The sequence below is a fragment of the Triticum urartu genome, chromosome 2A (genome assembly GCF_056163025.1).
Source record: "Triticum urartu cultivar PI428250 chromosome 2A, HENAU_Tu73, whole genome shotgun sequence".
In the NCBI taxonomy this organism is placed as follows: domain Eukaryota; kingdom Viridiplantae; phylum Streptophyta; class Magnoliopsida; order Poales; family Poaceae; genus Triticum; species Triticum urartu.
The window spans coordinates 14080148-14142310 of record NC_141874.1 but is presented as its reverse complement, the minus strand read 5'-3'; the positions used below and the strand labels follow the sequence as shown (position 1 = coordinate 14142310).

Sequence of the window (62163 nt, the reverse complement as noted above, 5' to 3'; positions counted from 1 at the left end):
TAGTACTAGTGCCCGGAACCAACAGGTGGTTTACCTGATTCAGAAATTCATCCAGCCTCCTAACTAGCCGTATGATGCTTCTTTCAAAAATGTCAGTCATTTCTGTCACCTCTCCGAAGGTGGCGCCCTGTGAGGAAAATGTTTCAGGACTCTACACAGAATATAACTACAATAACTGCAGTAGCAATACAGATGCAGAGTATGATTGCATCAGATGTCGAGATTATGCATGATAAGAATCGCAGAACATTACAAGTGCACCTACTAATCCACAATCAACATCTGATTTCACAAGAGATCTACAAGTACATCTGATACAAAGGTATTTTCTAGTTAGGAACTCAATTCTGGAAGTTTGGAATAAGTAGCCGATAATAATTTCATTCAGTTGGCACCAAACAATGAATCAACACTTAAGACAGACTACTTTCAAAATGGAATAATGCCCAACTGTTCCAGCAATGAATCAACACTTAAGACTACTTTCAAAATGGATCAATGCCCAACTGTTACAGCAATGAATCATCAGCACGCAAGGCCTTGACTGCTAATAGCTAACATGACTGATAAGACTAATTCAGCTATCCTAAACACAACAATTCCCTTACCAGATTGGTCTGTTTAAAAACCACGATATCGCTTCCGTATGCAGCAAAGGTGTATTCCTTGAAGGACGCGAGAGCGCGGATCTTCTTGGGCAGTTGAGGTCCTTAAATCGCAAAGAAAATTCACGCACCATGAGCGGGAGAGCTAAAAAAACACTGAACATAAGAAACCGAGGTACTGAATAGCAGGCTCACCGGCAAGGACCAAACTGAGCTTGGCACACTGCACAACAAGAACAGAAAACAACATGATTAGTTATATCGCAAAATGGAAGTCGGCTGCATCAGAGTTATATGTAAAGCCCTGATCCAAAGTAGGTACTGCTTCCATGCCCTGCGGGAGGGAGAGAGGGAGATAATAAGTTACCTGATCCGAAGCTCCTGGTGCTCCTCGGTGCCATCGTTGTCGAGGACGAGCGGATCCGGAGGCGTTGCTGTCGAAGAGGAGGGGGTCCGGTGGCGGCCTTGTCGGAGAGGCGAGGATCCACCGGCGGAGAGGAGCTGATCCGGCGGCGGCCTTGTAGGAGGATCTCACGCGCACCGCCACCACCGCCAAGGAAGTTCATCTCAGCCGTGCGCAACGAAGAGGTCCACACCACCACCGAAACCCTAGCGGGAGGAAGTGATGCGGGCGACCACATGAGGCGGGGTAAAGCAAATCGACGCGGTGGTGAAGAGGGAGTGCAGCGAGAGGAAGCTGTGGGTAGGCTTGGCGACGCCGGAGGATGCCGGAATCAAGCGGGATCCGTAGGTGGTTGTGGAAGATAGGAGTGGTGCATGGGAGAGGGAGAGACGAGCGAAAGAGAGGTTGCCTGAGGTGGGAGGAGAGAGAGATGGATGGGTGGTGGCTCTGCCTAAGGTGGGAGGAGAGGGAGAGGCCACCGGCCGGCGAGGTTTGGATCGGTGGCGGCAGCGATGTGGGAGATGAGGGAGGGATGGGATCGGGGAGAGGAGGGAGATGAGGCGGAGGACTGGTTCGGGAGGGGGCGGCGGCGGCGAGGAGATGGGGGATCAGAGCTAGGGTTTGGGCTGCGGGTGGGGTATCTCCTTTTCAGTTTTTTTCTTTTTTTTCTGTAGATAGATGGATGGATGGATGGATGTGGGATGGAGAGATGGATGGATGGATGGATGGGCTCCATGTCATCGATCCGTGGGAAGAGTTTTGATTGGTTTGGAAAAACCATTGATTTAAGTAGTTTCCAAGTACTAAAAATTCATTGATTTTGTGAAGTAGCTATCAAAAATATATTGCAAAAGGGCATCACACAAATTTTCACTAGAGTTAGACCACATTTCATGGATAAGGACTAATTTGTATGCATTTCTGATCTTTGTAGCTATTTTTAATCATTTTCCGAGTGGCAAAAATAGGTTTTTTTTAAAGAACCTACCAAATATTTGTTGCAAAATTGGACTCCATCAATTTTCTAAAATACTAGTCCATATTTAATATACAATTGACAAAATGGTTGGGTGTAAAAAGTTTTGATCCACCTCTCGTGAAAAAGACAAATTTCCGCCGATTCAGGTGGAAGCGGGTCAAATTTGAACTGCAGCTGCCTCATAGTTTGCTATTTATTTTTTACAAAAATCATTTCTAGGTACATAAGTATCTATTTAATCAGAGAAACACCAAAAGTTTTTCAAGATTCAACCACTAGCTAGGAACGGTCAAGCCCGCTGTTTTGACCGCATTTTGAAACGGGCATAAACAATTCAAAAAAAAACCAAAAAATTGGGAAACCTTCACATTGTGTCATTATATGTGGCCAAGTTCCCAAGAAAAATAACAAACTTGTAATACAGCAATTATTTTAAAAAAGTGTTCTCAGAAACGAGCTATCATGTGTGGAGATCAATGGCTTTCAAGCCAAATGATCAATCTTATGGCCACATTCATGGCATAGTTTGTTCAAATGATCTCATATTGTGCACAAGGGTGCATATTGGAATGGCAAACAATGTTGCCTAAGGAAGTTTTCATTTTCGTTGGACGAAAAAACCATTTTCCATTTTTTGAGTGCCCGAAAGGAGGTTTTTTTGTGAAGGAACTACCAAATAATTGTTGCAAAATTGGACCGAATCATTTTTATAAAATACTACGCCATATTTAATGCACAATTGACAAAATGGTTGGGTGTAAAAAGTTTTGATCCACCTCTCGTGAAAAAGACAAATTTCCGCCGATTCAGTTGGAAGCGGGTCAAATTTGAACTACAGGTGCCTCATAGTTTGCTATTTATTTTTTTTAAAAATCATTTCTAGGTACATAAGTATCTATTTAATCAGAGAAATACCAAAAGTTTTCCAAGATTCAACCACTAGCTAGGAACGGTCAAGCACGCCGTTTTGACCGCATTTTCAAACGGGCATAAAAAATTCAAAAAAAATCAAAAAATTGGGAAACCTTCGCATTGTGTCATCATATGTGGCCAAGTTCCTATGAAAAATAACAAACTTGTAATACGGCAATTATTTTAAAAAAGTGTTCTCAGAAACGAGCTATCATGTGTGGAGATCAATGGCTTTCAAGCCAAATGATCAATCTTATGGCCACATTCATGGCATAGTTTGTTCAAATGATCTCATATTGTGCACAAGGGTGCATATTGGAATGGCAAACAATGTTGCCTAAGGAAGTTTTCATTTTCGTTGGACGAAAAAACCATTTTCCATTTTCCGAGTGCCCGAAAGGAGGTTTTTTTGTGGAGGAACTACCAAATAATTGTTGCAAAATTGGACCGAATCATTTTTATAAAATACTACGCCATATTTAATGCACAATTGACAAAATGGTTGGGTGTAAAAAGTTTTGATCCACCTCTCGTGAAAAAGACAAATTTCCGCCGATTCAGTTGGAAGCGGGTCAAATTTGAACTACAGGTGCCTCATAGTTTGCTATTTATTTTTTTTAAAAATCATTTCTAGGTACATAAGTATCTATTTAATCAGAGAAATACCAAAAGTTTTCCAAGATTCAACCACTAGCTAGGAACGGTCAAGCACGCCGTTTTGACCGCATTTTGAAACGGGCATAAAAAATTCAAAAAAAATCAAAAAATTGGGAAACCTTCGCATTGTGTCATCATATGTGGCCAAGTTCCTATGAAAAATAACAAACTTGTAATACGGCAATTATTTTAAAAAAGTGTTCTCAGAAACGAGCTATCATGTGTGGAGATCAATGGCTTTCAAGCCAAATGATCAATCTTATGGCCACATTCATGGCATAGTTTGTTCAAATGATCTCATATTGTGCACAAGGGTGCATATTGGAATGGCAAACAATGTTGCCTAAGGAAGTTTTCATTTTCGTTGGACGAAAAAACCATTTTCCATTTTCCGAGTGCCCGAAAGGAGGTTTTTTTGTGGAGGAACTACCAAATAATTGTTGCAAAATTGGACCGAATCATTTTTATAAAATACTAGGCCATATTTAATGCACAATTGACAAAATGGTTGGGTGTAAAAAGTTTTGATCCACCTCTCGTGAAAAAGACAAATTTCCACCGATTCAGCTGGAAGCGAGTCAAATTTGAACTGCAGCTGCCTCATAGTTTGCTATTTATTTTTTACAAAAATCATTTCTAGGTACATAAGTATCTATTTAATCAGAGAAACACCAAACGTTTTCCAAGATTCAACCACTAGCTAGGAACGGTCAAGCCCGCCGTTTTGACCGCATTTTGAAACGGGCATAAAAAATTCAAAAAAAAATCAAAAAATTGGGAAACCTTCGCATTGTGTCATCATATGTGTCCAAGTTCCTAGGAAAAATAACAAACTTGTAATACGGCAATTATTTTAAAAAAGTGTTCTCAGAAACGAGCTATCATGTGTGGAGATCTATGGCTTTCAAGCCAAATGATCAATCTTATGGCCACATTCATGACATAGTTTGTTCAAATGATCTCATATTGTGCACAAGGGTGCATATTGGAATGGCAAACAATGTTGCCTAAGGAAGTTTTCATTTTCTTTGGACGGAAAAACCATTTTTCATTTTCCGAGTGCCCGAAAGGAGGTTTTTTTGTGAAGGAACTACCAAATAATTGTTGCAAAATTGGACCGAATCATTTTTATAAAATACTAGTCCATATTTAATGCACAATTGACAAAATGGTTGGGTGTAAAAAGTTTTGATCCACCTCTCGTGAAAAAGACAAATTTCCGCCGATTCAGTTGGAAGCGGGTCAAATTTGAACTGCAGCTGCCTCATAGTTTGCTATTTATTTTTTACAAAAATCATTTCTAGGTACATAAGTATCTATTTAATAAGAGAAACACCAAACGTTTTCCAAGATTCAACCACTAGCTAGGAACGGTCAAGCCCGCCGTTTTGACCGCATTTTGAAACGGGCATAAAAAATTCAAAAAAAATCAAAAAATTGGGAAACCTTCGCATTGTGTCATCATATATGGCCAAGTTCCTAGGAAAAATAACAAACTTGTAATACGGCAATTATTTTAAAAAAGTGTTCTCAGAAACGAGCTATCATGTGTGGAGATCAATGGCTTTCAAGCCAAATGATCAATCTTATGGCCACATTCATGGCATAGTTTGTTCAAATGATCTCATATTGTGCACAAGGGTGCATATTGGAATGGCAAACAATGTTGCCTAAGGAAGTTTTCATTTTCGTTGGACGAAAAAACCATTTTCCATTTTCCGAGTGCCCGAAAGGAGGTTTTTTTGTGAAGGAACTACCAAATAATTGTTGCAAAATTGGACCGAATCATTTTTATAAAATACTAGGCCATATTTAATGCACAATTGACAAAATGTTGGGTGTAAAAAGTTTTGATCCACCTCTCGTGAAAAAGACAAATTTCCGCCGATTCAGTTGGAAGCGGGTCAAATTTGAACTACAGTTGCCTCGTAGTTTGCTATTTATTTTTTACAAAAATCATTTCTAGGTACATAAGTATCTATTTAATCAGAGAAATACCAAAAGTTTTCCAAGATTCAACCACTAGCTAGGAACGGTCAAGCACGCCGTTTTGACCGCATTTTGAAACGGGCATAAAAAATTCAAAAAAAATCAAAAAATTGGGAAACCTTCGCATTGTGTCATCATATGTGGCCAAGTTCCTACGAAAAATAACAAACTTGTAATACGGCAATTATTTTAAAAAAGTGTTCTCAGAAACGAGCTATCATGTGTGGAGATCAATGGCTTTCAAGCCAAATGATCAATCTTATGGCCACATTCATGGCATAGTTTGTTCAAATGATCTCATATTGTGCACAAGGGTGCATATTGGAATGGCAAACAATGTTGCCTAAGGAAGTTTTCATTTTCGTTGGACGAAAAAACCATTTTCCATTTTCCGAGTGCCCGAAAGGAGGTTTTTTTGTGAAGGAACTACCAAATAATTGTTGCAAAATTGGACCGAATCATTTTTATAAAATACTAGGCCATATTTAATGCACAATTGACAAAATGGTTGGGTGTAAAAAGTTTTGATCCACCTCTCGTGAAAAAGACAAATTTCCACCGATTCAGCTGGAAGCGGGTCAAATTTGAACTGCAGCTGCCTCATAGTTTGCTATTTATTTTTTTACAAAAATCATTTCTAGGTACATAAGTATCTATTTAATCAGAGAAACACCAAACGTTTTCCAAGATTCAACCACTAGCTAGGAACGGTCAAGCCCGCCGTTTTGACCGCATTTTGAAACGGGCATAAAAAATTCAAAAAAAATCAAAAAATTGGGAAACCTTCGCATTGTGTCATCATATGTGTCCAAGTTGCTAGGAAAAATAACAAACTTGTAATACGGCAATTATTTTAAAAAAGTGTTCTCAGAAACGAGCTATCATGTGTGGAGATCAATGGCTTTCAAGCCAAATGATCAATCTTATGGCCACATTCATGGCATAGTTTGTTCAAATGATCTCATATTGTGCACAAGGGTGCATATTGGAATGGCAAACAATGCTATCTAAGGAAGTTTTCATTTTCTTTGGACGAAAAAACCATTTTTCATTTTCCGAGTGCCCGAAAGGAGGTTTTTTTGTGAAGGAACTACCAAATAATTGTTGCAAAATTGGACCGAATCATTTTTATAAAATACTAGGCCATATTTAATGCACAATTGACAAAATGGTTGGGTGTAAAAAGTTTTGATCCACCTCTCGTGAAAAAGACAAATTTCCACCGATTCAGCTGGAAGCGGGTCAAATTTGAACTGCAGCTGCCTCATAGTTTGCTATTTATTTTTTTACAAAAATCATTTCTAGGTACATAAGTATCTATTTAATCAGAGAAACACCAAACGTTTTCCAAGATTCAACCACTAGCTAGGAACGGTCAAGCCCGCCGTTTTGACCGCATTTTGAAACGGGCATAAAAAATTCAAAAAAAATCAAAAAATTGGGAAACCTTCGCATTGTGTCATCATATGTGTCCAAGTTCCTAGGAAAAATAACAAACTTGTAATACGGCAATTATTTTAAAAAAGTGTTCTCAGAAACGAGCTATCATGTGTGGAGATCAATGGCTTTCAAGCCAAATGATCAATCTTATGGCCACATTCATGGCATAGTTTGTTCAAATGATCTCATATTGTGCACAAGGGTGCATATTGGAATGGCAAACAATGCTATCTAAGGAAGTTTTCATTTTCTTTGGACGAAAAAACCATTTTTCATTTTCCGAGTGCCCGAAAGGAGGTTTTTTTGTGAAGGAACTACCAAATAATTGTTGCAAAATTGGACCGAATCATTTTTATAAAATACTAGGCCATATTTAATGCACAATTGACAAAATGGTTGGGTGTAAAAAGTTTTGATCCACCTCTCGTGAAAAGACAAATTTCCGCCGATTCAGTTGGAAGCGGGTCAAATTTGAACTGCAGCTGCCTCATAGTTTGCTATTTATTTTTTACAAAAATCATTTCTAGGTACATAAGTATCTATTTAATCAGAGAAACACCAAACGTTTTCCAAGATTCAACCACTAGCTAGGAACGGTCAAGCCCGCCGTTTTGACCGCATTTTGAAACGGGCATGAAAAATTCAAAAAAAATCAAAAAATTGGGAAACCTTCGCCTTGTGTCATCATATGTGGCCAAGTTCCTAGGAAAAATAACAAACTTGTAATACGGCAATTATTTTAAAAAAGTGTTCTCAGAAACGAGTTATCATGTGTGGAGATCAATGGCTTTCAAGCCAAATGATCAATCTTATGGCCACATTCATGGCATAGTTTGTTCAAATGATCTCATATTGTGCACAAGGGTGCATATTGGAATGGCAAACAATGCTATCTAAGGAAGTTTTCATTTTCGTTGGACGAAAAAACCATTTTCCATTTTTTGAGTGCCCGAAAGGAGGTTTTTTTGTGAAGGAACTACCAAATAATTGTTGCAAAATTGGACCGAATCATTTTTATAAAATACTAGGCCATATTTAATGCACAATTGACAAAATGGTTGGGTGTAAAAAGTTTTGATCCACCTCTCGTGAAAAAGACAAATTTCCGCCGATTCAGCTGGAAGCGGGTCAAATTTGAACTGCAGCTGCCTCATAGTTTGCTATTTATTTTTTACAAAAATCATTTCTAGGTACATAAGTATCTATTTAATCAGAGAAACACCAAACGTTTTCCAAGATTCAACCACTAGCTAGGAACGGTCAAGCCCGCCGTTTTGACCGCATTTTGAAACGGGCATGAAAAATTCAAAAAAAATCAAAAAATTGGGAAACCTTCGCATTGTGTCATCATATGTGGCCAAGTTCCTAGGAAATATAACAAACTTGTAATACGGCAATTATTTTAAAAAAGTGTTCTCAGAAACGAGTTATCATGTGTGGAGATCAATGGCTTTCAAGCCAAATGATCAATCTTATGGCCACATTCATGGCATAGTTTGTTCAAATGATCTCATATGGTGCACAAGGGTGCATATTGGAATGGCAAACAATGTTGCCTAAGGAAGTTTTCATTTTCGTTGGACGAAAAAACCATTTTCCATTTTTTGAGTGCCCGAAAGGAGGTTTTTTTGTGAAGGAACTACCAAATAATTGTTGCAAAATTGGACCGAATCATTTTTATAAAATACTAGGCCATATTTAATGCACAATTGACAAAATGGTTGGGTGTAAAAAGTTTTGATCCACCTCTCGTGAAAAAGACAAATTTCCGCCGATTCAGTTGGAAGCGGGTCAAATTTGAACTGCAGCTGCCTCATAGTTTGCTATTTATTTTTTACAAAAATCATTTCTAGGTACATAAGTATCTATTTAATCAGAGAAACACCAAACGTTTTCCAAGATTCAACCACTAGCTAGGAACGGTCAAGCCCGCCGTTTTGACCGCATTTTGAAACGGGCATGAAAAATTCAAAAAAAATCAAAAAATTGGGAAACCTTCGCCTTGTGTCATCATATGTGGCCAAGTTCCTAGGAAAAATAACAAACTTGTAATACGGAAATTATTTTAAAAAAGTGTCTCAGAAACGAGCTATCATGTGTGGAGATCAATGGCTTTCAAGCCAAATGATCAATCTTATGGCCTCATTCATGGCATAGTTTGTTCAAATGATCTCATATTGTGCACAAGGGTGCATATTGGAATGGAAAAACAATGTTGCCTAAGGAAGTTTTTCTTTGGACGAAAAAACCATTTTTCATTTTCCGACTAGCCGAAAGGAGGTTTTTTTGTGAAGGAACTACCAAATAATTGTTGCAAAATTGGACCGAATCATTTTTATAAAATACTAGGCGATATTTAATGCACAATTGACAAAATGGTTGGGTGTAAAAAGTTTTGATCCACCTCTCGTGAAAAAGACAAATTTCCGCCGATTCAGCTGGAAGCGGGTCAAATTTGAACTGCAGCTGCCTCATAGTTTGCTATTTATTTTTTACAAAAATCATTTCTAGGTACATAAGTATCTATTTAATCAGAGAAACACCAAACGTTTTCCAAGATTCAACCACTAGCTAGGAACGGTCAAGCCCGCCGTTTTGACCGCATTTTGAAACGGGCATGAAAAATTCAAAAAAAATCAAAAAATTGGGAAACCTTCGCATTGTGTCATCATATGTGGCCAAGTTCCTAGGAAAAATAACAAACTTGTAATACGGCAATTATTTTAAAAAAGTGTTCTCAGAAACGAGTTATCATGTGTGGAGATCAATGGCTTTCAAGCCAAATGATCAATCTTATGGCCACATTCATGGCATAGTTTGTTCAAATGATCTCATATGGTGCACAAGGGTGCATATTGGAATGGCAAACAATGTTGCCTAAGGAAGTTTTCATTTTCGTTGGACGAAAAAACCATTTTCCATTTTTTGAGTGCCCGAAAGGAGGTTTTTTTGTGAAGGAACTACCAAATAATTGTTGCAAAATTGGACCGAATCATTTTTATAAAATACTAGGCCATATTTAATGCACAATTGATAAAATGGTTGGGTGTAAAAAGTTTTGATCCACCTCTCGTGAAAAAGACAAATTTCCGCCGATTCAGTTGGAAGCGGGTCAAATTTGAACTGCAGCTGCCTCATAGTTTGCTATTTATTTTTTACAAAAATCATTTCTAGGTACATAAGTATCTATTTAATCAGAGAAACACCAAACGTTTTCCAAGATTCAACCACTAGCTAGGAACGGTCAAGCCCGCCGTTTTGACCGCATTTTGAAACGGGCATAAAAAATTCAAAAAAAATCAAAAAATTGGGAAACCTTCGCGTTGCGTCATCATATGTGGCCAAGTTCCTAGGAAAAATAACAAACTTGTAATACGGAAATTATTTTAAAAAAGTGTTCTCAGAAACGAGCTATCATGTGTGGAGATCAATGGCTTTCAAGCCAAATGATCAATCTTATGGCCTCATTCATGGCATAGTTTGTTCAAATGATCTCATATTGTGCACAAGGGTGCATATTGGAATGGAAAACAATGTTGCCTAAGGAAGTTTTCATTTTCTTTGGACGAAAAAACCATTTTTCATTTTCCGACTACCCGAAAGGAGGTTTTTTTTTGTGAAGGAACTACCAAATAATTGTTGCAAAATTGGACCGAATCATTTTTATAAAATACTAGGCGATATTTAATGCACAATTGACAAAATGGTTGGGTGTAAAAAGTTTTGATCCACCTCTCGTGAAAAAGACAAATTTCCGCCGATTCAGCTGGAAGCGGGTCAAATTTGAACTGCAGCTGCCTCATAGTTTGCTATTTATTTTTTACAAAAATCATTTCTAGGTACATAAGTATCTATTTAATCAGAGAAACACCAAACGTTTTCCAAGATTCAACCACTAGCTAGGAACGGTCAAGCCCGCCGTTTTGACCGCATTTTGAAACGGGCATGAAAAATTCAAAAAAAATCAAAAAATTGGGAAACCTTCGCATTGTGTCATCATATGTGGCCAAGTTCCTAGGAAAAATAACAAACTTGTAATACGGCAATTATTTTAAAAAAGTGTTCTCAGAAACGAGCTATCATGTGTGGAGATCAATGGCTTTCAAGCCAAATGATCAATCTTATGGCCACATTCATGGCATAGTTTGTTCAAATGATCTCATATGGTGCACAAGGGTGCATATTGGAATGGCAAACAATGTTGCCTAAGGAAGTTTTCATTTTCTTTGGACGAAAAAACCATTTTTCATTTTCCGACTGCCCGAAAGGAGGTTTTTTTTTGTGAAGGAACTACCAAATAATTGTTGCAAAATTGGACCGAATCATTTTTATAAAATACTAGGCCATATTTAATGCACAATTGACAAAATGGTTGGGTGTAAAAAGTTTTGATCCACCTCTCGTGAAAAAGATAAATTTCCACCGATTCAGCTGGAAGCGGGTCAAATTTGAACTGCAGCTGCCTCATAGTTTGCTATTTATTTTTTACAAAAATCATTTCTAGGTACATAAGTATCTATTTAATCAGAGAGACACCAAACGTTTTCCAAGATTCAACCACTAGCTAGGAACGGTCAAGCCCGCCGTTTTGACCGCATTTTGAAACGGGCATAAAAAATTCAAAAAAAAATCAAAAAATTGGGAAACCTTCGCATTGTGTCATCATATATGGCCAAGTTCCTAGGAAAAATAACAAACTTGTAATACGGCAATTATTTTAAAAAAAGTGTTCTCAGAAACGAGCTATCATGTGTGGAGATCAATGGCTTTCAAGCCAAATGATCAATCTTATGGCCACATTCATAGCATAGTTTGTTCAAATGATCTCATATTGTGCACAAGGGTGCATATTGGAATGGCAAACAATGTTGCCTAAGGAAGTTTTCATTTTCGTTGGACGAAAAAACCATTTTCCATTTTCCGAGTGCCCGAAAGGAGGTTTTTTTGTGAAGGAACTACCAAATAATTGTTGCAAAATTGGACCGAATCATTTTTATAAAATACTAGGCCATATTTAATGCACAATTGACAAAATGTTGGGTGTAAAAAGTTTTGATCCACCTCTCGTGAAAAAGACAAATTTCCGCCGATTCAGTTGGAAGCGGGTCAAATTTGAACTACAGTTGCCTCGTAGTTTGCTATTTATTTTTTACAAAAATCATTTCTAGGTACATAAGTAACTATTTAATCAGAGAAATACCAAAAGTTTTCCAAGATTCAACCACTAGCTAGGAACGGTCAATCCCGCCGTTTTGACCGCATTTTGAAACGGGCATAAAAAATTCAAAAAAAAATCAAAGAATTGGGAAACCTTCGCATTGTGTCATCATATATGGCCAAGTTCCTAGGAAAAATAACAAACTTGTAATACGGCAATTATTTTAAAAAAGTGTTCTCAGAAACGAGCTATCATGTGTGGAGATCAATGGCTTTCAAGCCAAATGATCAATCTTATGGCCACATTCATGGCATAGTTTGTTCAAATGATCTCATATTGTGCACAAGGGTGCATATTGGAATGGCAAACAATGTTGCCTAAGGAAGTTTTCATTTTCGTTGGACGAAAAAACCATTTTCCATTTTCTGAGTGCCCGAAAGGAGGTTTTTTTGTGAAGGAACTACCAAATAATTGTTGCAAAATTGGACCGAATCATTTTTATAAAATACTAGGCCATATTTAATGCACAATTGATAAAATGGTTGGGTGTAAAAAGTTTTGATCCACCTCTCGTGAAAAAGACAAATTTCCGCCGATTCAGTTGGAAGCGGGTCAAATTTGAACTGCAGCTGCCTCATAGTTTGCTATTTATTTTTTCCAAAAATCATTTCTAGGTACATAAGTATCTATTTAATCAGAGAAACACTAAACGTTTTCCAAGATTCAACCACTAGCTAGGAACGGTCAAGCCCGCCGTTTTGACCGCATTTTGAAACGGGCATAAAAAATTCAAAAAAAAAATCAAAAAATTGGGAAACCTTCGCGTTGTGTCATCATATATGGCCAAGTTCCTAGGAAAAATAACAAACTTGTAATACGGCAATTATTTTAAAAAAAGTGTTCTCAGAAACGAGCTATCATGTGTGGAGATCAATGGCTTTCAAGCCAAATGATCAATCTTATGGCCACATTCATAGCATAGTTTGTTCAAATGATCTCATATTGTGCACAAGGGTGCATATTGGAATGGCAAACAATGTTGCCTAAGGAAGTTTTCATTTTCGTTGGACGAAAAAACCATTTTCCATTTTCCGAGTGCCCGAAAGGAGGTTTTTTTGTGAAGGAACTACCAAATAATTGTTGCAAAATTGGACCGAATCATTTTTATAAAATACTAGGCCATATTTAATGCACAATTGACAAAATGGTTGGGTGTAAAAAGTTTTGATCCACCTCTCGTGAAAAAGACAAATTTCCGCCGATTCAGTTGGAAGCGGGTCAAATTTGAACTACAGTTGCCTCGTAGTTTGCTATTTATTTTTTACAAAAATCATTTCTAGGTACATAAGTAACTATTTAATCAGAGAAATACCAAAAGTTTTCCAAGATTCAACCACTAGCTAGGAACGGTCAATCCCGCCGTTTTGACCGCATTTTGAAACGGGCATAAAAAATTCAAAAAAAAATCAAAGAATTGGGAAACCTTCGCATTGTGTCATCATATATGGCCAAGTTCCTAGGAAAAATAACAAACTTGTAATACGGCAATTATTTTAAAAAAGTGTTCTCAGAAACGAGCTATCATGTGTGGAGATCAATGGCTTTCAAGCCAAATGATCAATCTTATGGCCACATTCATGGCATAGTTTGTTCAAATGATCTCATATGGTGCACAAGGGTGCATATTGGAATGGCAAACAATGTTGCCTAAGGAAGTTTTCATTTTCGTTGGACGAAAAAACCATTTTCCATTTTCTGAGTGCCCGAAAGGAGGTTTTTTTGTGAAGGAACTACCAAATAATTGTTGCAAAATTGGACCGAATCATTTTTATAAAATACTAGGCCATATTTAATGCACAATTGATAAAATGGTTGGGTGTAAAAAGTTTTGATCCACCTCTCGTGAAAAAGACAAATTTCCGCCGATTCAGTTGGAAGCGGGTCAAATTTGAACTGCAGCTGCCTCATAGTTTGCTATTTATTTTTTCCAAAAATCATTTCTAGGTACATAAGTATCTATTTAATCAGAGAAACACTAAACGTTTTCCAAGATTCAACCACTAGCTAGGAACGGTCAAGCCCGCCGTTTTGACCGCATTTTGAAACGGGCATAAAAAATTCAAAAAAAAAATCAAAAAATTGGGAAACCTTCGCGTTGTGTCATCATATATGGCCAAGTTCCTAGGAAAAATAACAAACTTGTAATACGGCAATTATTTTAAAAAAAGTGTTCTCAGAAACGAGCTATCATGTGTGGAGATCAATGGCTTTCAAGCCAAATGATCAATCTTATGGCCACATTCATAGCATAGTTTGTTCAAATGATCTCATATTGTGCACAAGGGTGCATATTGGAATGGCAAACAATGTTGCCTAAGGAAGTTTTCATTTTCGTTGGACGAAAAAACCATTTTCCATTTTCCGAGTGCCCGAAAGGAGGTTTTTTTGTGAAGGAACTACCAAATAATTGTTGCAAAATTGGACCGAATCATTTTTATAAAATACTAGGCCATATTTAATGCACAATTGACAAAATGTTGGGTGTAAAAAGTTTTGATCCACCTCTCGTGAAAAAGACAAATTTCCGCCGATTCAGTTGGAAGCGGGTCAAATTTGAACTACAGTTGCCTCGTAGTTTGCTATTTATTTTTTACAAAAAACATTTCTAGGTACATAAGTAACTATTTAATCAGAGAAATACCAAAAGTTTTCCAAGATTCAACCACTAGCTAGGAACGGTCAATCCCGCCGTTTTGACCGCATTTTGAAACGGGCATAAAAAATTCAAAAAAAAAATCAAAAAATTGGGAAACCTTCGCATTGTGTCATCATATGTGGCCACGTTCCTAGGAAATATAACAAACTTGTAATACGGCAATTATTTTAAAAAAGTGTTCTCAGAAACGAGCTATCATGTGTGGAGATCAATGGCTTTCAAGCCAAATGATCAATCTTATGGCCACATTCATGGCATAGTTTGTTCAAATGATCTCATATGGTGCACAAGGGTGCATATTGGAATGGCAAACAATGTTGCCTAAGGAAGTTTTCATTTTCGTTGGACGAAAAAACCATTTTCCATTTTTTGAGTGCCCGAAAGGAGGTTTTTTTGTGAAGGAACTACCAAATAATTGTTGCAAAATTGGACCGAATCATTTTTATAAAATACTAGGCCATATTTAATGCACAATTGACAAAATGGTTGGGTGTAAAAAGTTTTGATCCACCTCTCGTGAAAAAGACAAATTTCCGCCGATTCAGTTGGAAGCGGGTCAAATTTGAACTGCAGCTGCCTCATAGTTTGCTATTTATTTTTTACAAAAATCATTTATAGGTACATAAGTATCTATTTAATCAGAGAAACACCAAACGTTTTCCAAGATTCAACCACTAGCTAGGAACGGTCAAGCCCGCCGTTTTGACCGCATTTTGAAACGGGCATGAAAAATTCAAAAAAAATCAAAAAATTGGGAAACCTTCGCCTTGTGTCATCATATGTGGCCAAGTTCCTAGGAAAAATAACAAACTTGTAATACGGCAATTATTTTAAAAAAGTGTTCTCAGAAACGAGCTATCATGTGTGGAGATCAATGGCTTTCAAGCCAAATGATCAATCTTATGGCCACATTCATGGCATAGTTTGTTCAAATGATCTCATATGGTGCACAAGGGTGCATATTGGAATGGCAAACAATGTTGCCTAAGGAAGTTTTCATTTTCTTTGGACGAAAAAACCATTTTTCATTTTCCGACTGCCCGAAAGGAGGTTTTTTTTTGTGAAGGAACTACCAAATAATTGTTGCAAAATTGGACCGAATCATTTTTATAAAATACTAGGCCATATTTAATGCACAATTGACAAAATGGTTGGGTGTAAAAAGTTTTGATCCACCTCTCGTGAAAAAGATAAATTTCCACCGATTCAGCTGGAAGCGGGTCAAATTTGAACTGCAGCTGCCTCATAGTTTGCTATTTATTTTTTACAAAAATCATTTCTAGGTACATAAGTATCTATTTAATCAGAGAGACACCAAACGTTTTCCAAGATTCAACCACTAGCTAGGAACGGTCAAGCCCGCCGTTTTGACCGCATTTTGAAACGGGCATAAAAAATTCAAAAAAAAAATCAAAAAATTGGGAAACCTTCGCATTGTGTCATCATATATGGCCAAGTTCCTAGGAAAAATAACAAACTTGTAATACGGCAATTATTTTAAAAAAAGTGTTCTCAGAAACGAGCTATCATGTGTGGAGATCAATGGCTTTCAAGCCAAATGATCAATCTTATGGCCACATTCATAGCATAGTTTGTTCAAATGATCTCATATTGTGCACAAGGGTGCATATTGGAATGGCAAACAATGTTGCCTAAGGAAGTTTTCATTTTCGTTGGACGAAAAAACCATTTTCCATTTTTTGAGTGCCCGAAAGGAGGTTTTTTTGTGAAGGAACTACCAAATAATTGTTGCAAAATTGGACCGAATCATTTTTATAAAATACTAGGCCATATTTAATGCACAATTGACAAAATGGTTGGGTGTAAAAAGTTTTGATCCACCTCTCGTGAAAAAGACAAATTTCCGCCGATTCAGTTGGAAGCGGGTCAAATTTGAACTACAGCTGCCTCATAGTTTGCTATTTATTTTTTACAAAAATCATTTCTAGGTACATAAGTATCTATTTAATAAGAGAAACACCAAACGTTTTCCAAGATTCAACCACTAGCTAGGAACGGTCAAGCCCGCCGTTTTGACCGCATTTTGAAACGGGCATAAAAAATTCAAAGAAAATCAAAAAATTGGGAAACCTTCGCATTGCGTCATCATATGTGGCCAAGTTCCTAGGAAAAATAACAAACTTGTAATACGGCAATTATTTTAAAAAAGTGTTCTCAGAAACGAGCTATCATGTGTGGAGATCAATGGCTTTCAAGCCAAATGATCAATCTTATGGCCACATTCATGGCATAGTTTGTTCAAATGATCTCATAGTGTGCACAAGGGTGCATATTGGAATGGAAAACAATGTTGCCTAAGGAAGTTTTCATTTTCTTTGGACGAAAAAACCATTTTTCATTTTCCGAGTGCCCGAAAGGAGGTTTTTTTTTGTGAAGGAACTACCAAATAATTGTTGCAAAATTGGACCGAATCATTTTTATAAAATACTAGGCCATATTTAATGCACAATTGACAAAATGGTTGGGTGTTAAAAGTTTTGATCCACCTCTCGTGAAAAACATAAATTTCCGCCGATTCAGTTGGAAGCGGGTCAAATTTGAACTGCAGCTGCCTCATAGTTTGCTATTTAGTTTTTCAAAAATCATTTCTAGGTACATAAGTATCTATTTAATCAGAGAAACACAAAACGTTTTCCAAGATTCAACCACTAGCTAGGAACGGTCAAGCCCGCCGTTTTGACCGCATTTTGAAACGGGCATAAAAAATTCAAAAAAAAAATCAAAAAATTGGGAAACCTTCGCATTGTGTCATCATATATGGCCAAGTTCCTAGGAAAAATAACAAACTTGTAATACGGCAATTATTTTAAAAAAAGTGTTCTCAGAAACGAGCTATCATGTGTGGAGATCAATGGCTTTCAAGCCAAATGATCAATCTTATGGCCACATTCATAGCATAGTTTGTTCAAATGATCTCATATTGTGCACAAGGGTGCATATTGGAATGGCAAACAATGTTGCCTAAGGAAGTTTTCATTTTCGTTGGACGAAAAAACCATTTTCCATTTTTTGAGTGCCCGAAAGGAGGTTTTTTTGTGAAGGAACTACCAAATAATTGTTGCAAAATTGGACCGAATCATTTTTATAAAATACTAGGCCATATTTAATGCACAATTGACAAAATGGTTGGGTGTAAAAAGTTTTGATCCACCTCTCGTGAAAAAGACAAATTTCCGCCGATTCAGTTGGAAGCGGGTCAAATTTGAACTACAGCTGCCTCATAGTTTGCTATTTATTTTTTACAAAAATCATTTCTAGGTACATAAGTATCTATTTAATAAGAGAAACACCAAACGTTTTCCAAGATTCAACCACTAGCTAGGAACGGTCAAGCCCGCCGTTTTGACCGCATTTTGAAACGGGCATAAAAAATTCAAAGAAAATCAAAAAATTGGGAAACCTTCGCATTGCGTCATCATATGTGGCCAAGTTCCTAGGAAAAATAACAAACTTGTAATACGGCAATTATTTTAAAAAAGTGTTCTCAGAAACGAGCTATCATGTGTGGAGATCAATGGCTTTCAAGCCAAATGATCAATCTTATGGCCACATTCATGGCATAGTTTGTTCAAATGATCTCATAGTGTGCACAAGGGTGCATATTGGAATGGAAAACAATGTTGCCTAAGGAAGTTTTCATTTTCTTTGGACGAAAAAACCATTTTTCATTTTCCGAGTGCCCGAAAGGAGGTTTTTTTTTGTGAAGGAACTACCAAATAATTGTTGCAAAATTGGACCGAATCATTTTTATAAAATACTAGGCCATATTTAATGCACAATTGACAAAATGGTTGGGTGTTAAAAGTTTTGATCCACCTCTCGTGAAAAACATAAATTTCCGCCGATTCAGCTGGAAGCGGGTCAAATTTGAACTGCAGCTGCCTCATAGTTTGCTATTTAGTTTTTCAAAAATCATTTCTAGGTACATAAGTATCTATTTAATCAGAGAAACACAAAACGTTTTCCAAGATTCAACCACTAGCTAGGAACGGTCAAGCCCGCCGTTTTGACCGCATTTTGAAACGGGCATAAAAAATTCAAAAAAAAATCAAAAAATTGGGAAACCTTCGCATTGTGTCATCATATATGGCCAAGTTCCTAGGAAAAATAACAAACTTGTAATACGGCAATTATTTTAAAAAAAGTGTTCTCAGAAACGAGCTATCATGTGTGGAGATCAATGGCTTTCAAGCCAAATGATCAATCTTATGGCCACATTCATAGCATAGTTTGTTCAAATGATCTCATATTGTGCACAAGGGTGCATATTGGAATGGCAAACAATGTTGCCTAAGGAAGTTTTCATTTTCGTTGGACGAAAAAACCATTTTCCATTTTCCGAGTGCCCGAAAGGAGGTTTTTTTGTGAAGGAACTACCAAATAATTGTTGCAAAATTGGACCGAATCATTTTTATAAAATACTAGGCCATATTTAATGCACAATTGACAAAATGTTGGGTGTAAAAAGTTTTGATCCACCTCTCGTGAAAAAGACAAATCTCCGCCGATTCAGTTGGAAGCGGGTCAAATTTGAACTACAGTTGCCTCGTAGTTTGCTATTTATTTTTTACAAAAATCATTTCTATGTACATAAGTATCTATTTAATCACAGAAATACCAAAAGTTTTCCAAGATTCAACCACTAGCTAGGAACGGTCAAGCACGCCGTTTTGACCGCATTTTCAAACGGGCATAAAAAATTCAAAAAAAATTAAAAAATTGGGAAACCTTCGCATTGTGTCATCATATGTGGCCAAGTTCCTACGAAAAATAACAAACTTGTACTACAGCAATTATTTTAAAAAAGTGTTGTCAGAAACGAGCTATCATGTGTGGAGATCAATGGCTTTCAAGCCAAATGATCAATCTTATGGCCACATTCATGGCATAGTTTGTTCAAATGATCTCATATTGTGCACGAGGGTGCATATTGGAATGGCAAACAATGTTGCCTAAGGAAGTTTTCATTTTCGTTGGACGAAAAAACCATTTTCCATTTTCCGAGTGCCCGAAAGGAGTTTTTTTGTGAAGGAACTACCAAATAATTGTTGCAAAATTGGACCGAATCATTTTTATAAAATACCAGGCCATATTTAATGCACAATTGACAAAATGGTTGGGTGTAAAAAGTTTTGATCCACCTCTCGTGAAAAAGACAAATTTCCACCGATTCAGCTGGAAGCGGGTCAAATTTGAACTGCAGCTGCCTCATAGTTTGCTATTTATTTTTTACAAAAATCATTTCTAGGTACATAAGTATCTATTTAATCAGAGAAACACCAAACGTTTTCCAAGATTCAACCACTAGCTAGGAACGGTCAAGCCCGCCGTTTTGACCGCATTTTGAAACGGGCATAAAAAATTCAAAAAAAAATCAAAAAACTGGGAAACCTTCGCATTGTGTCATAATATGTGTCCAAGTTCCTAGGAAAAATAACAAACTTGTAATACGGCAATTATTTTAAAAAAGTGTTCTCAGAAACGAGCTATCATGTGTGGAGATCAATGGCTTTCAAGCCAAATGATCAATCTTATGGCCACATTCATGGCATAGTTTGTTCAAATGATCTCATATTGTGCACAAGGGTGCATATTGGAATGGCAAACAATGTTGCCTAAGGAAGTTTTCATTTTCGTTGGACGAAAAAACCATTTTCCATTTTCCGAGTGCCCGAAAGGAGGTTTTTTTGTGAAGGAACTACCAAATAATTGTTGCAAAATTGGACCGAATCATTTTTATAAAATACTAGGCCATATTTAATGCACAATTGACAAAATGGTTGGGTGTAAAAAGTTTTGATCCACCTCTCGTGAAAAAGACAAATTTCCGACGATTCAGTTGGAAGCGGGTCAAATTTGAACTACAGTTGCCTCGTAGTTTGCTATTTATTTTTTACAAAAATCATTTCTGTGTACATAAGTATCTATTTAATCACAGAAATACCAAAAGTTTTCCAAGATTCAACCACTAGCTAGGAACGGTCAAGCACGCCGTTTTGACCGCATTTTCAAACGGGCATAAAAAATTCAAAAAAAATTAAAAAATTGGGAAACCTTCGCATTGTGTCATCATATGTGGCCAAGTTCCTACGAAAAATAACAAACTTGTACTACAGCAATTATTTTAAAAAAGTGTTCTCAGAAACGAGCTATCATGTGTGGAGATCAATGGCTTTCAAGCCAAATGATCAATCTTATGGCCACATTCATGGCATAGTTTGTTCAAATGATCTCATATTGTGCACAAGGGTGCATATTGGAATGGCAAACAATGTTGCCTAAGGAAGTTTTCATTTTCGTTGGACGAAAAAACCATTTTCCATTTTCCGAGTGCCCGAAAGGAGGTTTTTTTGTGAAGGAACTACCAAATAATTGTTGCAAAATTGGACCGAATCATTTTTATAAAATACTAGGCCATATTTAATGCACAATTGACAAAATGGTTGGGTGTAAAAAGTTTTGATCCACCTCTCGTGAAAAAGACAAATTTCCGCCGATTCAGTTGGAAGCGGGTCAAATTTGAACTACAGTTGCCTCGTAGTTTGCTATTTATTTTTTACAAAAATCATTTCTGTGTACATAAGTATCTATTTAATCACAGAAATACCAAAAGTTTTCCAAGATTCAACCACTAGCTAGGAACGGTCAATCCCGCCGTTTTGACCGCATTTTGAAACGGGCATAAAAAATTCAAAAAAAAAATCAAAAAATTGGGAAACCTTCGCATTGTGTCATCATATGTGGCCACGTTCCTAGGAAATATAACAAACTTGTAATACGGCAATTATTTTAAAAAAGTGTTCTCAGAAACGAGCTATCATGTGTGGAGATCAATGGCTTTCAAGCCAAATGATCAATCTTATGGCCACATTCATGGCATAGTTTGTTCAAATGATCTCATATGGTGCACAAGGGTGCATATTGGAATGGCAAACAATGTTGCCTAAGGAAGTTTTCATTTTCGTTGGACGAAAAAACCATTTTCCATTTTTTGAGTGCCCGAAAGGAGGTTTTTTTGTGAAGGAACTACCAAATAATTGTTGCAAAATTGGACCGAATCATTTTTATAAAATACTAGGCCATATTTAATGCACAATTGACAAAATGGTTGGGTGTAAAAAGTTTTGATCCACCTCTCGTGAAAAAGACAAATTTCCGCCGATTCAGTTGGAAGCGGGTCAAATTTGAACTGCAGCTGCCTCATAGTTTGCTATTTATTTTTTACAAAAATCATTTATAGGTACATAAGTATCTATTTAATCAGAGAAACACCAAACGTATTCCAAGATTCAACCACTAGCTAGGAACGGTCAAGCCCGCCGTTTTGACCGCATTTTGAAACGGGCATGAAAAATTCAAAAAAAATCAAAAAATTGGGAAACCTTCGCCTTGTGTCATCATATGTGGCCAAGTTCCTAGGAAAAATAACAAACTTGTAATACGGCAATTATTTTAAAAAAGTGTTCTCAGAAACGAGCTATCATGTGTGGAGATCAATGGCTTTCAAGCCAAATGATCAATCTTATGGCCACATTCATGGCATAGTTTGTTCAAATGATCTCATATTGTGCACAAGGGTGCATATTGGAATGGCAAACAATGTTGCCTAAGGAAGTTTTCATTTTCGTTGGACGAAAAAACCATTTTCCATTTTCCGAGTGCCCGAAAGGAGGTTTTTTTGTGAAGGAACTTCCAAATAATTGTTGCAAAATTGGACCGAATCATTTTTATAAAATACTAGGCCATATTTAATGCACAATTGTCAAAATGGTTGGGTGTAAAAAGTTTTGATCCACCTCTCGTGAAAAAGATAAATTTCCGCCGATTCAGCTGGAAGCGGGTCAAATTTGAACTGCAGCTGCCTCATAGTTTGCTATTTATTTTTTACAAAAATCATTTCTAGGTACATAAGTATCTATTTAATCAGAGAAACACCAAACGTTTTCCAAGATTCAACCACTAGCTAGGAACGGTCAAGGCCGCCGTTTTGACTGCATTTTGAAACGGGCATAAAAAATTCAAAAAAAAATCAAAAAGTTGGGAAACCTTCGCATTGTGTCATCATATATGGCCAATTTCCTAGGAAAAATAACAAACTTGTAATACGGCAATTATTTTAAAAAAGTGTTCTCAGAACGAGCTATCATGTGTGGAGATCAATGGCTTTCAAGCCAAATGATCAATCTTATGGCCACATTCATAGCATAGTTTGTTCAAATGATCTCATATTGTGCACAAGGGTGCATATTGGAATGGCAAACAATGTTGCCTAAGGAAGTTTTCATTTTCTTTGGACGAAAAAACCATTTTCAATTTTTCGAGTGCCCGAAAGGAGGTTTTTTTGTGAAGGAACTACCAAATAATTGTTGCAAAATTGGACCGAATCATTTTTATAAAATACTAGGCCATATTTAATGCACAATTGACAAAATGGTTGGGTGTAAAAAGTTTTGATCCACCTCTCGTGAAAAAGACAAATTTCCACCGATTCAGTTGGAAGCGGGTCAAATTTGAACTGCAGCTGCCTCATAGTTTGCTATTTATTTTTTACAAAAATCATTTCTAGGTACATAAGTATCTATTTAATCAGAGAAACACCAAACGTTTTCCAAGATTCAACCACTAGCTAGGAACGGTCAAGCCCGCCGTTTTGACCGCATTTTGAAACGGGCATAAAAAATTCAAAAAAAATCAAAAAATTGGGAAACCTTCGCATTGTGTCATCATATGTGGCCTAGTTCCTAGGAAAAATAACAAACTTGTAATACGGCAATTATTTTAAAAAAGTGTTCTCAGAAACGAGCTATCATGTGTGGAGATCAATGGCTTTCAAGCCAAATGATCAATCTTATGGCCACATTCATGGCATAGTTTGTTCAAATGATCTCATATGGTGCACAAGGGTGCATATTGGAATGGCAAACAATGTTGCCTAAGGAAGTTTTCATTTTCGTTGGACGAAAAAACCATTTTCCATTTTCCGAGTGCCCGAAAGGAGGTTTTTTTGTGAAGGAACTACCAAATAATTGTTGCAAAATTGGACCGAATCATTTTTATAAAATACTAGGCCATATTTAATGCACAATTGACAAAATGGTTGGGTGTAAAAAGTTTTGATCCACCTCTCGTGAAAAAGATAAATTTCCGCCGATTCAGCTGGAAGCGGGTCAAATTTGAACTGCAGCTGCCTCATAGTTTGCTATTTATTTTTTACAAAAATCATTTCTAGGTACATAAGTATCTATTTAATCAGAGAAACACCAAACGTTTTCCAAGATTCAACCACTAGCTAGGAACGGTCAAGGCCGCCGTTTTGACTGCATTTTGAAACGGGCATAAAAAATTCAAAAAAAAATCAAAAAGTTGGGAAACCTTCGCATTGTGTCATCATATATGGCCAAGTTCCTAGGAAAAATAACAAACTTGTAATACGGCAATTATTTTAAAAAAGTGTTCTCAGAACGAGCTATCATGTGTGGAGATCAATGGCTTTCAAGCCAAATGATCAATCTTATGGCCACATTCATAGCATAGTTTGTTCAAATGATCTCATATTGTGCACAAGGGTGCATATTGGAATGGCAAACAATGTTGCCTAAGGAAGTTTTCATTTTCTTTGGACGAAAAAACCATTTTCAATTTTTCGAGTGCCCGAAAGGAGGTTTTTTTGTGAAGGAACTACCAAATAATTGTTGCAAAATTGGACCGAATCATTTTTATAAAATACTAGGCCATATTTAATGCACAATTGACAAAATGGTTGGGTGTAAAAAGTTTTGATCCACCTCTCGTGAAAAAGACAAATTTCCACCGATTCAGCTGGAAGCGGGTCAAATTTGAACTGCAGCTGCCTCATAGTTTGCTATTTATTTTTTACAAAAATCATTTCTAGGTACATAAGTATCTATTTAATCAGAGAAACACCAAACGTTTTCCAAGATTCAACCACTAGCTAGGAACGGTCAAGCCCGCCGTTTTGACCGCATTTTGAAACGGGCATAAAAAATTCAAAAAAAATCAAAAAATTGGGAAACCTTCGCATTGTGTCATCATATGTGGCCTAGTTCCTAGGAAAAATAACAAACTTGTAATACGGCAATTATTTTAAAAAAGTGTTCTCAGAAACGAGCTATCATGTGTGGAGATCAATGACTTTCAAGCCAAATGATCAATCTTATGGCCACATTCATGGCATAGTTTGTTCAAATGATCTCATATGGTGCACAAGGGTGCATATTGGAATGGCAAACAATGTTGCCTAAGGAAGTTTTCATTTTCGTTGGACGAAAAAACCATTTTCCATTTTCCGAGTGCCCGAAAGGAGGTTTTTTTGTGAAGGAACTACCAAATAATTGTTGCAAAATTGGACCGAATCATTTTTATAAAATACTAGGCCATATTTAATGCACAATTGACAAAATGGTTGGGTGTAAAAAGTTTTGATCCACCTCTCGTGAAAAAGATAAATTTCCGCCGATTCAGCTGGAAGCGGGTCAAATTTGAACTGCAGCTGCCTCATAGTTTGCTATTTATTTTTTACAAAAATCATTTCTAGGTACATAAGTATCTATTTAATCAGAGAAACACCAAACGTTTTCCAAGATTCAACCACTAGCTAGGAACGGTCAAGGCCGCCGTTTTGACTGCATTTTGAAACGGGCATAAAAAATTCAAAAAAAAATCAAAAAGTTGGGAAACCTTCGCATTGTGTCATCATATATGGCCAAGTTCCTAGGAAAAATAACAAACTTGTAATACGACAATTATTTTAAAAAAGTGTTCTCAGAACGAGCTATCATGTGTGGAGATCAATGGCTTTCAAGCCAAATGATCAATCTTATGGCCACATTCATAGCATAGTTTGTTCAAATGATCTCATATTGTGCACAAGGGTGCATATTGGAATGGCAAACAATGTTGCCTAAGGAAGTTTTCATTTTCTTTGGACGAAAAAACCATTTTCCATTTTTCGAGTGCCCGATAGGAGGTTTTTTTGTGAAGGAACTACCAAATAATTGTTGCAAAATTGGACCGAATCATTTTTATAAAATACTAGGCCATATTTAATGCACAATTGACAAAATGGTTGGGTGTAAAAAGTTTTGATCCACCTCTCGTGAAAAAGACAAATTTCCACCGATTCAGCTGGAAGCGGGTCAAATTTGAACTGCAGCTGCCTCATAGTTTGCTATTTATTTTTTACAAAAATCATTTCTAGGTACATAAGTATCTATTTAATCAGAGAAACACCAAACGTTTTCCAAGATTCAACCACTAGCTAGGAACGGTCAAGCCCGCCGTTTTGACCGCATTTTGAAACGGGCATAAAAAATTCAAAAAAAATCAAAAAATTGGGAAACCTTCGCATTGTGTCATCATATGTGGCCTAGTTCCTAGGAAAAATAACAAACTTGTAATACGGCAATTATTTTAAAAAAGTGTTCTCAGAAACGAGCTATCATGTGTGGAGATCAATGGCTTTCAAGCCAAATGATCAATCTTATGGCCACATTCATGGCATAGTTTGTTCAAATGATCTCATATGGTGCACAAGGGTGCATATTGGAATGGCAAACAATGTTGCCTAAGGAAGTTTTCATTTTCGTTGGACGAAAAAACCATTTTCCATTTTCCGAGTGCCCGAAAGGAGGTTTTTTTGTGAAGGAACTACCAAATAATTGTTGCAAAATTGGACCGAATCATTTTTATAAAATACTAGGCCATATTTAATGCACAATTGACAAAATGGTTGGGTGTAAAAAGTTTTGATCCGCCTCTCGTGAAAAAGATAAATTTCCGCCGATTCAGCTGGAAGCGGGTCAAATTTGAACTGCAGCTGCCTCATAGTTTGCTATTTATTTTTTACAAAAATCATTTCTAGGTACATAAGTATCTATTTAATCAGAGAAACACCAAACGTTTTCCAAGATTCAACCACTAGCTAGGAACGGTCAAGGCCGCCGTTTTGACTGCATTTTGAAACGGGCATAAAAAATTCAAAAAAAAATCAAAAAGTTGGGAAACCTTCGCATTGTGTCATCATATATGGCCAAGTTCCTAGGAAAAATAACAAACTTGTAATACGGCAATTATTTTAAAAAAGTGTTCTCAGAACGAGCTATCATGTGTGGAGATCAATGGCTTTCAAGCCAAATGATCAATCTTATGGCCACATTCATAGCATAGTTTGTTCAAATGATCTCATATTGTGCACAAGGGTGCATATTGGAATGGCGAACAATGTTGCCTAAGGAAGTTTTCATTTTCTTTGGACGAAAAAACCATTTTCCATTTTTCGAGTGCCCGAAAGGAGGTTTTTTTGTGAAGGAACTACCAAATAATTGTTACAAAATTGGACCGAATCATTTTTATAAAATACTAGGCCATATTTAATGCACAATTGACAAAATGGTTGGGTGTAAAAAGTTTTGATCCACCTCTCGTGAAAAAGACAAATTTCCACCGATTCAGCTGGAAGCGGGTCAAATTTGAACTGCAGCTGCCTCATAGTTTGCTATTTATTTTTTACAAAAATCATTTCTAGGTACATAAGTATCTATTTAATCAGAGAAACACCAAACGTTTTCCAAGATTCAACCACTAGCTAGGAACGGTCAAGCCCGCCGTTTTGACCGCATTTTGAAACGGGCATAAAAAATTCAAAAAAAATCAAAAAATTGGGAAACCTTCGCATTGTGTCATCATATGTGGCCTAGTTGCTAGGAAAAATAACAAACTTGTAATACGGCAATTATTTTAAAAAAGTGTTCTCAGAAACGAGCTATCATGTGTGGAGATCAATGGCTTTCAAGCCAAATGATCAATCTTATGGCCACATTCATGGCATAGTTTGTTCAAATGATCTCATATGGTGCACAAGGGTGCATATTGGAATGGCAAACAATGTTGCCTAAGGAAGTTTTCATTTTCGTTGGACGAAAAAACCATTTTCCATTTTCCGAGTGCCCGAAAGGAGGTTTTTTTGTGAAGGAACTACCAAATAATTGTTGCAAAATTGGACCGAATCATTTTTATAAAATACTAGGCCATATTTAATGCACAATTGACAAAATGGTTGGGTGTAAAAAGTTTTGATCCACCTCTCGTGAAAAAGACAAATTTCCGCCGATTCAGATGGAAGCGGGTCAAATTTGAACTGCAGCTGCCTCATAGTTTGCTATTTATTTTTTACAAAAATCATTTCTAGGTACATAAATATCTATTTAATCAGAGAAACACCAAACATTTTCCAAGATCCAACCACTAGCTAGGAACGGTCAAGCCCGCCGTTTGGACCGCATTTTGAAACGGGCATAAAAAATTCAAAAAAAATCAAAAAATTGGGAAACCTTCGCATTGTGTCATCATATGTGGCCAAGTTCCTAGGAAAAATAACAAACTTGTAATACGGCAATTATTTAAAAAAGTGTTCTCAGAAACGAGCTATCATGTGTGGAGATCAATGGCTTTCAAGCCAAATGATCAATCTTATGGCCACATTCATGGCATAGTTTGTTCAAATGATCTCATATTGTGCACAAGGGTGCATATTGGAATGGCAAACAATGTTGCCTAAGGAAGATTTCATTTTCGTTGGACGAAAAAACCGTTTTCCATTTTTTGAGTGCCCGAAAGGAGGTTTTTTTGTGAAGGAACTACCAAATAATTGTTGCAAAATTGGACCGAATCATTTTTATAACATAGTAGGCCATATTTAATGCACAATTGAAAAAATGGTTGGGTGTAAAAACTTTTGATCCACCTCTCGTGAAAAAGATAAATTTCCGCCGATTCAGCTAGAAGCGGGTCAAATTTGAACTGCAGCTGCCTCATAGTTTGCTATTTATTTTTTACAAAAATCATTTCTAGGTACATAAGTATCTATTTAATCAGAGAAACACCAAACGTTTTCCAAGATTCAACCACTAGCTAGGAACGATCAAGCCTGCCGTTTTGACCGCATTTTGAAACGGGCATAAAAAATTCAAAAAAAAATAAAAAAATTGGGAAACCTTCGCATTGTGTCATCATATGTGGCCAAGTTCCTAGGAAAAATAACAAACTTGTAATACGGCAATTATTTTAAAAAAGTGTTCTCAGAAACGAGCTATCATGTGTGGAGATCAATGGCTTTCAAGCCAAATGATCAATCTTATGGCCACATTCATGGCATAGTTTGCTCAAATGATCTCATATTGTGCACAAGGGTGCATATTGGAATGGCAAACAATGTTGCCTAAGGAAGTTTTCATTTTCGTTGGACGAAAAAACCATTTTACATTTTTTGAGTGCCCGAAAGGAGGTTTTTTTGTGAAGGAACTACCAAATAATTGTTGCAAAATTGGACCGAATCATTTTTATAAAATACTAGGCCATATTTAATGCACAATTGACAAAATGGTTGGGTGTAAAAAGTTTTGATCCAACTCTCGTGAAAAAGACAAATTTCCACCGATTCAGCTGGAAGCGGGTCAAATTTGAACTGCAGCTGCCTCATAGTTTGCTATTTATTTTTTACAAAAATCATTTCTAGGTACATAAGTATCTATTTAATCAGAGAAACACCAAACGTTTTCCAAGATTCAACCACTAGCTAGGAACGGTCAAGCCCGCCGTTTTGACCGCATTTTGAAACGGGCATAAAAAATTCAAAAAAAAAATCAAAAAATTGGGAAACCTGCACATTGTGTCATCATATGTGGCCAAGTTCCTAGGAAAAATAACAAACTTGTAATACGGCAATTATTTTAAAAAAGTGTTCTCAGAAACGAGCTATCATGTGTGGAGATCAATGGCTTTCAAGCCAAATGATCAATCTTATGGCCACATTCATGGCATAGTTTGTTCAAATGATCTCATATTGTGCACAAGGGTGCATATTGGAATGGCAAACAATGTTGCGTAAGGAATTTTTCATTTTCTTTGGACGAAAAAACCATTTTTCATTTTCCGAGTGCCCGAAAGGAGGTTTTTTTGTGAAGGAACTACCAAATAATTGTTGCAAAATTGGACCAAATCATCTTTATAAAATACTAGGCCATATTTAATGCACAATTGACAAAATGGTTGGGTGTAAAAAGTTTTGATCCACCTCTTGTAAAAAAGACAAATTTCCGCCGATTCAGCTGGAAGCGGGTCAAATTTGAACTGCAGCTGCCTCATAGTTTGCTATTTATTTTTTACAAAAATCATTTCTAGGTACATAAGTATCTATTTAATCAGAGAAACACCAAACGTTTTCCAAGATTCAACCACTAGCTAGGAACGGTCAAGCCCGCCGTTTTGACCGCATTTTGAAACGGGCATAAAAAATTCAAAAAAAAATCAAAAAATTGGGAAACCTTCGCATTGTGTCATCATATGTGGCCAAGTTCCTAGGAAAAATAACAAACTTGTAATACGGCAATTATTTTAAAAAAGTGTTCTCAGAAACGAGCTATCATGTGTGGAGATCAATGGCTTTCAAGCCAAATGATCAATCTTATGGCCACATTCATGGCATAGTTTGTTCAAATGATCTCATATTGTGCACAAGGGTGCATATTGGAATGGCAAACAATGTTGCCTAAGGAATTTTTCATTTTCGTTGGACGAAAAAACCATTTTCCATTTTTTGAGTGCCCGAAAGGAGGTTTTTTTGTGAAGGAACTACCAAATAATTGTTGCAAAATTGGACCGAATCATTTTTATAAAATACTAGGCCATATTTAATGCACAATTGACAAAATGGTTGGGTGTAAAAAGTTTTGATCCACCTCTCGTGAAAAAGACAAATTTCCACAGATTCAGTTGGAAGCGGGTCAAATTTGAACTGCAGCTGCCTCATAGTTTGCTATTTATTTTTTACAAAAATCATTTCTAGGTACATAAGTATCTATTTAATCAGAGAAACACCAAACGTTTTCCAAGATTCAACCACTAGCTAGGAACGGTCAAGCCCGCCGTTTTGACCGCATTTTGAAACGGGCATAAAAAATTCAAAAAAAAATCAAAAAATTGGGAAACCTTCACATTGTGTCATCATATGTGGCCAAGTTCCTAGGAAAAATAACAAACTTGTAATACGGCAATTATTTTAAAAAAGTGTTCTCAGAAACGAGCTATCATGTGTGGAGATTAATGGCTTTCAAGCCAAATGATCAATCTTATGGCCACATTCATGGCATAGTTTGTTCAAATGATCTCATATTGTGCACAAGGGTGCATATTGGAATGGCAAACAATGTTGCCTAAGGAAGTTTTCATTTTCTTTGGACGAAAAAACCATTTTTCATTTTCCGAGTGCCCGAAAGGAGGATTTTTTGTGAAGGAACTACCAAATAATTGTTGCAAAATTGGACCGAATCATTTTTATAAAATACTAGGCCATATTTAATGCACAATTGACAAAATGGTTGGGTGTAAAAAGTTTTGATCCACCTCTCGTGAAAAAGATAAATTTCCGCCGATTCAGCTAGAAGCGGGTCAAATTTGAACTGCAGCTGCCTCATAGTTTGCTATTTATTTTTTACAAAAATCATTTCTAGGTACATAAGTATCTATTTAATCAGAGAAACACCAAACATTTTCCAAGATTCAACCACTAGCTAGGAACGGTCAAGCCTGCCGTTTTGACCACATTTTGAAACGGGCATAAAAAATTCAAAAAAAAATCAAAAAATTGGGAAACCTTCGCATTGTGTCATCATATGTGGCCAAGTTCCTAGGAAAAATAACAAACTTGTAATACGGCAATTATTTTAAAAAAGTGTTCTCAGAAACGAGCTATCATGTGTGGAGATCAATGGCTTTCAAGCCAAATGATCAATCTTATGGCCACATTCATGGCATAGTTTGCTCAAATGATCTCATATTGTGCACAAGGGTGCATATTGGAATGGCAAACAATGTTGCCTAAGGAAGTTTTCATTTTCGTTGGACGAAAAAACCATTTTACATTTTTTGAGTGCCCGAAAGGAGGTTTTTTTGTGAAGGAACTACCAAATAATTGTTGCAAAATTGGACCGAATCATTTTTATAAAATACTAGGCCATATTTAATGCAAAATTGACAAAATGGTTGGGTGTAAAAAGTTTTGATCCACCTCTCGTGAAAAAGACAAATTTCCACCGATTCAGATGGAAGCGGGTCAAATTTGAACTGCAGCTGCCTCATAGTTTGCTATTTATTTTTTACAAAAATCATTTCTAGGTACATAAGTATCTATTTAATCAAAGAAACACCAAACGTTTTCCAAGATTCAACCACTAGCTAGGAACGGTCAAGCCCGCCGTTTTGACCGCATTTTGAAACGGGCATAAAAAATTCAAAAAAAAATCAGAAAATTGGGAAACCTTCACATTGTGTCATCATATGTGGCCAAGTTCCTAGGAAAAATAACAAACTTGTAATACGGCAATTATTTTAAAAAAGTGTTCTCAGAAACGAGCTATCATGTGTGGAGATCAATGGCTTTCAAGCCAAATGATCAATCTTATGGCCACATTCATGGCATAGTTTGTTCAAATGATCTCATATTGTGCACAAGGGTGCATATTGGAATGGCAAACAATGTTGCCTAAGGAAGTTTTCATTTTCTTTGGACGAAAAAACCATTTTTCATTTTCCGAGTGCCCGAAAGGAGGTTTTTTTGTGAAGGAACTACCAAATAATTGTTGCAAAATTGAACCGAATCATTTTTATAAAATACTAGGCCATATCTAATGCACAATTGACAAAATGGTTGGGTGTAAAAAGTTTTGATCCACCTCTCGTGAAAAAGACAAATTTCCGCCGATTCAGTTGGAAGCGGGTCAAATTTGAACTGCAGCTGCCTCATAGTTTGCTATTTATTTTTTACAAAAATCATTTCTAGGTACATAAGTATCTATTTAATCAGAGAAACACCAAACGTTTTCCAAGATTCAACCACTAGCTAGGAACGGTCAAGCCCGCCGTTATGACCGCATTTTGAAACGGGCATAAAAAATTCAAAAAAAATCAAAAAATTGGGAAACCTTCGCATTGTGTCATCATATGTGGCCAAGTTCCTAGGAAAAATAACAAACTTGTAATACGACAATTATTTTAAAAAAGTGTTCTCAGAAACATGTGTGGAGATCAATGGCTTTCAAGCCAAATGATCAATCTTATGGCCACATTCATGACATAGTTTGTTCAAATGATCTCATATTGTGCACAAGGGTGCATATTGGAATGGCAAACAATGTTGCCTAAGAAAGTTTTCATTTTCTTTAGACGAAAAAACCATTTTTCATTTTCCGAGTGCCCGAAAGAATGTTTTTTGTGAAGGAACTACCAAATAATTGTTGCAAAATTGGACCAAATCAATTTTCTAAAATACTAGGACATATTTAATGCACAATTGACAAAATGGTTGGGTGTAAAAAAATTTGATCCACCTCTCGTGAAAAAGACAAATTTTCGCCGATTCAGCTGGAAGCGGGTCAAATTTAAACTACAGTTGCCTTATAGTTTGCAATTTTTTGTAAAAAAAATCATTTCTACAAACCTAGCCCTCAAAGTGATGGTTTTCTGCAACCTAGTGCACGCACCGTGAGCTTCGCCAGCGAGGTACCTAAATGTCAGATTTAATCTCGACAAGTTACTCTTCCATGTTTAGTAGCTCACTGGCGGTGCTATGGAATATATATGTGACGTGCAGCCGGAGGAAGTTGTGGAGACGATCAACGAACATGTGAAGAAGGCCACCAACAACCTCATCACCTCTATCATCTCAGCTACGGATGTCGACGCTGAGACCGATCTGGTGCTCGCCAACGCCGTCTACTTCAAGGGAGCGTGGCTCAAGCAGTTCGGCTCCGGCTCGACGGCAGTCCTGTCGAGGCGCAGTTCATGTCCATGTACTTCCCCCACTATGCCTCCTGTATGGACGGGTTCAAGGTCCTCAGGCTCCCCTACAGGCCTAACATTGGTGCCGATCGCTGGAATAAGTTGTTAGAGTTGAAACAGAAGTTTCCGACGGCGCCTCTGAGTTTCCAAGGATTCGCGTCGGACATGCCACTGTATCTTCGTGCGAATGTTCAAGACACTGACAGTCGCAGACATAGCATCAATAATGTGATCAAAACTTTTCTTCTGGTCATTCACTATTATTTTTGTTTTTAATAATGTCTCTTACGCAATCAATCTTCTGTTGTCCATGCAGGCTCCAGACGCCGATGTTATGCAGTTCTCCATGCTCATCTTCCTCCCGGACGAGCGCCACGGGTTTGCCGCCATGGTGGACATGATCACCGCGGCGCCAGGTTACCTCTACAGAATCCTGCCCAGGAGGCAGCCCGATCTCACCATCATCAAGATGCCCAAGTTTGAGATAAGCTTCGACTGGAACCTCGAAAGCGACCTGCGTCGGCTGGGCCTGTCGCTGCCATTTTCGCCGGAGGCGGCCGACTTGCGTGGCATGTTCGATAAGAACGACGGCGGACGCACGGCCTTCCTGACAAAGGTTGTCCACAGAGCGGTGGTCAAGGTGAACGAGCAAGGCACGGAGGCAGGCGCGAGCACAGCTGGCATGCGTGGTGGCGGCCTGCCGCCCAACGTTGTGGAGTTCGTCGCCGATCATCCGTTCACGTTCCTCATCATGGAGGAACGGTCCGGTGTCATCGTCTTCGCTGGCCACGTCCTTGATCCGACCAAGTGATTGGCATCAATAAGTATGAAATAAGCTGAAAGTAGTAGCTCGGACCAGCTGGTTAGCTTGTACCGTTTCGTTTGCAAGATTCGTGTTCTCTTTTTGCGAGCATCTCCTTGGACGCCCCGAACTATCTCGGCTCTATAATTCGTCTTCTCTTTTTTGCAACATTAACCCTGAGATTTAGCTGCTAGTACTACCTTTGAACTACCAAAACGTCTTATATTAGTGTATACTGGGAGTATTTACTGGCTAGTAACTACTCCCAGTGTAAACAAATATAAAACGTTTTAGATCACTTTGCAGAATGCACTTTACATTTTGGTTATTCTTCATTGTGCTTGTGCAGTCCTATCCTGATTTTTTTATTAATAATAAATGATAATTCAATTATTCCAAAACTGGTAAAGGTAACTTGAAATTTTGAAAAATGGGAAGTACGCTATGAGTAACAGCGTCCAGGCTGGCCCAGTCGCTATTGTGAACCATGTCCATGTCTGGACGCTAGTGTTAGTCGCGTACAATGCATGATTGAACCAACCCAGGAATCCCTGAATCGGCTGTCCCCAACCTAATCAGCTTGCTCGTTCAAAGAAATGTCGATTGGTGGATCGTAACAGCGAGCGGCCGGTGAGACCATGTCTCTCATGTGATGATTGGCGTTGTCGGCTGTCATGTCCCGAATGCAACGTCACACTCATGCTATGGCCAAGCATGCTGAAGCGGAACGAGCAGCGCAAGAACAACGACTGACCAATAACGTGCATGCTTGATGAAACTAAAGATGGCCCGAGCGGTGCACTGGTAATGAGTGGGTCAGAATCTTAGAAGATGGATATGCAAGTTAATTGTGTTGTTGACGTGGCTATTAGTAGTGTTGCTCTTATTCCTATAACGAATGTGAAGGACCTTGACAAGGGTTAGAGCATTTCTCTAACCAGTTAGAGAAGTAAAAATTCGGCCTTACTTCTCTAACCAGGATCTAACTTATCCCGTAACTCCTATAGTGGAGTATATATTTTACTCCTCTCCTTGTGGAGTACCTAAACTTACTCGACTTCTCCGTCGTGGAGTAAAAGGACCACACGCCTCTTTGCCTCTCACCCCTAGTCCCCTGCCACCGTCATGTCGTCGGCAACCCCCCCCCCCCCCCCCCCCATCGCTCTCGATCGCATCCCGACCCTTGCCGCCATGGCCGTCGCTCCTCGCCACCCATCCGTAGAGCAGATCCGCGCCGCCACGAGCGCAACGCCGACCCGTCTGCCTCCTGCCATCATCACAACTATTCCTCGAGCGTCGCCCCATCTGCCTCCCACGGCACGTTCTCTGGCTTCCCCGAGCTCCCAGCTCCGCCGCCGTAATGAGACCGTACATCGGCATGTGGGGACATGGGTGGCCGAGATGACAGACTGGCACACCCATGAGAAGCTTTGGCTCAGATCCTTCCAATCCGCCTAGCGGGCCGCCAAACAATATGACATTTGGTCGGTCGTGCCGACGGCCACCAGAACTTTTAGTTCTGTGGGATGTTGCGGCTAGATGTCAGCGACCCGCGAGTGGTCTCCACAAAAGAGGCAAGGGAGGACTGGGAGGCGATGGAAAGGCTTGCGGTGGAGTCCTACGACGAGGTGTACATGGCGGATCTCCACGGCCTCTACATAGAGAAAGTGGAGGCGGAGCGCCGCCTGTCCGAGCAGCTAGCTGTGTGTGTGTGGGGGGGGGGGGGGGGGGGGCATCGTGACGTGGACGCTGGACGTGGTTTTTAATGGCGTCCAGACGTGGACGCTGTTGTTATTTGCGTCTTTCCTATTTTTAGAATTTTCACATATCCTTTACCAGTTCTGGAATTACTGAATTATTAATTATTAATTATAAAAAATCGGGTCCTATCCTTTTAGTAACTATTTCTCTATTGCAAACATGAAACAAAAGAAGCAAAATGGGCCTGACCCAAACAACAGTGGGATACTCCTTTCCCTCTCTTTTTGAGGGGAAACCTGTTGGCATTTTAATTATCCAAGGATGAAAGAGTTACATCATTGAGTACATGCGGTAATAAGATATCTAGAGGTTCATCATCCCATAAGACAATTGGGAATCATAAGCATGTCTAGTTATTAGGTGTGCCAACCTGTATTTGCTTCCCTAGGGCAATGTTGAAATTTCAGTAGCGATATTCCATGTGCTAAATCAAAACAATCCGCCAAGATCACTCGGTATGGAGCTCGGATGTCAGAGCAACTCCAGCAGACCCTGCATCCTCTCGACCCGCAAAACGTTTTTGCAGTTCACGGAAAAATGTCTTTGCGGGCCGGCGCGGATGGCTGCAGTTGCAGACCCCACATAATGGACCTGTAAAAAAGGACGGGTTGGGGTTGCGCGTCTGATTTGGCGTAGCTCCTCCCGGCACGCAAAACTTAAATTTACAACTAAATTTGATCTAGCATATTGCATTGCTTTGCTTTATTAACAACATTGGATACAAAAGACATCATCAAATCTTTGCTAGAATAGCAAGACCAAAGAAAACAAGAACTACAAGTATGCATTTTAGAAGATTTCCAACTTCCATAACTGCTCCCACTAGTTGGACTAGTATCTTCTCCATGCATTCGTTGTTGATCTGTGGATTCTTGATTTTGCATTCTTCTTTCTTCATCTTTGGTTCGGAAGAAGTAGATGTTGCTTCCCCTCCAGTTGCACATGCAGCCACATCATTGCCTTCGATTGTACTAAGAAGTGCACTAACATCTATTAAGTTTCTTTCTATCAACAAATCAATGTATTGGCCTTCCCAAAACCAAAATGAGCATCCATCGTCCTACACAAAAGAATGAGCAAGCTCGAAGTGAGCTACCGCAATTGAACTAAAGAATGAACTATGAAACGAGCTACCGCAAGTGCACGTACCCCGTCGTTTTCGCATTTGAAGAACACCCATCGGGGGTGCTTCGGCGTGCCCGAAGTGAGCTGCAGCACTTTTCGCGTGCAGTCGTCACACTCTATGAGCGGCATGGGCAAGCCACAAAGACGTTGCGTGAGCGCCGAGCCCGGTGGACGGCCGGACGAGTCCATGCCCGCAAAACTTCGGCGGCGGGGTGGGGGTGGGGGACGAACCTGCATGCGGCGATGCGCCCTTGCCTGGGCTGCGGGAGAGGCTCCCCGACCACTCCGTCACTTGGGGCAGCAACTGGCGGCCGGAAAAAGCCAAATCCGGCAGCCCACGATGAAGTGCCACAGATCTGCAAATCCGGTGGCCCGCCGACGCAGGGGGGAAGGGAGGGGAGGCCTCGTGCGCGTGGCGGCCTTCCGGCGTGCTCCTGCCGTCTGCATTCGCCGGAATCTTGGGCGGTGGCGCGAGGGGGGAGAGAGAGGTGGTTGGTGAAAGAAAGCACGGGATGAAATGTCCTCCCACCAACTGCTTCTGCTTATATGTAGGGCACCGCAGCCGTGAGGGGGAAACCCGCATTTTCCTGGGTTGGGGTCGGGATTTTGCCGCGCCCCCTAAAATTTTTTGCGGGCCGGGGCGGGATGCGGGATCTGATCGGGCTGGTTTTTTTCGCCCCGACCCGCATTCTGACGGTTATTTTGCAGGTCGGGGCAGGATGCGGGGTCTGCTAGAGTTGCTTTCAGTGTCTCCTTTGCATGCTTGAGCAATCTCAAGGCAATCTGATTTCATGAGTACACGAGAACATCTGATATCAAGAATCAACTGTAGGCCACGCTTAACTGCCATTGCTTCTGTCGAGGCTGCATCATGCACCTGATGGATCAACTCGGCTACCCCCACAACAGCGCAACCTCTCGAATCTCGGACGACAGCAGCCACAACACCCGATCCATCTTCAAAGAAGGCTGCGTCGGTATTTACCTTATATGATCCGGTCATCGGCTTCTCCCATATTGCAATTTCCATGGAGTCATCTAGGATTTTACCCAATTAATCTGCCCTTTCACACGTCCACCATTCACTACGGGAGAAAATCATCTAGCAACGGGCCAAAAAACACACCAACTCGGGGACGAAAAACCTCACCAAAGGGGAATTTATGCAGTAGTGACCTTGAACAAAGGATGTGTCTTTTAACCAACAAATATGATTGTTCGTATGCCATAAATGCTAATCTAACAACTTTTGATTGATCCTTGATATAATCCAATGACAATTTATTTTAGAGTGGTGTAGCTTGGTGTGGATATTGCATTAGGTGTGAGTTTCACAAAACAGATGATTATAATATAAATATATTTATCAGATTATATTTTCGAAAGGGCTCACTCAAGCTAGAATGCTAGATAGCTAGAAATCTGTGATCATCAAACACCTATAAGGAAAAAAATACAGAAGATTTTTTGGAGCGTGGCTAATAACATAGCCAAAAGATGGCTATATGCTAGTACCATGTCATTTGGAGATATCATTTATAATCACTCATACATTGAGATTTGGCTATTAGATTAGTCTTTTTTCTACCTTATCTTCTTTTCTTTTCTACTTTTCTATTATGTTTTCCACGTAGCACATATGGAAGTGGGCCCTTACACAAGAGCCAACTCGCTCCTTTCGGTTTCTCTCTTTTCGACATCGGAACGACTTTGCACACGACGTTCAACTGTGCGCACCTTGAACGACTGATGATCCAAAGGTCCAGCTCCAGGCAGTGGACGTGATGAAAGGTCGCGGTGAATCGTCGTGTAACAATCATCCAAATAGTATCGTCCGTGTAGCGTTGTTCTTTCGACATTCCACATACTACTTGCTGCTATCGAACCTGTCACAAGTTCCCTGGATGAGCTTTAGATTAACTGGTCCCTATGTCCTGAATACTTGTGCATGGTTGTCCCCCGCCTTTTGCCTTGATGAATATTGCTAGTGCTTGTACTTATTGTTCGCAGTTGTTGCAACAGCTGCCTTCTCCAAGAAATGCATTGCTCTACACTATGAGCATCATTAGGGTCTCTCGCTTGTCAATTCCTAGGGACCGTTATAGGGATTCACATAATTATATCATGTTAAAACTGCATCTCAAGACATCTCCCTAGGCAAGTAGGCATCACGGATTCAATAGTGCACCTCTGTAATTGCATCTAGTAGTAGCTTGCGGATTTCATGAACAGTCCAGGGATCTGCATCACAGCACTCAAGATGGACATTAGTTACAGGGAAAAAAAGAAAAGGAGTATCTTGAGAATATTGTTCTTTTGATAACATTATTTACAGATTTGATTCAAAAAGAACAAAATACATGGAAAATGGTAATAATTTCTTTTGAACCGAACGCCGTACGAACACGGAAATTACATTGACTGAAGAAAATTATGTGTGAAGACTGAAGAATGGCACGGAAAATTCACCGCGATTTTACTTTTACTTATGCATGTTCTTATACTCTGATTTGACTGACTGTGTTTATTAGATACTACCTCCGTTTTAGCTGTAAAACCATGACAATTATTTTGAAATGGAGGAAGTATTGTTTTCAACATTCGCGTGGTCGTGCCTTCTCCCTCTTCTAGCAAATTAAACACACGTCTGCAAAATTCTTGTATTCTTCAACCCTTAACTGTATTCTAAGAATATATTTTTGTGTTTTCCTTGTTCTTATAAATTTCATTATCCAACAAATCAAATATGCAAACTGCTCTCTTTGAGATATTCTCGGCGAAATTCTTGTGAACAGAGTACCTCGGGGTGAAAGTGGACAGATCTAGCTAGCCCTTTTCTGAAACTTTAGCATAGGGTGATAGCCCATTTCACTTTTACTCCTGCATGTGTTTTGAGTTTAGTTTGACCCTGGTTATTAGAAATTTAGGATTCGTTTGTTGTTGCTCCTCTATCAAATCAAACACACAAGTCTGCAAAAATCTTGTGTTCTTCAACCCTCTGCCGTGTATTGACTTTGATTTGATCGTATTGATTAGAAATGTAGGATTCCCGCGCTCTCCTTCTTCTAGCGAATCAAACACATAAATCTCCGATTTTCTTGTATTTTTGGATCCTATGTTGCGTACATTTGTTCTTAGAATTTATCTTAGAATTTTCTATTTCCTTGCGATTTTCAGTTTGCTGCAAATCAAATGGACGAACAATGGAGAGATTTTTTTTATATATAATCCCTGAAAAGGATGGGGTGCTACTATCATCATAGCGATAACGGAACAAGTTTTTTATTTGAGATGTTTTCAGGGAAATTCTTTTGAGCAGAGTACCCTCAGGCATGCTCTGCTCCCAACCAGACTAAGAACAGGTGTGCACTGAATGTACAGACGAGCTTCACTCTACACTGAATATTAACAAGCCCATTTGCATACGCCGGATAATCATCACGCCGGATGATGATCCATCGTCGTCTATGCATCACGGGAGGTGGCGGTGGAGGGTGTCGGGCGACATGGAGATCATCTGGAGGAGGCTGGAGGTGGAGAAGGTCTCCTCGAGGGAGATCTCGATCTTGCTGCTGCTCCCCATGTTGTCCCTGACGAGGTGCATCAGCTCCCGCGCCACCGCCACCATCCCGACCCCGCTCTCGGCGCTCAGCAGGCACCGCACCGCCAGCTCCAGCACCTTGCGCACCTCCTCCGCCGCCGCCGGCAGCTGCCCCTGGCTCTTCTTCCCCGACGACGACGCCAGGAGCAGCGTCGGGTCGATCACCTCGTGGAGCCTGCCCTCCCTCACCTTGGGCGCCACCGAGTCGAAGGGGTTCTGGTGCCGCAGCCCCGTGAGCAGCTCGATGAGCAGCAGCCCGAAGTTGCACACCACGTCCTGCTCCTGCGCCCCGGCCGTTGACGACGACGACGAGCCGTAGTAGTGGTGGTGGTAGCTGGTGGCCGCCGGGGTGGAGGAGACGAGCTTGTGGCCGGCGATCTTGGCGCTGAGGTCGGCGTCGAGGAAGACGTCGCTGGAGCGGAGGTCGTGGAGGAAGGTCGGGGCCGTCTCGTGCGCCTGCAGGTACGCCAGCGCGCTGGCCAGCTCGATGGCGATGTTGACGCGGTGGTACCAGCCGAGCGTGGCGCGGCTGCCGCCGACCGTCCGCCGCAGGTGGTCCTCCAGCGTGCCGCCCGCGAAGTGCTCGTGCACCAGAAGCAGCGCGCGCGCGCCGGGGTCCTCCGGGAGGCAGAAGCCGACGACGCGGGCGATGTTCCGGTGGGAGATCTCGGGCAGGAGCGAGACCGCGTCGAGGGCCACCCGAAGCTTGTCCTGCGTCTCGTACCCGATCCTCTGCGCGGCCACCACGCTGCCGTCGTCGAGCACCCCGGCGTGGACCGCGCCCTCGGCGTCGACGGGCTTCTCGCCGCCGTCCTCGAACCGCCTCGTCGCCGCGTCCAGCTGCTCGTACGTGAACTGCCTCGCGTTGCACACGCCCCCGAGGATCTTGGGGATGCACGCCGGGTCCAGATCCCACCGCTGGTTCTCGTCGCCGGAAGGCTGGCGGAGGAACAGCCAGAAGGAGACCGCTGCCGCGAGGAAGAACACCGATACGAAGAAGCCGGCGAGCGCCACCGCCTTCTTGGAGCAGAACCTTCCCTGGCAACAAGCAGTGCCGTCGCCATCGCCGCACTCGAGCCGCTTGGAGCAGCCGGTGCCGTGCGCGAAGCCGTCGCCGACGAGTCCAGACGTGCATGCGCACCGCACGCCGCCGCGCACCGTCGTGGAGTTGACGAGCCTGGCGCCGTCGGCGCACGCCGCGAGCGCGCTGCCCCTCGGCACGGCCCACTCCACCTCGATCGCTCTCGTCACGCCCGCCGTCGCCGACGAGCGGTTCTTGACCCAGCTGGAGAATCCCCGGCACCCGAAGCCGGCGAACACGCCGAGCCCGTCCCCGGGCTTCCACACGCTGCCGTCGGAGAGCGGGTAGCAGCACCCGGCGGCCGCGGGCTTCTTCCCGGCGCAGGCCGGCGCGGCGACGTCGTCGCAGCCGGCGCGGCAGAGCGAGGAGTCCTCGCAGGCGTAGAGGCGGAGCACGTTGGCCGGCGCGACGGCGAGGAAGGACGCGGCGGCGTCGAGCGCGGCCGCTGGGGAGGACGGGCGCGAGAACGCGGCGTACCCTGGGTCGCACGGCGGGGCCGCGGGCGCGGCGTAGTCGAGCAGGACGGACGAGCCCGAGGGGAGGAACTCCAGGACGCGGAAGGCCGCAGCGCCGAGGGTGAGGGTGAGCGTGGCATTGTGGCCACCGCCGCCGTCGCAGGAGAGGTGGAAGAGGGACGAGGAGTTGCCATCGGCGTCCGCGCAGGCGGCGGAGGAGTTGAGGTGGAAGGGGAACGGGAGGAGGAGGTCGCCGCAGCTTTCGGCCCCGCCACTGCAACTGCTGCCGGCTGGCACAGCGCCGGAGACGATGAGGAGGAGCGGGAGGAGGAGGTACAGGGAGGGTGGCGGCGGAGGAGACATGGGCGGTGGCATGCGGCAGCGGTGGACATGGATGGCGCTATGGTGGTGAATTGCTTTGCTACTAGTAGGGGTAGCATCGGTGATGACGAGAGAAGATTGGGCTTGGGAATGGTGAGCTAGTAGATGGTAGATGGTACGAGTACGTGGGTTGGCGCGCGAAGTTGAGCAGTTTAGTGAGGCAGCTGCATATGTTGGTGTGAAGTTTGCATGGTTCTTCGTTTCTTTTGATTATCAGCTCACGTGCGGGTTGATTATGTGTCCCCCAGATCGACGATGTGTAGCCATAGTTTTAAATAGCGCGCTAAGCATCTTAGCAGCGGACCTCTTCCAAATGCTATAGCGTGCTATAGCGGAGCTATAGCGCGCTATTTAAAATGTTTGTTCATTTGTTTGGATCAAAATCTCTTAGCGCAAGACATTTTGTAAACGCTATAGCATGCTATAGCGGAGCTATAGCGGGCTATTTAAAACAGTGTGTAGCCCGAGGTATATATTCATGTCAATCAATGTACTACTATTTTTTGTTGCAAAATGGTGCTAAGTGGCAAGTTCTATAGCTCATCATTAGGGATAAACAAGTGAAGGGAACATAGCGATGTCATAGTTGTTTTGGTTGTGTAATTTGTATCCAAATGATAAGTACCTGATGTGTGGTATTTAGGATTTCAGCCCGAACGACTCTTGTGCCATCCATTACAATCTCGGATCTTAAAGCAGCCACGCCAGATTTTTTATCTGTTCGGTGTAAAGAAACATTGCCGTCCTCCATCCCCTCGCTTCTTTGTCTTATCTCCCTTCCGCCCCACTCCTCCCCCCATTCCTCCCCCGATCCCCCCTCCCCCTCCCCTTCCATTTCTCTGGCGACTGTGGTGACAGTCATTCCCAGCGGTGGCGCTATGGCGCGGCGTGGAGGCGCAATGGTGGGGCGCAGAGGCGGATCTAGGTCGCAACCACATCGACGACGACGGACGAGACGGAACTGCACGCGTGGTGATGCCATTTTTCCGGCGGGCAGGAGTTGTCGGAGAGAGGGATGGGAGGCGGAGGCGCTGCCCGAGTAGAGGGATGGGAGGCGGAGGTGCAGACCAGCACAGGCCTCCGCCATGTCATAATTTTTCAAAGTTGTATCCTTACTGGCACAACTTCTGCTTTTGTAAACTATGGGCAGGCATAGCAATGTGCCATAGTGGGGGAGTAGTTTTTAGTTTGCATGGGAGAAGGGAAAAAACATGTATGTGTATTTTGCTACAATTGTATAAGGGAAAAAAATGTACATGTACATGGTAGATGGTAGATGGCAAATTTCTTATACAAACATGATAATTCTAATTAAAATACCATGGCAAATTTCAACATACATTTGCCATGGCATTTTTTGGTCATACCTAGTGCTATTTTTTACATACATGGCAAATTTCTTATTTGAAAGCATGCAGATTTTCAATAAAATACCATGACATTTTTTAAAATATAAATGCCACAGCATTTTCTATCTTACAGTGCAACAGGAAAACACACTGCAATACCTGGGTTTCTGTTTGTATGCAACCACCAATTTGCTTAACTCCCCATCAAACAATTTTTTCTTGCCACCTACCATGGTTTTTGTAGGGCACGGCAAGTAGTTTTTTTAGTGCAATATGTTTAAAGTATGGGTAATCTAAGAAACTAGTGTGTGCATCAATCATGTCACTATTATAGTTAAAATCAGAAAAGATTGTAGCATGGCAAATTTAAATTTAATTTTTGCCATGGCGTTTTCATGAAATTTTACCTACATAATATGCAATTGTTTTGAAAATAAATGGACTAATCACATGGAAATTTGATTTTTGTGATGTTAATTTACTTTTAGTTTTTGCCATGGCAATTTTAACTTAATTGCCATGGCAAACTTACTTTCAAATACATGGCAAATTCTCTTTTACTAATTGAAAAATTACTTTCACTTTTTGCCATGGCAAATTTGACTTAATTGCCATGGAAAACTTACTTTGACAAACATGAAAAATTCATTTTATTACTAATGGAAAGTTTACCTTTTCATTTGCCATGCAAAATTTACACTACGGGCCATAGCAAATTTACATTTTATTCTGCCATGGAAATTTCATGAAATTATTTATATAATATGAAAATTATTTGTGAAATGAATGGACTAATCACATGGCAATTTGTACGGATTTTCGTTTTCTCTAGGACATTGCAAATTTACTTTTAATTTTTGGCACCAAACATTTAAGTTAACTGCCATGGCAAACTTACTTTCACATACATGGAAATTTTAAATTAATTGCCATGGCAAATTTTTATTTTATTTTGCCATGGCAATTTTCATGAAATTTTATCTACATAATATGACAATTCTTTTTGTCACGATGAATGGACAAATCACATGGAATTTGAACCAATTTTCGTTTTCTCTAGGGCATGGCCAATTTACATTTAAATTTGTAGCATGTCAAATTTAACTTAATTGCCATGCCAAACATACATTGACATACATGGCAAATTCACTTTTATTACTAATGGAAAATTTAATATTAATATGGCATGTAAATGTTAAATTAATTTTCATGGAGTTATATTTGCCCATGGCAATTTCATGAATTTTCATCTATATAATATGACATTTTATAGTAAAATGAGCGGACTAATCACATGGCAATTTGTGCGGATTTTCATTTTGATGCAGAGGGGGGATCTATGTTGGGGCGTGGCAAATTGCTTTTTTATGTACCATGGAAAGTCATTTGTTCTTTTTTGCAATTTTTGTTTCTTTGTTTGTGGTCTTGTTTAGTGAAATAGTAGACAACTCATAACACCAACGCAATGTTTTTACACTCAAATGTCATGAAGTGTGTCTGAACATCATGGCAACTCATTATTTTTTCTGTAATATAACATTTTTTATAAATATATGGAAGTTTTGTTCATTAGAGCATGGCAACCTTTTATCATTTAGTATGAATTTTCTAAATTATTTTTCAGGATTGTTTCTTTGTCTAGTGCATTTTTTAGGCCTGTGTGTTTTTCTTTATTTGTTGGGAGAGGTTGGAGCAGTTTTTTTGGGCCTACATTGTTGTAATTATTATTTTTCAAGTGGTCGAAGCAAAGGTGTTTTTGGGTTGGTCCATTGAAGGCGACAGGGAGCACGTCGTTCGGGGAGGGGGAGACGGTACCGAACGAAATCGTTCGTTCGCCCCACTCTCCTGATCGAAGGAAATTTCAATCTGGTGCCTCCCTAGACCGAACGTGTGGTAGTTATCGGCGTCCATGTGTATTGGAAGGAGAAACATGAAAGGACTCCAAGAATCGATGATCGAACGTTAGTGGGTAGTCTTGGCGAATGATTGGTTCGCCAGGGTTCAACGATCGTAGCGACATTTTTCGTTCGCTGGACAGAACCTCTCCAACGTGAATCTTCTTTGTTGGAACAAAGAACGACACAATATAGCCTAAAGCTATATTTTTGGACCTGACTTATATTAGGTACTAAAATACAAAAATTGTCATGACATAAATAACAAGGTCCATCATGTTAGAAAAATAGATCATATGCAAAAAAATGCCTTGAAAATAAAATAAATTTTACATGCCTTAAATAGAAATGACCAAGATAGTGGGGTATGTTTATACACACATTGTCATGTATGTAAATTTAAAAATCTTATGCACCCAAAAAGGTGGCCATGACATTTGTACCTAAAATGACATAGAAGAACAAATAAAAAGATGTATGCTATACGAAAAATAGAAATACCATCTTCTTGGCAACAAAAAATGACATGCTCTTTCTAATAAACTGTCCGTGATCTAAATAAAAGTCATGTTTCTTAATAATAAAAAATGGAACGCGCTTACTAACAAAAACAACGTGATCTACACAACAATAAAAAATGCCATGCTCTATAAAAAATGACAGGCTAATAATAATAAAAAATACCATGTTCATTAAAATAAAAGTGTCGTGGTTGTAAAAAAATGACATGCTCTTTAAAAATTGAAAACGTCATGCTCTATACAGAAAACGCCATGCTATTTATAATGGAAATGTCATGCTCTACCAAAAAATGTCATGTTCTTTGAAATAAAATGCAATTTTATTAATAATAAAAATGTCACGCTCTACAAACAAAATGACATGCTCCTTAAAATAAAAATGACATGCTATTTCTAATAAAAATGCCACGCTCTTAGAAAATAAAAATGGCATGCCCTTAAAGATTAAAATGCCATGGTCTTTAAAATAAACGTGACATGCTATTTATAATAAAATGCCATGCTCTTAGAAAATAGAAATGGCTTGCTCTTAATGATTAAAATGGCATGCTCTTTGAATAAAAAATACCATGCTATTTATAATGATAAATTCCATTCTCTACAAACAAAATATCATGTTCTTTAAATAAAAATGTCATAGTCTTAATAAACAAAAATGCCATGCTATTTGAAAACAGAAATATCATGCTAGTAAAAAATTAAAATGACATGCTCTTTAAAATAAAATTCCAGAGTATAACAAATAAAGCACCCCGTTATCATGGCAAAATAACATAGAACATCGTTTTGCAAAAAAAAAATGGTATAGCTATCTGGCGAACATTTGCTGGGGGTGATATCGCAGCGAACGTAACCACACGGCCCATCTGAATCACACGGTACCTGTTTTCGCCTAGAAAAACCCATAAAATAAACAAACTGGAAAGGCAGTTTTGTAAAATGAGGACCCCCCCCCCCCCCCCCCCGATAAGCTGCCACCACCAGTGTTCGCGATTACCATCCCTACCCGCGAATGTTCGCCAGGAACTTACGTAAAAAAGTACCAAAAATAGGGGTCTCTATACATGGTTTGTAAAAAAAAGAGAATTTGACATGGTATTATAGACACAAAAATGCGATGATGGATATTAGAAAATTGCCATGGAAAACAAACAAATTCCATGGACATTTTTGTTGAAATTTTCTTTTAAGTTAGAACATTACTTGGTAAAACAATTGCAATGATCTACTAATATAAAAATAATTGCCATGACCCAAATATTAAATGTGCCATGGCACACCCAATGAAACTACCATGGCAAAAAAATAATTTTCCAATCAAAAATAAATAATGGTTGCCATGGCCTAAATTATATATATGACATCCTGCCTATAATGACCATCTTCTTCTTAATAGGCAATGCCATGGCAAAGAAACTACCGTAGACTAGTTAGAAAAGACTTACCCATCTATTTAAAATAATTGGCATGCTCTTATAAGTAAAAAGTGCCATTACACCTACAAACGAAACTACTAAAATAGAACATGGTATTTGTTTTTGAAAAATTTCATGCACGAGAAACTAAAGTGTTTGTAATTATGGCAATTATTTGTGAAAAAATGCTCTGGCTCCAACAACATCAACATCCCTGTCAAGCCTGACATCTGTAGTTATTGGCATTCATTTTGTACCGTATGTCATTGAATCCTCCACTCCAGCGCAAACAACATAGATGCTACCTAGCCATGAAAATCCTCCACTCCAACAACCATGGATGTTAAGTTCAATAAAAATGTCATGCAAGGTGCAGCGGGAGTGCCGTGGTGTAGTCTTACGAAAATTGCCATGGTGTACTATATTAGAAAACAAAAAAGAATAGGAAAAAAGTTTGTTTTGTCGTTCTCATCGTAAAAAATGCCACAACGAAACTTCAGAACATCAATTCCAAAGGGTCATGGTAGTTTCGTTTTTTATTAGGTCATATGTAGTTTAAGTATAGGTGTTATGGCTCTTTTGTTGTATGTGCCATGGCCGCTTTATATTCTAGGTGACATGGTATTTTGATTTTGCAATTTCTCAATAGGTCATGGCAAAAATAGTAGAAAAACTCTATAGGACAAAGTGATAAGTATATAACTAATGACATCGCAATTTTCATGGGTGATAAACTGAATTTGTGTGGCAACTTCATAATGACACCCGATGTTAAAATCCAGAAAGTGGCAATTTTGTCGTTCTATTTGCCCATGGCAATTCCTACATCAGATGTTCTATTTCAAGTGTGTGTCCCTGCATTTTTAAATCAAATGCGACCACGCTCACATACAAACCATGGCAAAAATTCCACAATCCCAATAGATTCAAGTAGCACTACACTAAATAAGCATAAATAGTTGAACAAGAGAAGAAGAGGGCGGTCAACCTTCATGAACTCCGTGGCAACGACCTGGTCGCAGCCTCCAGCTCCTCCTAGTGCCCTCATCCCGTCATTGCCTCGCCACCTTCCTCCATCCTCACGCGGGACTCCTCCTCCACACATGCCAAATGCAAAGTTAGCGGATTTGCATCGTCATCTGTACATAAGGTATATATATGTTAGGTTGGGCTGGCCCATTATCGATTCCATTGGTCTGTCTTTTCTACTTTTTCATCCAGTTTTTCTCCAATTTCAACCTATTTTGTTTTGTTTTTTATTTCTATTTTTTCATATATTTTGTGGAAACACGCTTGCATAGGTCTAATTGCTCATGTCCATTTTTAGTCATAAGCTTTTTCCTCATGCATGAACATTTTCTTGAAATGTGAACATTTCGCAGGAAAACACATGATTTTTTTCATTATATGAACTTCTTTAATAACTTGAATTTAAATATGGGATATATATTCTAGTTGAACATATGATTTAGTTTCATAATATATTTCAAGAAAAATGGATATAATAATATTGCTATTATATAAATAATTGACACATTTTCCCAAAATAACAAAATAAAAATCTTAACATGCCACTCGTTTGCTGGACCATAATAGAGCTGTTGTTGGGATAACAGTCTCCCACGTCGTTTTATGGTCGAAGGAAGTAGGATGGACCATGGCTTGCCCAAACCAGATCTGGCGTCATATGCACCCATTAAACTCCATTTGGCAACTGGCGCACACCCCCTCGGAACGAACAGGCCGGCCCATATGAAGCAGTGTACTTTTTTGTATGGGATTTATGTGTTTCGTGTTGGCTGGTTACTCTTTGGTTTTATTTTCTTTCTTTTTTGTTGTTTTTCTTTTTTCCATTTTCCTGATTTATTTTGAAATGAGTGAACTTTTTTCAAAATCGTGAACTCTTTCTAAGTCTTGTGTTTCTTAAATTTATATGAACTTCTTTCCAAAAAACTAATTCTATTTTTTTTTTCATATTTGCAAAATTTATTGAAATTATGAACTTTTCCTAGTCGTGAACTTATTTTAAATTCTTGAACTTTTTCCAAAAAATATATTAAATCTTGAACTTATTCCATCTCACAAAGTTTTTCCAAATTCCTGAATTGTTTCAAAATTTATGAACTTTTTCGAATCCATAAACATTTTCCCAAATTCTTAAACTTTTTTCAACCAATGGGAATTTTTTGAATTTGTGATTTTTATTTATAATTTCATGAACTTTTTCAGAGTAATCAATGGTCAATGGCCTTGGTCAATGGCTAGGTCTATGCTCGATGAACGTGGCGACGTTAGCGAAAACCAGCGAATGAGCGAGCTGGCCGACCGAGCCAAAAAGAGATAGCGTGCTAATGGGCCGCAACCCGCGTGAATCATGTGAGCGCCCTAGAGTTTCCCAACGCCTCAAGCGCTAAAGAGGAGCCCTCCATGGCTTGGGCGTTCTAGAAAGAGGAAAGTATAGTTTTCACCCTCAAATCCCTTTGGTAGATCAAACCCCCCTAAACTCTAATATCATATGACTGCACTTCAAACTTGACAAACCGGTTTAATCGTGCCTGTGAGTGATTTTGAACATTTGATAGGCTCTAACTCACTCATCATCTGCTCCTCACGATCAATTCATTGGGGCGGGGCAGAGGTCCTCAAGCCCTTCTCTGCCGAAGCAGGTCAGTACTGGCTGAAGCGTCGATTCTCGTGATGCTTCCTCTGAATTGACGTCGAGGAGGCGCTCCACACCAACTGCGTGGACCGACACGTGGAGGATAGGGTCGACGCCAGCATGGGAGAGGAGTTGTGAGATTACTTAGCCTAAGCCACCGCCTTGAAGCATGTTGCACACGCCATTGGGGAGCTTCCGTGCGACCGTTGACGGCATCAAGCCAACACCAGTCGCCTCGATGCAATGCAGGCGTCCAAGGTCTGCCGCATGGCCAACTCCTGCTACTGGTCCATGCACAGGTTGGATGCCACTGCCACCATCCTTGCTGGCCTTGTCAGCCTCGGCCCGGCCACCGAGTTCGTAGCATGGTAGCGTGATTTTTAGTTTTTTTTCAAAGATTCCTGCATTCATCAGGATCTTTTGTTTGTGAATTTCAAAAATGATTGCAGGTTGAAAACAATTATGCATAGCTGAAAAATCACATATTAGATTTTTTGATAAAATTTTAAAATCTTAATAAAAAATGCTCATGCATTTAAAATAGTCTAGGAATTTAGAAAATATTCAAATATTCAAAAATATTCATATTTTTTGGAAAATAAATATTATTTTGTTTAGAGATAAGAGGTAAATTAAAAAAAGGAGAAAAGGACAAACAAAGTGAAAATAGTAAAAAAAATTCTAAAAAAGGTCAAAAGCTTGCCAAAATCGAATGGAAATGAAAATGGTTAAAGCTACATGGGCTGGCCCATTACAAACCTAGCCCGTTGGGGATATGGAGAGAGCATCTAACTAAGCAGCAGGGCGCGGTCCAGGAAAAAGGGTAGGAGTCTAGCTCTACCTATCGCCGTTGAGTTTCTCCCACCTGTCCGGTACATGATCCGCTCCGGTCTCCTAGTGCCATACCCCGAGCTGAACAAGGGGACGACGGGTCCGTCCGCCCGGCCTTAGGGTTTTGGCGAATGCAGTCCTTAGAACTATGAAGGGAGAGGAGAGTGCAGAGGCCATTAATGAGACAGTTTTGGTCCTTATTACAGAGGTAGACAATCCTACTCTACTTTCTCAATTCAGACCCATCAGCTTATGCAATGTTCTCTACAAGATTGCATTTAAAGTTATTGCTAACCGGTTGAAAGTTATCATGACGGACATTATCTATGTTGAACAATCAGCCTATGCTCCTGGAAGGCTAATTACAGACAATATCATATCAACCTATGAGTGCTTACACTTTATGAAAAGAAACAGGGCAAAGAAAAAATGTTTTGCAGCTCTAAAACTGGATATGATGAAAGCATATGATAGAGTGGAATGGCAGTACTTGGAGGCCATCATGCTCAAACTAGGCTTCAACCAACATTGGGTATCTGTTATTATGGGTATGGTCAGATCAGTTTCCTTTTCAGTTCTATTTGATGGAAAAAGTTTGGAGGAATTTAAACCATCACGTGGTATTCGACAGGGAGATCCAATTCGACCTTATATTTTCTTAATAGCACCGGAGGGCCTTTCGTTCCTATTGAAATCTAATAAGTCGTCGAACTTAAGTGACATTAAGGTGGTCTCATCGACTCCCCTAGTGAACCATCTTCAGTTTGCAGATGATAGCCTGCTGTTCGTCAAGGCGAGTGTGGAAGGGAAAATGAGGTGTAAAACTTGTTGAATTATTACTGTCTTGCTTCAGAACAGAGAGTAAAGAGAAATAAGTATTTGATCTTCTTCAGTTAGTGATGCCCTAGTACTACTAGATAAGTTGTGAAGCAAGCATTACAAGTGCCCAATGACTCCTGCAAGACCCATCATCATTAAGCACCAGTATACTGAAGGTTGTTTACTACCCAACCACAGAAATCTTGGAAGCTCACCTGGGCTTGAATCCATCACAAATATGGCGTGCAATAGTTGATGGCAAATACGTTTTACAACAAAGCTTAATTAAGCGCATTGGGGATGGCCTTTCCATGCCAATATGGGACTGTAACTGGGTACCTAGGCCGCTTTTACCACTTACACAAAACCCTCCACAGATGGTTCACAAACTGATTAATCACATCGATGCTACTTGGAACGTGCCCCTGGTGAGGCAAACTTTTCAGCCAATGGACACAGATGCCATCCTCAGCATCCCTCTGTACCAGCGGCATACAGGATTTTTGGGCATGGCACTTCGAGTGCAAGGAAATTTTTTCGATTTGCTCTGCATACCGAATGTTAGAAGATACTACATAGATAAGGAGGGGAAATTGGTTAGATGGTACTGCCGAGACATCCTACATGCAGCAGGCACGGAAAGAATGGACCAAGTTGTGGAAACTTACTATACCATCTAAAATCAAAGTTTTCATCTGGAGATTGTCACAACAGTCACTGCCAACAACAGACCTCCATCAGCACCGGCATATGGGAACGGCAAATTCATGTAAACTGTGTGGCCGAGAGGACTCATGGCGCCATTCCCTCCTAGATTGCTCTATGACGCGCTGTACATAGGCTTTGGCAGATGACTATCTGGCAGACCTAGTGGCTTTGGAGAAGTCGGTTATTCAGAAGGAGAGGAGAAATCCTGATCGTCGCCACAAATTGCTCCCACCACGATCAGCTCATGTCAAAATCAATGTGGATGGGGACTTTGCTCGTGTGGGAGATAGGAGTGCAGCTGCTGCCTTTTGTAGGTATGCCAGTGGAATGGAGTCTATATTGGTGCCTCGGCTTTGGTTGTCAACAACATACGTACATGATCCAACATGCATTGACGCCCTAGCTTGCCGGGAGGGCTTGGCTTTGGCAAAAGACCTACAACTTAGTAGTGTGGATATTGCACCTGACAACTCAACGGTAGTGCAAGATATCAACCAACGATCCCAAGGAGCTTATGGTAAAATTAGCAAGGAGATCGTCGAACGTAAATCGTTGTTACATAGTTGCTTTTTTTTGATGAACATAGGAACTTCAATCTCAAGGCTCATAGCCTTGCGAAGCAAGCGACAACTCTAGGTATAGGACGCCACATCCGGCTAGGTCATCCTTATGATCCTATTTCTGTACCGGTAAACCTTCTTGAGCAACAAAGTTTTGTATGATCACCTAGAGAAAAAACTAACTAAGGGTGACCCCTTGCGGGCTCCGGAAGGGTCACTCTTTTGGCCTGGGAGCGCGCCAAGTGGTGCGCCCAAGCCGCTGCCACATGTCGTGTGTTGAGCACTCCCTCTGAATTTAGTTTTTCTGCTTTTTATGCATTTTTGGTAATTAGATGTTTCCTTTCATTTTTATTCGCCTTTTGTTTTTCAACCGGTTTCCCTAGGTTTTAGAGAGATTTTTTTTTGCGAAGCATAGTTGAGATTCTACAAAAGGGAAAAATATATGGTTCGAGAACCACAAATTTGCTTCTACGAGAAGCTCAGTTGTGCTTCTCGAAAAACATGTGCTTACATAGTAAGCACATAGTCGCTTCTCATGGAAGCACATGTTTGCTTCTGTTAGAAACATAGTTGTGCTTATCGTAAATAATATGCTTCCACGAGAAACACGGGTTTGCTTCTTATAGAAGCACAAAACTTTTCTTTTCAAGAAGCACAGAGATTTGTTTCTCGTGGAAGCACATATTTTTTTCCTTCTCGAGAAGCACAACGAAAAAAATATGTGCTTTCACGAGAAGCACAGATTTGCTTTCACGAGAAGCACACTATGCATCTAAAAAAAAATGTTCTTCCACAAGAAACATGGAAAAGAGGAAAAGGTCAAAAAGCACAACCGCGCTCTCAAGCTCCGGTTTTTCTTCCGTTTTTTCGTATTTGCTTTTTTGCTTTTTTTTGGTTCTTTCTTTTCTTTTGGTATTTGGTTTTTGGGTTTCGGGTTTTTTTAGTATCTTGGTTGTTCCAGGTTTTTTCATGTAAAAAGTTTGTTGAAACCTATTAATATGGGATTTAGTTTCGAAGATCTCGACACGAGAAATCCAAGAGTGAAAACTGTTCGGGATTTGGATGCACGATTCAAGAGATAAAACATTTTGAATAAATGAACAAACAGGAAATGGGAAAATTTCTAGGTTACAACAAGCAGTGCATCACTTGTCAGCGTCTAAAAAATTTGGGGAGTAACCTTTGCAAATGGTAACTCTAACGGGTGATTTTGGGGTATTTGACGCCTTAAACCCAAAATATAATATTTCAGTTAATCTTTTTGTGTATGTGTGAAGATCATACTCTTATTAATCGTCTGCTTGGGTGATAGAGGCAAAGGTGTCCCGTCTTTCAATGAGATGGTGGCTGTCGTTTTTTTGGAATAGACTTTGACGATCTGACTACGAACGTGCGAGGATGTCAAGCCTTGCCAATCGCTAAATCAACCCCGAGAGGTTATTGACGGTGCCGGAGCACGATCAACCTGACCACGAGGTCTGTTTCCTGCATGCAAACAAAGAACAAGCAAGAAACTGAAATTGCAGAATGGATATTGCGATTATAAAAGGAAAGCTTTATTAATGAAGGTGGGTTTTTGTGACGTTTTTTTCTGGTTGTAGAAGTTGGAAACAATATTTCCTTGATTGATGCTCACTATTACAAAGTACAGAGAATAAGTAGGGAAAGTGGAGCACCCGTCACCCTACAATGTAGGCACGCAGGCCATGGAGCGGCATGATCCAACAAACCCGGAGAGTACAACAAGATAAACGTTACAATGTACAACGCTATATACACAGATTCTAACACCCCCCCCCTCAGCCAGAACTCCGTTGGGAAGGATGTTCAGGCTGTAGCGAAAATCTGTGAAGACTGGAGACGGCAACCCCTTCGTGAAAATGTCTGCATATTGAGAGCTTGATGAGACATGAAGAACGCGAGCTTCCCCAAGAGCGACACGGTCACGCACAAAGTGCAAATCGATCTCAATGTGCTTTGTTCGTTGATGCTGAACTGGGTTGCAGGCAAGGTAAGAAGCACTGACATTGTCACAGTAGACTAGGGTTGCACAAGTCGGAGGGAGTTTGAGCTCATGGAGAAGTTGGCGTAACCAGCAGGACTCAGCCACACAGTTTGCAATGCCCCTGTACTCAGCTTCGGCACTGGAACGTGAAATGGTAGGTTGCCTCTTCGAAGACCAGGAAATGAGGTTGTCCCCAAGAAACACACAGAACCCGGAGGTGGACCGACGGGTGTCCGGGCAACCTGCCCAGTCGGCATCGATGTAGGCAAGAAGATCCATGGAGGAGGACTTGAATAGCTGAAGACCATAATGAGACGTGCCTTTGATGTAGCGCAAAAGCCGTTTGACAAGTTGCGTGTGCGTATCCCAAGGGGCATGCATGAAGAGGAACACTTGTTGAACGGCATAGGCAATGTCTGGGCGGGTAAGGGTGAGATATTGTAGGGCCCCAACAAGGCTACGGTAATGTGTAGGATTGGAGAGTACAGCGCCGGTGTGAGAGGACAGCTTGGAGCTTGTGTCAATGGGCGTGGAAACGGGCTTGCAATTTAGCATCTTGGCGCGCTCGAGAATCTCAAGAGCATACTGCTGTTGGCACAAGAAAAGGCCAGAGGAGTTGGTGGTGACATTGATGCCCAAGAAGTGATGTAGAGCACACAGGTCAGTCATTGAGAACTCGGACTTGAGAGAGTTGATGATATATGTGAGGGTGGTGGAGGAGCTAGCCGTAAGTATGATATCATCAACGTAAACGAGCAAGTATGCAATGGAGTTACCGTGGTGCAAGATGAAAAGAGAGGAGTCACTCTTGGATGCCCGAAATCCCAAGTGAAGAAGAAATGCCTAAAACCGGAGAAACCAAGTCTGTGGGGCTTGCTTAAGGCCGTTGAGGGACTTGCGAAGAAGGCAAACATGATCCGGTTTGGAGCTATCCACGAACCCCGAAGGCTGGCTGCAATACACTGTCTTGTGAAGATCCCCATGAAGAAATGCATTCTTGACGTCGAGCTGGTGAATAGGCCATGAGCGAGAAGTAGCAATGCTGAGTACCACACGGATGGTTGCTGGTTTGACCACCGGGCTGAAAGTTTCACCATAGTCCACACCCTCCTCTTGAGTAAAGCCACGCATGACCCACCGAGCTTTGTAGCGAGCAAGAGAGCCATCCGGGTTAAATTTGTGCCAAAAAATCCATTTTCCCGTGACAAGATTGACACCTGCAGGTTTAGGCACCAAGGACCAAGTAAAGTTGTTCATTAAAGCAGTATATTCCTCGAGCATTGCCTGGTGCCAATGTGGGTCTTTGAGGGCTGATTTGTAGGTGGGTGGGATGGGAGATATGGTGTCGGAGGAGGTGGCAGCAAGAAATAAGCGTTTTGGCATAAGATAACCAGTTTTAGCGCGTGTGGACATCCTGTGTGCATTGTTGGGTGGCTGAACTGGAATGGCATGGCGAGGGAGGTGTGGCACAGGCGGAGTGGACGGTGTGGAAAGCGAGGAGGATTCGGTGGGGACAGGAACATAGGACGCAGCTGCATGTGGCGAGTGATCCGAGGCGGATACGGTGGCAGACGAGCTAGTGGGAACTGATCGCGAGGGGGATCGGGGGGTAGTTGGGGATACAGGCGCGCTGGACGAGGCGGATTGGCAGCGAGCGGGGGGCGAGCCAGGGGTGGGCGAGCACGTGGCGGAGGGGGTGGGAGAGGGGGTTGCGGGATTGGGTGGCTGAGTCGCTGGTGGAGGAGGTGGGGCCCCGTCCGAGGTAGGTGGAGGTGGGTACGGGCGATCCAAGAGATCCGGTGGGGTCGAGGCTGCATGGGGATTTTCTGTGGTCGTGGTGCTGGTGTGCCAGGGCGGTGTGGGCGTGTACGGGAACACGTTTTCATCAAACGTGACATGGCGCGATACAATGACGCGGCGAGTGGTGAGATCATAGCACCGATAGCCTTTGTGCTCGAGTGGGTATCCTAGGAAGATGCAGCGGGAGGAGCGGGGAGCTAGTTTGCGGTCGGTGGTGGCATATAAATTGGGAAAACATAAACACCCAAAGACCCGTAAGTGTGAATAATCAGGTTGTGTGCCATGGAGAAGGTAGTATGGTGTGTGAGGTGCAATGGTGCGAGAGGGGCGGCGGTTCAGCAAGTACGTGGCGGTGTGGAGGGCCTCGACCTAGAACGGGGGAGTGAGGTTGGCTTGGAGTAAGAGCGTGCGGACGATATCGTTGGTTGTGCGAATGAGTCGTTCGGCTTTACCGTTTTGTGGGGAGGTGTGGGGGCAAGAAAAGCGATAGACAACGCCGTTTGAGGAGAAGAAGGAGCGGAGAGAAGAGTTGATAAACTCACCTCCGTATCACATTGCGTGGTTTGGATGATGACATGAAATTGGGTGTGAACATATGTGAAGAAGCGTTGGAGGATAGTGGAGGTGTCGGACTTATGGCGCATAGGAAAGGACCACGAATAATGCGTGTAATCATCCAACAGAATGAGGTAGTATTGATATCCAGAGAAGCTTACAACCGGAGAGGTCCACAAATCACAGTGAATTAATTGAAAGGGAGCACAAGTTTTGCTAGTAGAGGAAGGAAAAGGGAGACGTGGTTGGCGTCCTAGTTGACATGCACTACATACAGAGTGTGGCTCCTTATTACAAACACTAAGAAAGTCGCGAGATAATGTGGACAGAGTGTGAGCGCTTGGGTGTCCAAGTCGGCGGTGCCACAACGCCGAGGAAGTGGTGAGGAAAGCGGTCGCCGTCGCCGGATTATTGCCGATGAATGGATATAGGTCGCCGGTGCTAGCGGAGATCATGAGAACTTTCCGAGTGCGTAGATCCTTCACAAGAAAACCACACGGATAAAATTCATTGGAGCAAGAATTATCTTTAGTAAACATGCGAACAGAAATAAGACTAGTGACGATGTTTGGGGAGACAAGAATATCGGTAAGTTTAAAATCGTGAGGGGGGAGGACGGTAGATCCAGTGGTAGTGACGGGAAGAGAGTGACCATTGCCAACAAGAATGCTGCGAGGTACATGCGTTAATGAAGAACTTGACGTGGTGAGGTTACCTTGACTGCCCGTCACATGGGAAGAGGCGCCGCTGTCGAGGAACCACTCGGTGTCGGGAGTGGTGGGGAAGCCGGAGTTGCTGTAGGCGGCGTTGAGCATCGCAAGGTGCTCCCATGACGGCGGTTGGAGCGGGTAGGACGGAGGAGGCGGTGCAGGCTAGTACATGGGGTAGGCGTGCGCGTGGGAGCCGGGGCGTGGGCCGAGGACGCCGTCGGCGTTCGGCGGCACCCATCCAGAGCGGGGTGAGGGGAGCGCCATGCCGTAGGGCGCAAAGTAGCCTGTGAACGGCGAGAACTGGAGCTGCGATCCAGATCCGCGGCCCGACTGGTCGCCCCGGCCACGTCCACGACCGCAGCCACGTCCGCGGCCACAGTCACCGCCATCGGCCGAGCGATCACCGCGTCCACGACCAGGGGCAGGCTGCTGCTGTTGAGGAAGGTGGCCCTGGGGGCGGTTGTTGGTGCGGTCTCCACCGGAACCGCGAGCACCACCGCCGGAGCCACTGCTCTGGCCGCGGTCACCACTGGGGAGCGCAAACGCCGAGGCGCTCTCCTCAGCGGTGCGCTGCGCCTGGGACTCTTCGACCAGGATGACCCGAGAGAGGACGGTGTTGAAGGGCAGCTCCTGGTTGCCGAGGACGACTCGAATGGTGTCGAGGCCGTGAAGAAACTGAGTGCGGAGATCGACCTCGGTGACGGCGTGCTCGATGTCGGCGAGACCGTCGGTGAGGAGTTTCATGCGCCGCGCGTACTCGGCCACAGGAAGATCGCCCTGCTTGAGGTTGCGATACTGCCGGTTGAGGATCATGAACCGGGCAGCACGATTGGCAAGGAAGAAATCCTTGATCTTGTGCCAGAGAGCGAAGGTGTTGGTGGCGCCGCCGACGTGATCCACCATGGAGTTGGCGAGCATGGCGTAGATCCAGATAACGACGTGGGCATCGAGCTCGAGGTAGGCAGCATCGGCGTTGGGAGGAGGAGGATGCTCGATGAGAAACTTGACGCCGTGGCGAATGAGGACCATGAGGAAGAAGGACTTCCATTTGTGGTAGTTGTGATCCGCAGGGTTGAGGAGGAACTTGATGTGGTTGGAGATATGGTCGTTGTAGATGGAGAGGCGGGGGCAGGGGGTGGTGGCGCCGTAGTGGCGGAGGAGAAGAGAGGGGCGAACTGCGATCCGGTCGCGGCGGAGCTGCTGCTGAAGAGAGAGGGTGCCGTGCCGAAGACGAACGGCGGGGAGGAAGTGGAGGAGGAGGCCGCGGCAGTGGTGGCGGCAGGCGCGGTGGAAGTGAGGGAGGCCGGAGAGGTGACAGAGTCCATGGCGGCGACGGACGGGGAGGAGTTTGTGCCGGCCATGAAGGGGACCTGGAAGCAGCTGATACCAAGTTGGAAACAATATTTCCTTGATTGATGCTCACTGTTACAGAGTACAGAGAATAAGTCAGGAAAGTGGAGCACCCATCTCCCTACAATGTAGGCACGCAGGCCATGGCGCGGCATGATCCAACAAACCCGGAGAGTACAACAAGATAAACGTTACAATGTACAACACTATATACACAGATTCTAACAGTAGAACACAAACAAAGTACGCGAAGCTACAACTATGGCGAACTTTTGATTTAAACAAAACTAAAGTCTAAATAGTGCCTTAAGGGATGTATTTTTAGGGGAAAAGAGAAGGGATTTCATCCCCCATTGGCAAGGTGGGACTAAAACACTTCCTGAGTCATTTCTCCTACAATACGGACTCTAAAAAATAGTCTATAAGTAGTATTTTAAAATTACATGGGACTGGCCCAAAAATAAGATGGGGCAACACCTATATTAAGCTATGGACGAAATTTATGAAAGACCATCTTGTATATTTCGTCCATGTCCTTGTACGTCAACATGGTGGCTCCAAAGTGCTGAAAACTCCACCAAAAACTTTGTTCTTGTTCCCCATGCACATGCCATCATCTCCATGCTTGATCATGCTCCTATGTTCATTCTTCTTGTCCAATATAGACCCTTCATTTGTAAGGAAAACAAATGTATTTAATTTAGGCAACATCATATTCTCATGAACATTAGAATCATTACCAAGAAAAGAAAGTACATGGTAATTTAATTGGCATGCACGAGTTCTAGTAAATGGTCCCATGTATGTAACAACAGGGGCTGTGGGTGTAACGTTGAATCCAATTGGGTTGGACAGTGCACGAAATAAACCTTCCAACAAAAAAAGAATCACCCAATTCAGAGTCTGGATGCAAAAGTTCTTGGCATTTTGAGTCAGGTATGTCTATGCAGTACGAATCTGAGTCCAGAACGTGAGAGACTTGGACTCTATCTTCTCTTGGGCTAAAAGTGACGAGAGATAATTTCTTGAACAACACCTAAATGTCTCTTTCTCCCTTATCTACATATGTGGATTGTACAAGTGTCCGGTAGTTCTGCAATTAGGCATGAAACAAAAAGAGGTGAAGTACTCTTGTTCTGTATAGTATAAACTAGTAAGCGTGCACGTGCAACGCATGTATAATCGTAGAGAGAAATTTCTTGAGTCATCCTAGTTAAGACATAATTATCTCATATCAAATATGCACGCAGCGGACTTCTCAACCAGACAACCATACATAATTAACGTAAACACGCCAATACAACAGTACCTTAGTCAAACTACAAGTCAGACCAGAGATGTACATTTACATCACAACCAACTCCAACTGTGCCTAATGACCTACAAAGGTATTCATACAATATAATGGTTTTGAACGTGTAAGGTATATCACAAGCTGTATCAAACTGCATGATGAGTGCGGTGCAGGGACGGGTGATCCGAAAACAGTTTCCCTTTATTTACAGAATCACAAAATAATCACCAAAAGAGAGTGGAAAGCATGGAACATTGGGTACTATTTTCTCAAAGCAGGTTCGACCAGGGAATTTCAGATTGCACTGGTTCTGCATATGTTGCATGTGTCCATGGACTGAAAGCAGAAGATGCAAATAAACAAAACTAACAGGACATGTTAGGTTGCATATACTAACGTTAGGACTGACACAATATATATATAAACTACACCTTCAGCAGAATCAGTAAGTATTCTGCTTGCAAGCAACACAATGGCTGGCAAAAGTTATCTTCTGAAAAGAAACACAATCTGCTCTCTTTCTGTACAAGTACAATCCGTGAAACCTCTCTCCACATTCCATAAATTTGATCCTCTCACTACCATTATCTACAAGCACAATCTGCTTTCTTTCTATATATCAAAAAGGTTCCAAAGTCGCAATCTTCTCAATCCTGCAAGAAAGAAAAGGTGAGTTCTGAACCTTCCTCTAACAAAGTCAGATTCCACAGTTCACCCAATTAAATCTTATTGTGAGTAGTAAATTTCTTCCTTT

The 62163-nt window shown here is 40.9% G+C and overlaps 2 protein-coding genes, 1 long non-coding RNA gene and 2 pseudogenes across 3 annotated transcripts in view; 1 reads left to right on the top strand and 4 right to left on the bottom strand.

Moving 5' to 3' along the window:
• Positions 1 to 149, bottom strand: part of LOC125524028 (uncharacterized) — a 2502-nt gene extending 2353 nt beyond the window's left edge. Inside the window, exon 1 of the long non-coding RNA XR_007290514.2 lies at positions 35 to 149. This is a non-coding gene — a long non-coding RNA (uncharacterized LOC125524028). The remainder of the gene's footprint in view (positions 1 to 34) is intronic.
• A 1371-nt stretch (positions 150 to 1520) lies between these two features.
• Positions 1521 to 34543, top strand: LOC125541013 (putative serpin-Z5; annotated as a pseudogene).
• Positions 34544 to 37001: 2458 nt separating this feature from the next.
• LOC147982916 (uncharacterized) lies at positions 37002 to 37609 on the bottom strand. Its single transcript, XM_087539396.1, has 2 exons — positions 37445 to 37609; positions 37002 to 37355 (listed from the first exon to the last, which is right to left on the bottom strand). Exons 1-2 carry the CDS (start codon positions 37607 to 37609, stop codon positions 37029 to 37031), a joined length of 492 nt encoding a protein of 163 aa, XP_087395522.1. The 3' UTR covers positions 37002 to 37028.
• A 3048-nt stretch (positions 37610 to 40657) lies between these two features.
• LOC125540543 (Protein kinase superfamily protein) lies at positions 40658 to 43061 on the bottom strand. The gene has a single exon (XM_048704161.2). It carries the CDS (start codon positions 42930 to 42932, stop codon positions 40893 to 40895), a length of 2040 nt encoding a protein of 679 aa, XP_048560118.2. The 5' UTR covers positions 42933 to 43061; the 3' UTR covers positions 40658 to 40892.
• A 15866-nt stretch (positions 43062 to 58927) lies between these two features.
• The window catches only part of LOC147982915 (uncharacterized), a 4451-nt pseudogene continuing 1215 nt past the window's right edge, over positions 58928 to 62163 (bottom strand).

What these genes read in the sequence shown, in the direction of transcription:
- LOC125540543 (XM_048704161.2), bottom strand. Translation starts at nt 42,932, where the DNA reads ATGCCACCGCCCATGTCTCCTCCGCCGCCACCCTCCCTGTACCTCCTC.
- LOC147982916 (XM_087539396.1), bottom strand. Translation starts at nt 37,609, where the DNA reads ATGGACTCGTCCGGCCGTCCACCGGGCTCGGCGCTCACGCAACGTCTT. An exon ending in TCAAATGCGAAAACGACGGG is followed by an intron (nt 37,356 to 37,444) that starts GTACGTGCACTT and finishes TCTTTTGTGTAG; the next exon opens with GACGATGGATGCTCATTTTG.